General features: G+C 44.0%; 3 protein-coding genes across 4 annotated transcripts; 2 read left to right on the top strand and 1 right to left on the bottom strand.

The window, feature by feature from the left end:
- Nucleotides 1–12,589: 12,589 nt before the first annotated feature.
- On the top strand, nt 12,590–13,774 carry LOC310871334 (enoyl-CoA delta isomerase 2-like; the record flags this gene model as incomplete). Its single annotated transcript, XM_083782820.1, has 1 exon — nt 12,590–13,774. The coding sequence occupies one exon, from the start codon at nt 12,590–12,592 to the stop codon at nt 13,772–13,774; it is 1,185 nt and encodes a 394-aa protein (XP_083638946.1).
- Nucleotides 13,775–15,843: 2,069 nt separating this feature from the next.
- On the top strand, nt 15,844–61,550 carry yeats2 (YEATS domain containing 2). 2 transcript variants are annotated; one of them, XM_083782093.1, is made up of 30 exons: nt 15,844–15,952; nt 16,481–16,586; nt 16,719–16,816; nt 17,331–17,423; nt 17,531–17,758; nt 17,836–17,945; nt 20,080–20,241; nt 23,722–23,833; nt 25,789–25,833; nt 25,913–26,084; nt 29,004–29,231; nt 31,472–31,639; nt 33,759–33,850; nt 36,909–37,097; nt 38,919–39,150; nt 39,486–39,647; nt 40,881–40,987; nt 43,764–43,913; nt 48,003–48,185; nt 49,399–49,801; nt 51,011–51,148; nt 52,508–52,639; nt 53,003–53,189; nt 55,369–55,445; nt 55,533–55,612; nt 56,571–56,775; nt 57,229–57,464; nt 57,777–57,851; nt 58,044–58,117; nt 60,157–61,550. In XM_083782093.1, the coding sequence occupies exons 2-30, from the start codon at nt 16,487–16,489 to the stop codon at nt 60,263–60,265; spliced, it is 4,347 nt and encodes a 1,448-aa protein (XP_083638219.1). In that variant the 5' UTR covers nt 15,844–15,952; nt 16,481–16,486; the 3' UTR covers nt 60,266–61,550. The 2 variants fall into 2 exon arrangements, with proteins under 2 accessions (XP_083638219.1, XP_083638220.1); XM_083782094.1 differs by lacking the exon at nt 15,844–15,952 and adding an exon at nt 16,065–16,086.
- A 1,873-nt stretch (nt 61,551–63,423) lies between these two features.
- map6d1 (MAP6 domain containing 1) lies at nt 63,424–70,903 on the bottom strand (the record flags this gene model as incomplete). The annotated part of the gene is made up of 3 exons (XM_083781251.1): nt 63,424–64,171; nt 68,637–68,937; nt 70,380–70,903. 3 exons carry the CDS (start codon nt 70,901–70,903, stop codon nt 64,094–64,096), a joined length of 903 nt encoding a protein of 300 aa, XP_083637377.1. The 3' UTR covers nt 63,424–64,093.
- Nucleotides 70,904–72,089: the final 1,186 nt, after the last annotated feature.

Raw genomic sequence — 72,089 nt, 5'->3', positions numbered from 1 at the left:
TGCCAAGACGGTGGATTGTGGCCCATGCCTTCCTGCTGTTATTTATCATGTTGGTGTTCTCTATATCTTTTCGTCCTGGGCATGACGTTAAACTGTTCCGTTCGAGAGGACCGGCGACCCTCGAATGTAAACAGCCACGAAAGGAAACTATGTGTGTGTGAGGTGTTCTATCATTTCATTCCAGTACTACTACTTTGGGTAGTGGCTGGACGTTTGTGTAGATATGTGGGTCGGTGGCGGTGTTGGTCACAACTGGTGGCCAACAGTCGTAACCAACACCGCCACCAACCCACATAGAATACCATCGCACAGTGGTATCAGACCAACCACAATCAGCCAGTCCTCAAACCAAACCCTTCGACCTAGAAGAACTTGAAACTGCAATGGGAAAGTTGAAACCCGGAAAAGCAGCAGGGATTGATGACATGCTGGAAGAAATGATACAGCACCTGGGACCTAGCGCAAAGACCTGGCTTGTGGGGATGCTGAACACGTGCATGGCACAGAAAACCATCCCTTCTGTCTGGAGAAAGGCCAAAGTGGTTGCAATCCCTAAACCTGGCAAAGACCCATTATCCCCGAAGAGCTACCGACCCATTTCCTTCCTCTGCATCACCTACAAGCTCTATGAGAGGCACTAACATTTCTGAACAGACTATATTTACATCAATATGTCTGGGTCCCCACATACTCACTCAGGGTTGACGTGTCACACCTGCAGTGATGGGAGGGGCACCAAAATGTGGTGTTTTGATTGGTTGATGGGGGCACTCCCTTAGTATAAAAGTGTATGTTTTGTGTACACATGACCTGATGAAGATCAAATAGATCGAAGCGTTGTCAGTATTTCAATACAGAACGTTTTTTTTACACCTGTGATGTGCGGGCTCCATCCAATACCTACACCAGTTGTGATGCAACAGAGTTTGCTGTGACCGTTGTGAATTATGGGTGGTGTGGTCTTTGCCAAGACGGTGGATTGTGGCTCATGCCTTCCTGCTGTTATTTGTCATGTTGGTGTTCTCTATATCTTTTCGTCCTGGGCATGACGTTAAACTGTTCCGTTCGAGAGGACCGGCAACCCTCGAATGTAAACAGGAGTAGCAGCCTCTCTTGTAGGTGATGCAGAGGAGGGAAATGGGTCGGTAGCTCTTTGGGGATGATGGGTCTTTGCCAGGTTTGGGGATTGCAACCACTTTGGCCTTTCTCCAGACAGAAGGGATGGTTTTCTGTGCCATGCATGTATTCAGTATCCCCACGAGCCAGGTCTTTGCGTTAGGTCCCAGGTGCTGTATCATTTCTGCCAGTATGTCATCAATCCCTGCTGCTTTTCCGGGTTTCAACTTTCCCATTGCAGTTTCGAGTTCTTCTAGGTCGAAGGGTTTGGTTTGAGGGCTGGCTGATTGAGGTTGGTCTGATACCACTGTGCGATGGTATTCTCCTGTGGGTCGGTGGCGGTTTTTCGCGTCTCGGTTCCTCAGGTGCAAGCTGCATAGTTGGGTTTGTGTGTGTCTTTCTTTTTCTGTCTTTCTTTCTTAGGACGGAGATCAAGGTAGACGCCGTTGGAAGGCTCAACACAAGCCGATGCCCCTAGAGATCCATCCCAAAGCTTCCCTCAGGGAGTTCAGCAAGCCAGCTAGCCAGCAAGCCTGCCCAGTCAGCGAACGCAGCCAGTCGGCTCCGCCAGTCAGCCAGTGTAGAAAGTCAGGCTGCCAAGCCAGAGCATATCAGCCGTTGCAGTCAGCCACTGCAGCCATACCAGCCTTGCTCAGTCAGCTCAGCCAGGCCTCTCTCGAGGCCTGGCTCTCTGTCTGCCTGGCCCGGTCTGCCCTGCCCTGCCTTGCAGCAACAGAACCAGCCTTTCTGGCAAGCCAGCCAGCTCAGAATGCGAGCTGAGCAAGCCAGTGCAGCAGCAAGCCCAGACTAGGTTACCGCAGCCTTACTGTGCAGCCACAGCCACTCAGCCAAGACCAGCAGGAGCTGGCCAGGCTCCAACCCTTGCAGCGCAGCCTTAGGCCGGATAGTCCCCCTGCCTGCACTTTGTTGCCTTCCTGGCCTGTCTGCCTGCCTAGGCGCCTCGGTCTTCCTGTCTGTCTGCCTTGGCCTGCCTGTCTGAAACTGGTTTAGACTAACTGCGTGCTTGCCAGCTGCGTTGGCTTGCTGAGCTCGTATTCTGAGCTGGCTGGCTTGCTAGCAAGGCTGGTTCTGTTGCTGCAAGGCAGGGCAGGGCAGACCGGGCCAGGCAGACAGAGAGCCAGGCCTCGAGAGAGGCCTGGCTGAGCTGACTGAGCAAGGCTGGTATGGCTGCAATGGCGGACTGCAAGGGCTGATATGCTCTGGCTTGTCAGCCTGACTTTCTACACTGGCTGACTGGCGGAGCTGGCTGGCTGCGTTGGCTGACTGGGCGGGCTTGCTGGCTAGCTGGCTTGCTGGGCTCCCTGAGGGAAGCTTTGGGATGGATCGCTAGGGGCATCGGCTTGTGTTGAGCCTTCCAACGGCGTCTACCTTGATCTTCATCCTAAGAAAGACAGACAGAAAAAGAAAGACACACACAAAGTCAACTATGCAGTTTCCACATGAGGAAGGCAGGCAGGAAGGCAGGCAGGCACGCAGGCAGGCACAAGCTGCCTGCGTGCTTGCTTCGCCCTCCAGTTGCTGCTCCAGTTATTTGTTTTCCCTCAAACCCATCCTCAATGTGTTGGGTGAGGTTGAGCTCTGTCCAGCACAGGACGGGACGGAAACCAGCTTGGTCTTTAGTCAGCTTGGTGTCTATGAGTGATATGAGGCGTTGGAGTAGCAGCCTCTCTTGTAGGTGATGCAGAGGAGGGAAATGGGTCGGTAGCTCTTTGAGGATGATGGGTCTTTGCCAGGTTTGGGGATTGCAACCACTTTTTTCTTTTTTTTTTTTTTTTTAAGATATTTTTTTGCGGCTTACGCCTTTTATTGATTTTTGAAGGGACAGACAGTAGGCTGACAGGAAACGGGAGAGAGATGGGGGGATGACATGCAGTAAAGGCCGTGTCGGGTCCGGGAGTCGAACCCGCGGCACACTGCGACTGGATTACCAGTCCGGTGCCCAGACCGTTACGCTACGGCCTGGGCCGATTGCAACCACTTTGACCTTTCTCCAGACAGAAGGGATGGTTTTCTGTGCCATGCATGTGTTCAGCATCCCCACGAGCCAGGTCTTTGCGTTAGGTTCCAGGTGCTGTATAATTTCTGCCAGTATGTCATCAATCCCTGCTGCTTTTCCGGGTTTCGAGTTCTTCTAGGTCGAATGGTTTGGTTTGAGGGCTGGCTGATTGTGGTTGGTCTGATACCACTGTGCGATGGTATTCTCCTGTGGGTCGGCGGCGGTGTTGGTTACGACTGTTGGCCACCAGTTGTGATGCAACAGAGTTTGCTGTGACCGTTGTGAATTATGGGTGGCTCCCTGAGGTCCTTGATCGCCATTGGGTCCAACAGTGGTCATTGAAGCGTGCACACACACATGCACACATGCACCTACACACGCACAGGCGCACATGCGTATGCACACCTGGACCTTTAAATGAACAACAACACAAAAACTAAGGCACTGGTGTCGGACTTCTGGTTTACCGGAACGGGGTTCAACTCCCTGCAGTGCCCTGCTCAATGTGTTGTATTTCATTCATTGGTCCATGGTCTCAGGTCATTGAGCGGCGCGCTATAGTGCGCGATTCTTCATCATTGTTGAGGATTTTTTAAAGGTGAAAATCAAGGAAAAGCAAAAGGCTATAGTCCATGGTCACGGACCGCATACTGGTCAAGGTCATTTATACTGGTGAAGATCATTTACTAGTCTTATAAAGGTCATTTATACTGGTCAAGGTCATTTACTAGTCTCATGAAGGTCATGTATACTGGTCACAGTCATATACTGGTCACGGTCATTTCTACTGGTGAAGGTCATTTATACTGGTCAAGGTCATTTGTACTTGTCAAGGTCATTTATACTGGTCAAGGTCATTTACTAGTCTTATTGAAGGTAATTTATACTGCTCAAGGTCATTGATATTGGTCAAGGTCATTAAGTGGCACGCTATAGTGCACGATTCTTCATCATTGTTGAGGATTTGAAAAAAGGTTAAATCGCAGAAAAGCGAAAGGCTAAAGTCCATGGTCACGGAGGGCATACTATAGTATGTTGTTTTTCTTTTTTTGGTGGTGTGCGGGCTCCATCCAATAACTACACCAGTTGTGATGCAATAGAGTTTGCTGTGACCGTTGTGAATTATGGGTGGTGTGGTCTTTGCCAAGACGGTGGATTGTGGCCCATGCCTTCCTGCTGTTATTTGTCATGTTGGTGTTCTCTATATCTTTTCGTCCTGGGCATGACGTTAAACTGTTCCGTTCGAGAGGACCGGCAACCCTCGAATGTAAACAGCCACGAAAGGAAACTATGTGTGTGTGAGGTGTTCTCTATTATTTAATTCCAGACTTTCCTTCGTTCATTCCCAACTTCACTGTCTATCTCCTGTGTTCTCCATTCATCTTGAGCGATACACAGTTGTCTGATGTGCGGGGGGAGGTGCCGGCTAGTGCATAAAGGCACGGGACAGGTGTTGTCTTGACGCATCCCGTGTTGATGCGACAGGTGTCATTTAGGGCTGTGTCGACCAATTTGGTGTGACGTGATCGGCTCCAGCTTGAGCAGGCATACTCTGCTGTAGAGAAAGACAGGGCCATGGCAGTTGCACGGATTGTTTGTGGGTCTGCGCCCCTCTTGGAGTTCACTAGTTTTCACAGGATGTTATTGTGGGTGTTGACCGTGGCTTTTGTGTTCTCCAGGTGTTTTTTGAAGAAGAGGGTCCTGTCCAGTGTAACTCCAAGATACATGGGGTGGGTATGGTTGGAGAGTTTGTGACCATCCCAAGTGACGCTCAGTTCTTTTTTCGCGTCTCGGTTCCTCAGGTGGAAGCTGCATAGTTGGGTTTGTGCGTGTCTTTCTTTTTCTGTCTTTCTTTCTTAGGACGGAGATCAAGGTAGACGCCGTTGGAAGGCTCAACACAAGCCGATGCCCCTAGAGATCCATCCCAAAGCTTCCCTCAGGGAGCTCAGCAAGCCAGCTAGCCAGCAAGCCTGCCCAGTCAGCTCCGCCAGTCAGCCAGTGTAGAAAGTCAGGCTGCCAAGCCAGAGCATATCAGCCCTTGCAGTCAGCCACTGCAGCCATACTAGCCTTGCTCAGTCAGCTCAGCCAGGCCTCTCTCGAGGCCTGGCTCTCTGTCTGCCTGGCCCAGTCTGCTCCGCCCTGCCTTGCAGCAACAGAACCAGCCTTTCTGGCAAGCCAGCCAGCTCAGAATGCGAGCTGAGCAAGCCAGAGGTTGGGTGAGGTTGAGCTCTGTCCAGCACAGGAGCGGCCGGGACGGAAACCAGCTTGGTCTTTAGTCAGCTTGGTGTCTATGAGTGGCATGAGGCGTTGGAGTAGCAGCCTCTCTTGTACGTGATGCAGAGGAGGGAAATGGGTCGGTAGCTCTTTGGGGATGATGGGTCTTTGCCAGGTTTGGGGATTGCAACCACTTTGGCCTTTCTCCAGACAGAAGGGATGGTTTTCTGTGCCATGCATTTATTCAGTATCCCCACGAGCCAGGTCTTTGCGTTAGGTCCCAGGTGCTCAACTTTCCCATTGCAGTTTCGAGTTCTTCTAGGTCGAAGGGTTTGGTTTGAGGGCTGGCTGATTGTGGTTGGTCTGATACCACTGTGCGATGGTATTCTCCTGTGGGTCGGCGGCGGTGTTGGTTATGACTGTTGGCCACCAGTTGTGACGCAACAGAGTTCGCTGTGATCGTTGTGAATTATGGGTGGCTCCCTGAGGTCCTTGATCCCCATGGGGTCCAACAGTGGTTATTGAAGCGTGCACACACGCACGCACACACACATGCACCTACACACGCACGGGCGCACATGTGCATGCACACGCTAACCAAATGTAACTCTGAGAGTGTAACACATGTAACCAAATGGACCCTTACAGCTCTAACTCTGAGAGTATATATGGTGGCCGACGGGCACGTACAGGTCTAGTGTAACCAAATGGACCATTTGGTCCATGTCTGTAAGTCTGAGAGTGTAACACATGTAACCAAATGGACCCTTACAGGTCTGTCATTCTGAGAGTGTAACACATGTAACCAAATAGACCCTTACAGGTCTTTAACTTTGAGAGTGTAACACATGTAACCAAATTGACCCTTACAGGTCCAACACTGGTTATCGAAGCATGTACACACGCACGCACGTGTAACCAAATGGATCCTTACAGATCCAACACTGTTTTTTGTTAATCATCGAATGAAATGTGGGAGGTCGGCAAAAGAGAAAGTTTAAAAAATCAAAGCAAAGGTAATTCGAAAATGTTATTTTTGTGCTTTTGTGTTTCTCTTCTTTATACATTACTTTACTGTTTGAAATGTAAAATTTACATTTCAACGAAAGGACCTGTAAAGGACAACACAAAACCTAAGGCACTGGTGTCGTACTTCTGGTTTACCGGAACGGGGTTCAACTCCCTGCAGTGCCCTGCTCAATGTGTTGTATTTACATGGTTCATTGAATGGGGTTCAACTCCCTGCAGTGCCCTGCTCAATGTGTTGTATTTACATGGTTCATTGAACGGGGTTCAACTCCCTGCAGTGCCCTGCTCAATGTGTTGTATTTACATGGTTCATTGAACGGGGTTCAACTCCCTGCAGTGCCCTGCTCAATGTGTTGTATTTACATGGTTCATTGGTCCATGGTCTCAGAGGTCATTGAGCGGCGCACTATAGTGCGCGATTCTTCATCATTGTTGAGGATTTTTAAAAAGGTGAAAATCGCGGAAAAGTGAAGGGATATAGTCTATGGTGTCGGACTGCATACTGGTCAAGGTAATTTATACTGGTCACGGTAATTTACACTGATCAAGGTCATTTATACTGGTCAAGGTCATTTATACTGATCAAGGTCATTTATACTGGTGAAGGTCATTTATACTGATCAAGGTCATTTATACTGGTGAAGGTCATTTATACATGTCAAGGTCATTAATCCATGGTCTCGGAGGTCATACAATAGTATGTCGTTTTTTTTCGATTTCGGAGGATTTGAAAAAAAAAAGGTGAAAATCGCGGAAAAGAGAAAGGCTATAGTCCATGGTCACGGACCGCATACTGGTCAAGGTCATTTATACTGGTCAAGGTCATTTATACTGGTCAAGGTCATATATACTGGTGAAGGTCATTTACTAATCTTATGAAGGTCATTTATACTGCTCAAGGTCAGTGATTGATTGATTGATTGTCGAATTACAGTACATTTCAAGCACAAACTCAATACTAAAAAGTTCCAGCATGTGTCTCCACAGTAAGCTGAATAACAAAGTGTGAATGTAGTTTCTAGGTGAAAGTGATTTTTAAATTTCCCCATTGACATGAATGGGAAAAGGCAAAAATTCACATTCAAGTATTTGTTCCTCGGAGACTGTAATCACTATAGTTACAAAACCTTTAGGGATAATTCAACATTATCCCTAAAATTATTTAACCCTAAAATTTTATCGGTCGGCCTCATGGTGGCGCTATAACAGCCCACTTTAGCTTTTGGCTTATAACTCTTGAACCGTAGGTCGTAAAATAAAAAATATTTTTTCCCTGGATTCCTTGGGTCATGACGCATCTCCCCATATAGGCCACGCCCATTTCCGCCATGATAGATTTTCCGCCATTTTGAATTTTGTCCAAAACACACTTTTTGCTTTTCCTCCTACAGATTTTGTCCAAATCTCACAGAAATCGGCACACGTGATCTCTGGACCCATCCAATTAAAACTGAACTGCAGAATTTTGAAAGTGCGTATCGTTCGGCCGTAATCGTCTTCCGAAGTTAGTAGGAGGGACCTATATCACAAAAAATGCCATAAATCACGAACGGAATGTCCAATCCATCCCAAATTTGAATCACATGTCCGGGGTGGTTCAATCAACCAAGTTCTAAAAGCAATTCCATTTTCATCCATAGGGGGCGCCGCAAATGCGAGAAATGTAACCGTTTGTCGCAAAAACATGAATTTCGGGGGTTAAATCCCCTCCGAATTACTTACGCATGATCTAAGGCGTGACTTGAAATTGTAATTGGCTGGCAATACTAGTGGGAGGGGCATATGTAAGCCACTGCGGCAACCACACTCTGCAATTTTTTTAAATTGCGAATTTTTTTGTTTTTATTTAGTTTTCGTACTTTGGTTAGGTAATTTGTTAGGTATAGGATTAAAAAAGTATTGTCTAATTAAACCTAAAGAATATACCATTTAAAAAAAATATAAACTCTAAAGGTTCAGAAACTTAACTTTGGTCCTTTATTTCTCCACTTTGATGATACCATTTGGTATTATGTTTTAAATCATTTTAATCGTTGATCGTTGTCACCTGTACAACGAGGTATAGTCTGTATAGATTGTAAGAATCGGGCATTCGTGGAATGAGCAACACAGCTAAACGTGTGGGTAGCGCCCCCAAAAAATGTGCCAAAATTGCAAATGGTTGGTATACCAACCCTTGCTTTGAGTTGCTTAGTGGATTGGATGATTGCACTCTCCCGGCCACAGCAGGGGTTTTCAACTGAGTATGAACCAGGGACCACAACCCTGACTGAGAATCAACCTGGGGACCACCACCCTGACTGAGAATCAACCTGGGGACCACCACCCTGACTGAGAATCAACCTGGGGACCACCACCCTGACTGAGAATTAACCTGGGGACCATTGTTGTGTTGGGAGGGGGGATATGGTCATGGTGTGGGGGAAATAAATTAACCTTCCATATTAAACTCATGTTGCTGTTCATTGTAACTTATTCTATGAGTAAGCAGACACTTGCGATTGATTATGGGCACAGTTCCTTGTAATGGTGACTCAACCAAGCAATCCGGTATGGTTTCCCTTGAGATACTAACTCACTTTTCTGTGGAAGTTCTTGACATCCGACTTCCCAGTAACTGACAACATCGATGCGTCATAATTTGTCACCAGATCATTTACTGCATTGTTTCTCAACTTTCTCTAACCCTACATTACTAAATGCATGGTCAGGGACCACATGCAACACCAGTGGTCCACGGACCACCTGTTGAAAACCCATGTCCCACAGTAATAAGGAAAAAACAACACGTACAGCACATACACTCGTACAGCACGCCCAAGCTGATCCCACAAGTGTTCAATTGGGTTGAGGTCTGGACTCACAGCATTTCCATCCTCTCCACTCCTACATTTTGGAGGTACTCTGTGATCCTGGCTCTACGGGGCGAGCGATGTCATCCTGGAGGATGGCGTTAGGTCCCATATTCTGAAGATATGGGATCACCACTGGCTCCAGAATCTCACTGCATTTAGATTGCCTTTAATGATGACAAGTTCTGTCTTGCCCGTGAGAGAGATACTGTTCCATACCAAACCAAGCTGTTGTGGCAAGGGTGAATACCAACCACTTGCCATTTTGGCAAATGTTTTGCCAAATGTTTGCTACCCACACATTTAGCTGTGTTGCTCATTCCACAAATGCCTGATGCCTGGCTGAAAACAGCCGTAAAACTTCTTGGAGAAATTAGGAAATTAATCGAATTAATTTAAAAGGTTTATATTATAAATTTCCGAAATGCATATAAATATTGATAAAAACTATAACTAAGGGTATTTTTTCTATAATTTCAGTTAGTTTTAGTTAGTTTTGTGAACACACAATACAGTTTCAGTTTAGTTATCGTTTTTAATTTATTTTTATTTTTTGTTAACTAAAATGGTTTTTTAATTCTAGTTTTCGTTTATTAGTTAGTTTTAGTTAACTATTATAACCTTGGTGTTAACATCATGCTTGTACAGTGAAATTATTTGATTGCAGGAACTGTGACTTTTATGACATTTGCAATAAACAACATCTACATTGATGTGATCATTTTGCGATTAAATGAAACTTACATGGATGATATGCAATGTATAAAACTAGAAAGGCCTACTACATTTTTGGTCAAAGTCACAATGTGACTTTCATTGACTACCAGTATAACATTAAACTATTCATCTCTTTTATTTCCTTTCAGCTTTATGTAGCAGCATCCTTTGTGGTGACGGAGTGTATTTCATCTTTCAGCACAACCTGCTTTATCAAAGTTCTGTGGAAAGTGGTAAATGTCAACAGTAAACATCTTACCTCTGTGCTCACATTACTGTTTCATATGAAGTCAACGTATTTCATGCTTGAGCAGAACCTTTTCCATCAAAGTTCTGTGGAAAGTGGTTATGTTATGTCAACAGTAATCATTAATGTTTACTGTTGACCACTTTCCACAGAACTTTGCTCACATTACTGTTTCATATGATGTCACAGTATTTCATGTTTGAGCAGAAAGAAGAGATGCCAATGGAATTCCCAAGATGTCAGAGCTACACACTGTTATTATTGGTGTTGATTATTAAGAGGCAGGTTGTTTGGTAACTTTAGAAGCAGGAAATGCAAACCTGATGTGCAATGAAACACAATTCTGTGGAAGAGGCCTATAGTTACTATTCAGCTTACCTATCAGCTTTGTGCATAGCAGCATTCTTTGTGGTGGTGGTGTGTTAATCTGTTCTGTGGAAGTTCTGTGGAAAGTGGTCAACAGTAAACATCTTATCTCTGTGCTCACATTACTGTTTCATATGAAGTCAACCTAAGATCTAGATCTTTGACAAGTTTAAATTGGCACGCATCTTTATCATGCACTAATGGGGTCAGGGAAAGAAAGTTTTATCTGTTGCCATCTGTACCCCCTGCACTCCACCTGTCATGTACATTAAAGCTCCATTATGCTACTTCAACAAAATTGGTACTGTAGGAAATAATCAGGATTTTGAAACATCCTCTATAGACTGAGACCTATTTAAGGGGTGATGGAATCTTAAGAATTCTTCACCTTAAACTAGATGCCAATAATGAAGAAATGAATTCCAACCAACTCTTTCGATCACAATCTCTGTAGGTCTATGCGCAAAGCGTGAAAGCAATCTGTTCTGTGGAAGTTCTGTGGGAGCTGAAAGTAAACCGGAGGGAAAAAAAAATAATAATAATAATACACAGAGACATGATAAGGTGGCAGAGAGGCAACATAGCTGTTATGCGATGACAAGATAATAATTAGAACATGGATCCAAAAAAAGTACAATATCCCCACTATATGGAGCAGTCAGAAGGGCATGGGTCTGTCTATGTTACACCCACACTGAGCCGAATCAATGGCAATGACAACAACAGATATCGACTCATTAAAATGGTTGCAAACTGTTCCAAATGATTGTTGAATCTGACTGTTTCTTAAGTGGTGGGTTTTCATTAGAATCTTATTGGAAAAACTTCTATAATTAAGATGTATTGTGTTCACCAATAACAAACAACAATATGTCAAATTCTAAATTGGCATCTTCATTACTTAGCTCATGCAGTGGCCTTTTTGTGGTTTGAGTGTCTGCCCTGAGATTGGGCGGTCGGGGTTCGATCCCTGCGACATACTGTACTAGCGTCATGTCCAGGGCGGGGGGTGTACTTGTACATCAAACTGCCTCACACTACAGAAACAGGTGATGGGCCTATGTGGCTCGGCAACGCTTACTTATCTTCATAACTCAAGCATATTATTCATTCTCAAAGCTGCAATTACGTGTTCTACCACTGCTATTCTTCTAAGTGGGTTATAATGTGGAGTATATGTGCAGTAGTGCAGATTTCACAATAAACAATAGAAACTGTCACTGAGACAAGATATGATTAGACAAGTAAAATATATGATGACATGTACTGTATATCATCATACATCTAAAAACAACTCAATAGCCTGCCAAGTGTTCATATTCATTTGAAATCAGTGAGGAGCGAAGTGATAAATTAAAAAGACACTTGGCTCCATGTCCTTCTCTTCACACACATAGGCCTCAGAACAGCACATGTAATTAAATGCATGTGGTTATTCGAGACTGAGACCTATTTAAGGGGTGATGGAATCTTAAGAGTTCTTCACCTTAAACTAGATGCCAATAATGAAGAAATGAATTCCAACCAAGTCTTTCGATCACAATCTCTGTAGATCTATGCACAAAGTGTGAAAGCACAAACAGTTGGACATAAAGGTTCCACACTAGAATTCCACATTATCAGTCGGTTGCTAGGCACGCATCGGCGTTGTTAGGCACATAAGTCGCAACAATACCCATTGTCAGAGTACACGTTGTACCAGTCTACTATATCTGTTCTCCTAAATATTTATACCCATATATAGATCAAGTATGACGCCATAGTCCTGACGTCAGTTGGAAGGGACACACTAGTCCCCTAGCCCATTGGGGACTGGGGAGTGATGGCGAGGGTGACGTATGAAGATTGATGACACATCAATGTCATCAGTTACTGGGAAGCCAGACAGACAGAACTTCCACATAAAGTATTGGAATACAGTGGCTCTGTGTTGATTGGTGTGTATTTGTAGTAACATTCATCGTGGAGTAGCAATGACCTGTGGTCTGGTCAGACTAGTTAACTCTTCATCAACTTGATGTTCATGTTTAAATGGCTTCCGTTGTTTCCAATTGGTTTGCGGTGTGGAGGACTGTCAGGTTAGCAAGGTCAGTCCATCCATCATCAGTCATTCCCTATCTAACGTTCCACACTAGTGCCTCTCCTATGATGGCTACGGTGGAGGAGTTTAGCCATGCTAAGAGCCAAATGGGTTCCCTGAAGAAAGACCCTGGAAATGAGGCTAAACTTCAGATCTACGGCCTCTTCAAGCAGGCTACAGTAGGACCCTGTAACACTCCTAAACCAGGCATGTTGAACTTCATCAACAAGGCTAAATGGGACGCATGGAAGTCCCTGGGCTCCATGTCACAGGAAGATTCCAGGCAGAAGTACTGTGACCTGATTGGCTCCCTGGTGATGGCAGAAGGAGGCGCTGCCAAAGTGGACCCACAGCCTGCTGGGAGCGCAGCTGAGTACGAGACGCTATTGGTCACCACCGAGGATGACATCACCACCATCAAACTCAACCGTCCGGTCAAGAAAAATGCCATCACCACAGAGATGTACCATGAGATCATCAGAGCTCTGGAGCAGGCAGCGAAAGATGAATCCGTTATCACAGTCTTCACTGGTGCCGGAGACTTCTACTGCAGTGGAAATGACTTGACCAACTTCACCAAGATCCCTGAAGGAGGAATCCAACAGATGGCTAAAGACGGAGGAGAACTGCTCAGGGAGTATGTGAAGGCATACATAGACTTTCCTAAGCCATTGATAGCTGTGGTGAATGGACCTGCTGTAGGAGTGTCTGTCACTATACTGGGTCTGTTTGATATCGTCTACGCCAATGAGAGGGCTACATTTCATACTCCATTCAGTCAGTTGGGTCAGAGTCCTGAAGGTTGTTCTACCTACACCTTCCCTAAGATGATGGGCACCGCTAAGGCCAGTGAGATGTTATTGTTTAATAAGAAGTTAACAGCCTGTGAACAAGGTCTGGTCACTGAGGTGTTTCCAGAGCATTCCTTCCAAACAGAGGTGTGGACCAGACTGCAGGCCTATGCCAAACTACCACGCAATTCTCTGGCTCTGTCTAAACAATTGATTCGTGGAGTGGAGAAGGATCGTCTCCATGCTGTGAACGATGCAGAGGTGGAGCGTCTGGTGGAGAGGTGGTTGTCAGATGAGTGCATGGAAGCTGTCATGAGATTCTTCCAGATCAAGGCCAAACTCTGAAATCTGGTTCTTGAATGAATTTATTGAACTGAACACTTGTACTGTAAATTCACAATGAACTACTAGATTGTTTTATGAAAAGTGTCTAATGTATTTATTTATCTTTGGTACTGATGGAATTTGATGTTGTGTTCTGTCCCATACTCAGAACCTGAGTCAGTGGTGTGTAAAAGAGTTTGTTTGGGTGCCTTCATGACACCTGTTACTGCTGGTTTCTAAGACTAACCAAGCACTAGTTGGATCGTGAATGGAAACATCTGGTAGTACAGAAAACCAGCAGTGCAGTGGTCCCTGTGTACCAGGGCTTAAGAGTAAACAACCCTGGTCCAGATTCTAATAAACTGTGGCTGTCAGTATCTATGGTACTTATAGGGTTATTTAGAAACAGACATGGAGCGGGAATAAATAATGATTTGGTACAGAAAATTGTCTTTGTGCTTGTCTGTATTAAAATTTAAAACACTTGAAAAAAGTGTTGATTAATTATACAATCACAATTATACAATTTGACTTTTTTGCACGCCTATAGAAATTAGAAGTCACTTGATTTCGGAAGCAGACTGGCTTCCGAAATCGGAGGAGGCCCTCACATCTATAGCAACGTAGGCCCGCACATCCACGTTATGCGGTCCTCATGTCTCTCACGAGTCACCCCTCTTCTTTCTCTCCCCCTATCTCTCGCTCCCCTCCCTCCTTCTCTACCCTTCTCTCTATCTTATCTCTCCTTCCTCACATATAGCACATCCACGCTACGTGACTACGTCTCTCTCCCCCTGTCTCCCCTCTCTCTACCTCTCTAGGTCAGGAGACCTATAGGCCAGCCTCCCTCTCCCCCTTCTCGCCCCCCCTCCCCCACTCTCTCTGTCTCTTTCTCTCTCTCTCTACCTCTAAATTGTACATATAAATAATATAGAAATAGAAATATATAGAATATAGATAGATAGACAAGTAAGGTTTACAGTATAATACATGGGTACTACTAAGCAGTAATAAATAGGCTAGTAAAGTGTAGTGTGTCAAGTGTGCCATTCCATTTAGAATGGATTGGCATCTTTCCTGGAATACTGAGGCAGGATATAATTATGCTCCGGTGTGTACACCAAAGTCTGCATGTGTATGATGCTGTTTATTCTTTTTTTTTCACACCTAGAGATTATTTGCTTACATATAACACACTTTAGTACTTATTACTGCGTAGTACCCTTGTATTATAGACTTATTACCTATGTATTTATTATACATTGTTAATACAATAAAACAATTCAGGATACACCTGCACTGCAGTTAACACATATAAACAGGCATATAGAATATCATTCAGTCCAGCTATAAATTTAGAGCAACACATTGGAATAGAATACTATGACTGCTGACTTGTACCTTAAAATGTTTTCCTGGTCTGTAGGATATTTATGATTGTTGATAAAGGTGATTCTATATTATTGTTGTTGTTTTTCTTCACAGCATAGGTCCACGGTTGTACCCAGGGTCACCAAGATGTCCGTACACAGACAAAATGTGTCCGTGGCAAAGACTAGCTTGGTCAAATTTTAGATTTTCTCTTTTACACACCATTATAATGTTCTAATTTTGATCATAACATCCACTTACTGAATGTCAAGTCTCCAGGTTTTTGTCAGAATAAGTACGACAATTATTTATTATGACACTATGGCGCATTAGGAGCCCATGTAGTGGTTATCTATTTGTGTTTCTGGTAATATTATTGTCCACAAATTTTGTTTGTCTGTGGCAAAAATGCAATGATGACAAAAATGTCCACCACAAGCCAACATGGCATGACCCCTGCTGTACCCTGTAACCAAAATAACACATCTCAGGGGACATTCAAGTTTTATTAGTCAAGTCTACTACAAGAAGATGTATTTGGAATAGCTTTTAAGCACTCCAATTGGCAGATAAAAGCTAAATAAAAAATACAAATACAGGCCATTGCATAGTAGCATGTTTGGTATCATCTGGTACAATAGTGGGCCCTAGTGGCAATGTTTCTTCATTGCATGGCCAATGTCCACGATTTAGCTTCATGCTCTCTTCGATGTTTAGCTAATTTATGGAAACACCAGTCTCCGAGATTAATACAGCAAACTGCAATGCTGTTAGTGAACTAAAGTCCACACCTCATACAAATACGGTCGCTCACAGGAATTTGCACCAGTAAGTTAACATTTCAAAACACGTTCTCCCTCTGTATGTGTGCATGTATGTGTGCTAAAGGGCTAGCCAGCCATTTGTTGTGCCCTATGAGTTTCTGCCTGGCAGTCTCCTGGTGGTGAGAGCAGTACTCTGAGGTATGAACGAGTTATTTCGAGAATATTAGAATTATGCAGCATTGTACTGTACTTCTAGTGCTACTGGCCAGTTAAGATAACTAACGTTGCTTTTTCGATACAAATACTTTGCGTTGATACATTGTCCAGCAAGCAGTGCGCTGTGAAATATTGTTAGCTTACAGGCCTCGCTGACGCCGGGCTCGCGTAGTGCACTTGCTGCCCGTCTGCTAATGTTTATTATGGTAGCATTGCTACCTAATACAGTGCTATCTGCAGGCATTACCTGCCCCCCACTGGCTGCTGCTGGCTAACTCAATGCTAGCTTTCCTTACTATGTATTGACTGTGCCAGCATAGATAGACTATGTCCCTGTTCTGTTGTTTGTTTATTTGTTTATTCATTCCCCTCTCAGGCTGTCATGTCAGGAATTAAGAGGAAGATAGAAGATAATGATCCAGACTATGAGGACATCTCACTGGTCCAGGAGAGCAAGAGAAACAAAGTGGTGGAACATAATGGTAGGACCAATGCTCCTAAATCACATCCAGTTTGTGTCAATGAATGCACCTGCTCCATAGCAAAGTGTTCTGAGGACACCACCCTCCAATTAATGTCACACATGGTTTGTCTTTTTTTCTCCACTCTGTCAGCCCGGGAAGCAACTGTGCAGAAGATTGAAGCTATCATCAGGGAGCAGTTCTCATTGGAAATGAAGAACAAAGAGCATGAGATTGAAGTGATAGGCCAGGTAACTTGAAACATGCAGTTCTATTAGGGTGACCGTATTTTCAACCCCCTTCGTGCATGCCAATTCATGCACGTTCACGTACGTGCAAATGTATACGCACCATAGCTGTTGCATACAGTACAGGCAACGGCTGATTGACACACATCGGCTTTGAATTCAGACACAATGCATGCATTGTTCATGTTTTCAGATTGGTCGTGAGAATGAACAGAACATAATTATTTTAATTGTAGCGAATAGCCGAATACCGGGACAATTTACTAAATGTTATAATATAAATCAAGCCTTTTTAATTTTGTACAATTCTGGCCAAACCGGGATGTATGGTCATCCTAAACAATATACTACATTGCAATATAAAGTACACATGTAACTCTGTGTTTGTTTGTGCATTTGTTATTGTTCATATTTTGATGCGGGTATGAATTGGTTTATATAGACTGAAACTACTACTTTGGTGCATTCTTTATGTGGAAAAACAAATTGTGGTTCCCTATCTCCATTATTCCTGCAGCGACTCAATGAAGCCAGGAGGATGATGGATAAGCTAAGAGCCTGCATGGTGGCCAATTATTATGCCAACGCTGGTGTGACAAAGCTCCCAGAGGTAAGGCTTCCTCAGCAAAATCATGTTGGCTGTGGGAGGGTGAGTGATACACATGACATAGGGCTGCACGATTATGGCCAAATGATTATTGTATTTGTATTTCCCAGCAGGTCTCTAAGAGTGACCCTGCAGTCCTAAACCATCCAGCAGTCAGGCGGTTCCTGGAGTCTCCATCACGTTCCTCCTCTCCCCTGAACCAGGGCTCTGAGACCCCCTCCCTCGCCCCATCAGAATCGGAATCCCTCTCACAGCAAGGAGAAGGAGCTGAGAGAGATGGCGAGGGAGCGTGGAGAGACGATGGTGGCAGGCAGGAACGCAGGCGCAACACAGTACGGGTGAGTTGGAGAAAGTCAAGGAACGTTGAAGCTTGAGAATCAAACAGTTCGTCACGGTTATCACCTCTGTGTTGCAGGACACATTTGGCGTTCCGTCAGTCGAACCGAGGCTGACATACCACACGACTGGGGACGAGGCCTCCAGACTATACGCAAAGAAGACCATTGTAGTGGGCAACGTATCAAAGTATGTTATATACATAAAGGTTTAAAAAACCCTACGATCACATTCTTAACTGATAATTATTTCCAAATGTTATTATTCCAAATGAGTATTTCAAAAGATCTTCAAATTTAGCATAAGAACATTTACTCTTTTACTTGACCATCTTCTTTCTTCTATGCAATTTGATTTATCGGTGGTAATTAAGTGGTTATAGCTTGCAGCAAGTTAAAATGCATGCAAGGTTTGGTGTGGTAAAATTAATAAATTTCTTTTAGTTCAGTTTAGGCATTGTTTATGTGGTTAAGTTTAAACACAGGGTTGGTGTGATTAAAATAATACATTTTAGTTAACGTTAGGCATTGTTATGTGGGCATGGGGTTGGCTCCGCTGGTGTGGTTAAGTGTTTAGCGGGAAGGATCATTTCCTTCCAAGAGATTGCACAACAATGAGCATGTTATGAAATAAATTGCTTCCGTTAAGGGGTAGTCTTATGTGTTAAGTCAGCCGTGGGACGGTTTTATAGACCACCTCTACTTCTCGATAAATACATCCTCCAATATGGAGAACCTTCCACTTTACAGACAACCAGAGCAGAGTAAATAGAGGGACAGTGTAGTCGTTATTGGAATGAGATTGAGTTAGGGTTTTAAAAGAGTACCTGTTGGCTTAATACTAGTGTTAACTCCAACAGCAAAGTATAAACTGCACTGACTGCAGTAACCTTAAAATAATCCATTTTACTTGGGTAGCTCAACTCTTTGTTCGAAAACAGATTTATTACAAATCCATGTCTTGTTTTAACTGATTTGGCAGAATGTTTTTGGAAGAATCATATGCCTTGCAGACTATACAGGGAAAAAAAGTCTTTGTGGAACTGGAAACTAAACATTTTCAAAAGCAGATCTATAAGATCACAACGTGTCACATCTTGTGAGCTATTTTTGCTTACTACTGCTCATGTCATGGAGGCATAAATGATGGAGGAACAAACGATACAGAAAGTGTGTGTGTGCTACTGCGCTTGCATGTGTGCCTGGTCTGCGGTTGCAGACTGGTGGTTGAGAACGGTGGTTGTTGTTTGACCCTGTGGAAGATCAACAATATATCACATTTCGCAAAACTCCAAATATTGTCAAACATCTGGTCATAGAAAAAGCATGTACCTATTGTTTTGCAACTTGTGTGTGGTGGAACAACGTCAGCAAAGCAAGGAATAGAGAAGTGTAAGATGTAAACACCAGAGGTTTTAAATAAAATCAATGCTGATTTCATCTTATCCCCCCCTTTTTTACATTGGCTGTTCTTAGATTGTTTTTGTTCTATTGCTCTTTGGAGAAGTTGAGTAAGAGTGTGTTTCCTACAAGCCTTGACCTGCAAAATGCCACTTTTCTGTACATATTACTTTTTCTGTTTCCCCATCCCCATATTCATTAGGGGGTTGATTCAGATTGCTTAACTATTTCACAAGAACACCTAGTTCAATAAATCATTTTATTTGGGGCAAAAATATTAGATAAACACAATCTTAAGAAGCTTGTCCGTGGGGCCCCCTGGTGTCTGCAAAGAACACGGATCTAATGCTCGCAGGACAGGATTTGAAGACAACAAAGAATTCAAGTTATTTGATTGGTGTTGTTTGGTGTGACATATTTGTCTCCTGATACATGGTGCCAAATTATTTAGGTAGGTAATCATAGCTGGCTGTGTGTCGTTCCATGTACTTTTTCATCATCGCCTTCAAGCTGTCATCACTCTTTCCTCCCCCCTCTCTCTCTCAGTGGAAAACAATTCTCAGAAGCAGCCTCCTCTCAGCCAATCTCTATCTCACCCACCCACACTTCTTTGCCCTTTCTCCATCCATCTTAGTTGTCACCCTTTTACATCTATCCCCATGTCGTTTTCGTCCTAATTGCACCCATGTCCCTGTTAATGCCAAACCCTACTGTTGGTCTGAATCCTGACAGTGAGGACTTCAGGCGTAAATGCATGCATAAGAACATGTTATCCCTCCCAGTTCCATTCCCTAATGAACCAGATCCCCGACCAATTGTGTTTCGTTGGGAGTGCATGGCCAAGCCGGAGACACTGCAGATGAATCGACATTCCCCATACACATCTAAACTCCTGTTTGTGTTTGTCTCTCTGTCTCCCTCAGATACATCCCTCCAGATAAGCGGGAGGAGAACGACCAGTCGACCCACAAATGGATGGTGTACGTCAGAGGCTCCAGAAGGGAGCCAAGCATCGACCACTTTGTCAAGAAAGTCTGGTTCTTCCTGCACCCCAGTTATAAACCCAATGACCTGGTAGAAGTCAGGTGCGTGTGTGTGTGTGTGTTACCGTTTACATGATGTCCATGTGTATTTTGGATAAAGAACCAGTCTATGTGTTTGTAAATCATTCACATACATGTAAAACAGGCAGGGCTTCTCTTGTTATTGAACTGTGCAGTTGGGTGGTGTTTATTTTTCTTTGCCTTGCCTTGCCTTGCCTTAGGCAAGAAATAAAGGTAGAGAGACAGGGTGAAACATGTTCTGATCACATAATATGTTGTAACTGTGTTGTGTTGTCATAGACACTGCTTATTTATATACATTATTGTTATTCATTTTGCAACGTCAAAAGTTATTGTCCCTTTCCATGCACCACTAGACTGAAATGGAGAACTGGTTTGGAAAGAATCGAGCCATTAGGTCAGGAAGAGAACCTGTTCTTGTCACAGACTTGACTGTTGCCAAGTCGACCTGTGCCTCAACATAGCATTTAGCCCGCAGAAACGACTATATGGCAACACCACATCTCATCAGTAAACACACACCCGCGAAAGCTTATGTGATGAACACTGCCCCACTGAGGACACTTTAGCTTATAGCCAATTGTAGCTTCCCTTCTCTATCTACTGTTGTACCAAAGCCATTAATTAGCCCATCCTACTGACGCTGTACTGTTCCACCTCCTCCTTTAACCACTTACAACCTGGCGTCCCTATATTGGAGTCCAATAATGGACATGCAAATCTTTACCAAAATTTTCAAAATGATCTACAACTGTTATTAACTGGGCCAAACACGCACCCAGGGCCATAACCAACAGTGCTGTCAGGATAATTGGTCTCCCCACACTCAACCTTGAAGAACAGTATCACATATTGCACACATTGCAACATCTGTACAGCCAGGACATCATAGACTCACTCAATCACCACCTCTAATATAAGCCTCCTGTGCATTATAGGCTACACAACACTGAGTTGCAGATGGGCTTGGCAAAAGCCTGATACCTGCAGCCAAAACCATATGCCTCGCTGCACAGGCTTGAGTACTGTGTAGAGCTGTCTATCATTGTATGTTGTTAACTTGTTATGTGCTGTTCTGGGTGCTGTTGTCCAATATTTATAGTGCTTTTGGAAAGGAATTTCCCCTTGGGGACGATGAAGTCTAAGCTCCCTGAAAGGGCATGCATAACGTAGAATTGGCTCCTGTTGCCCATAGATAGTGCCTGCCAAGTCATAAGAGAGAGTCATAAGGAGACTCATCAAGATTTAATTGATCATCATGCAGGCCATAAACATGCACGCTGTAGCATGCATGTACGTTCCCTGGCATTATTATTGAGCCCAGCATGAGTCTGAGCACAACAACATCAACGCATGTGACATGACGCTCTATAATAGGACACACCCAGGCCATAGAGAAGGATGGCGTAAACACTTGAGAAAACGGAATACTTGACACCTCAGAGAGCTTGTGTCTGGCCTGGAGCACTCACTCAGGTGTGGACACATACAGTAGGCGTGGCACGCAGGTTCATATGCGCACGCAGGTTGACACTCTAGTTTCTCACACCCCTGGAGATTCAATCTATACAATGGTCTCGAGGTCAAATTAAAGGGGCATGCAGATTTTGTAGTTTGTTTTCTGTACAGGTTAAAAGCTACAGAAGAGTCAAATTATTATGGCAAGTTGACCTTACAGTACACCTAGGAACGCAGCTGCAGTTAATACAATTAATTAACGGATGTCTTACATTTAGGTGTGCCATGTGCAAACATTGACGGTAGTCAACAATGTTGTCAACGCACATTGATACGCCTAAATCTATCACACCCATTATCATTGTATTTGCTGTGTTGCTTACTGTAGGTCATGGTGTGTAAAGTCAGCCTGCAATGTTTTTAACCGTACATAGTTTTTAACCTTTACAGGAAATAAAAAAAAACTAATATTGGTCCAGGGTTTCATGCCCCTGTAAGTAATTACTTGTTCAGCATCCTATGAACTGCAGAGAGCTACAGTGCGCTCCTTTTATGTGCAAATTGACTGGCATATTATTAGGAATTAAGCCAATATCTCAACGTGTCTCAATGTGTTTTGAATTTCAGACATGATCAGATATTATGCTATAAACCTTCTGGCAAACATCTACTCAGCCAGAAAAGAACAGAATGAGTTTTCCAAGAAACGTTTTCCAAGAAACGTTTTGTTAGATTTGTGCTGATTTGGCCCCAGTATTGGAGGGGGGGGACAGGTACTTGATGTGTGCATTAAGTCTCCTTGTGATTGTAGGTGCATTTTACTTTATTTAGTTTTCCACGGTTCAACCTGAATAACTTGTAATTGGTCCTTTTCCAGAGGCAAAGGGGATTGATTGTTTACCACGTTCATTTTTGCACAAATTTAAGATTGCTTGAGATTCGTAAACCAATGGGCAATAGAACATTATGTATGCAACCACCCATTCTTTATGTGTTGGTATTTGACTCAGGAAGACCATGAATGGAGCATTATTGTTCAGAGTTCATCACGACAGTGTTGTAGCATCATTAGACAAGTGTTTTTGTTATTGAGGACATAAGAAACTCTAAATTTAGATTAAGGTTTACCAGTGGATTTTCAGCAAATTATGTCCTGTATTTGTAATCAGTCAAAACACGCCTGATAGTGAGACATAGTCACCCGTGCTGCTTTTGTTGACAAGGCACACAAGTTGCCTACTAACACCACCTATAGTAAGCTTCCACTGATTGACTGACATAGAGTATTTTCACCCACCCACTGAATTCCATTTGGACCCAAAGCTGAGTATAGTTGGATGGCAGAAACATGACACGAAAACTGGCACTCCGCTTTGCAGATTTCATCAATTAATGTGCATAAATGCATGCACGAGAAGTCGTGGAACACCCACAGGAATGCATGTACGCGCAGCACGCACGCACGCACTTGCGTGCGCACACACACACACACACACACACACACACACACACACACACACACACACACACACACACACAGCGCAATTCTGCTCAGTCTCTGGTGCTATGGGGATGAAAACACCAGGCTTCAAAGAGCAAGAGGAGATGAAAGACCAACTTTTAAAGTAATAGATTTGAGGGGATTATTAACTTCAGCTTAGGCCAGAAAGGATGAGAGGAGAGTAATATATATATTTATCTCTCGTCTCAGAATCGACTTATTTCCTTTTTTGCCCATTCATATTTCAGTGATGAGTGACGTAGTCCTTTCTCACACACACACACACACAGCGCAATTCTGCTCAGTCTCTGGTGCTATGGGGATGAAAACACCAGGCTTCAAAGAGCAAGAGGAGATGAAAGACCAACTTTTAAAGTAATAGATTTGAGGGGATTATTAACTTCAGCTTAGGCCAGAAAGGATGAGAGGAGAGTAATATATATATTTATCTCTCGTCTCAGAATCGACTTATTTCCTTTTTTGCCCATTCATATTTCAGTGATGAGTGACGTAGTCCTTTCTGATGTGTTTCCTCTTCTCAGTGAGCCTCCTTTCCACCTGACGCGGCGTGGCTGGGGAGAGTTCCCAGTGAGGATCCAGATTCACTTCAATGACCATCGCAACAAACGCATCGACATCATTCACCAGTTAAAGGTCAGTCAGTCAATCACAGCATCACTGCCACTCCTCAGCTCGAGAAGACCTTGAGTAGGTTTAGTAGGTTACGGTGGTCATACGAGATCTGATGGATAAAGCAGCATACTGCACACTTTTCTTTCAAAGTGTCAGGTCAGAGAACAATTAACATATTAATATGCGATACGTCTATACTGTACGTCTGTAGGTCTAAGACTCTAAGTTCATATTAAGGTAGGTAAAATGTGAACGTCTCAGACTATGGCTGTGGCAAAATAGTGTTAACAGACTGTGAAATTAAAACTTTAAGTTTGAGGGGATCGCAAACTATAAACGATATATATACTAGTGTAGTAGTAGCATATCAAGCATACATAAAATAACTGAGTGGAAGAAGAAAACTGGTGGAACTTCAAAAGGGAGTCATATCGGTGCAATTTTCACAGCCACTGTAAGAGGAGAGGGCACTGTAGCACTCTCCACTGGACCAGGCAGCACATGACTCACCAATCTACTCATGGACACCGGTGCCCCGACATCTGGAGAAATGTATTGGTGCATTCATTCAAAATGAAATGCATCAGCATGGAAATTAATTAAAATTAATTGACCAAAGAGAAATGTCTATTTCACAGAAATATATACAGTATATAATGGGCTATAAAGTCATGAATTTGTATCTGACACACATACACAGTTTAAAATACAATTAATGTTGATAATATGACATTTTATTATATTTTTTCCTGCATAATCTTTCCTCACAAGTTTGATCACTTCAAACACTTAAAAAATCACTCACTGAAAATCTGCATACACCACCTGCAAAGTATGAGATAACACACATTTTTGCTTACCATAAATCGTATGCGTACACAGTACAGTGTACACTGTACACCCCTTAATTATAGCCCCTGGGTGAAGACTTGGCGAAGCCACGTCAGAGAACAGGAGACAGTAACATGACTTCATGTGCCCACTGCCTAGTAATGCTTTTCTTATTACTCTTCACAATTTTATTGTACCATTTTCTTTTCCCCCCAACACTGAGGATTTTAAACTGTTTCAATGGTGGAGCGTAACGCATGCTGAAGAACACGCTATATTTCCTAGCTGAACAGCCACCCTATAGCCAACCAGTATTCGCCGTTTAGAATGTATTGTACAAGGACAAAATCCCCTGCTGCCATTCATGAACACAGCCAGTTGTGTTTGTGGAAGCGCCCGGTCAGGCTGGAGTTGCAGTGGAGGCATTGACACCAATCTCCACAGTGGTGGGCAAGTACTTGGTTCATTGCTATCTCCCTCAGTTTACTTACATGCCGAATGGTCGCCACAACCAACCAGCAGGGGTCACTAGTGCGGCAACAAGCAGATAATCCTTAGCCAATTTCTCAATTGCGAACACTCGGAAATCAAACCCAGGCCTCTGTGGTGGTGGTGGTGGTTGCCCCCTCTGAGTCTCTGACTGGTTGTTTTGAACCCATTTAGACCTTTGTCCATTCTACAAATGTCTTCTAAATCAGTTTACTGAAAAACCTATGTTTCTATATCAGTGGTTCTCAAACTATTTCATGTCAAGGAGCCTACAGAATTACCGTATATGTATTTCTCTGCCGATACCCATCTGAAAATATGTTGTTCCAGGGACCTCCCAGAAGCAAATATTTTAGTTAAAAATGTTCTCTGTGAAAGAATATATATTCAAAGATTTGCAACACATTTTCATGATTTTTCAAAAATAGCAGATCACAAGCTCGCTACGCGCTTATAGATCTGCTATTTTTCAATAGCTAAAGTAGAACATACTGTAATGCTTAAAACACCAAAAGGGGTTCCTGCCCTGAATGGTTTAAATGGAATCATTAATGTTTTTCAGGGAATTTTGACACATTAGCCTGATCCTACATCCTACAAGTATTTGTTATAAAAACATCTGTATGTAAAGCTCCTTCTGTTTTCTGTCTCCACAGTTGGACAGAACCTATACGGGTCTACAGACACTGGGGGCAGAAACTGTAAGTTGATCACACACATTTGCTTTCAGTTTCTTCTCTCTTTCCGTCTTCCTCTGTTGATGGCCTCTGTGTGTTGCAGGTGGTTGATGTGGAGCTCCACAGGAGCTCTCTAGGGGAAGATTATGTCCCTCTCCCCTCGTCCTCCAGGTTGTACCACAGAGCAGCCAGCCCCTTGCCATCTTCTGTGACGCAGGCTTGTGGACGCGCCATCTCTCCCAGCACACACTTACAGGAGTCCAGCGTTGACAGAGGTGAGACCAGGGGGGCAGTCAGCCAGATATTTCGTGAAGCCTCATTTGAAATCGGTAGTTCATATAATGGCCTGTTGTGGCGCTGGACTGGACCCAAAAAGCCCCATAGCTCCATAGAGGCCCATGTATTTTGGCCCAACTTCACCTAGACTGTATTACCTTATTAAACATGGTCATGAATACTTTCTTCTTCCAGTCACTAGTTTAAAGTCTCATTTCTTTTTTTTTTTTTTTTTTTTTTTTTTTTTTAAGATATTTTTTTTGCGGCTTACGCCTTTTTATTGATTTTTTAAGGGACAGATAGTAGGCTGACAGGAAACAGGAGAGAGATGGGGGGATGACATGCGGTAAAGGCCGTGTCGGGTCCGGGAGTCGAACCCGCGGCACACCGCGACTGGATCACCAGTCCGGTGCCCAGACCGTTACGCTACGGCCTGGGCCTAAAGTCTCATTTCTAATGTCATAATATTCTTTTTGGAAAATTATGGTCCCATTAATTAAAAAAATGACCATAAAGAAAAAAAAACATCGCGTATGTTCTGAGGGGCGTGGCTACCGTTACAGTCTATGATCGGGATTCCCCTCCCACTCGAGTCAAAATACAAACCAACGGAGAAGAAGGGGGGAAGTCCCGCCTCGTTGTCTGGGCAGCCAATGGCCAGCTGGTCCAAAACGGAGCCAGCCAATGGCCAGCTGGTACCAAACGGATCTAGAAAGATGGCGATTTACAGTGCAGGAATAACAGGCTTCATTTTACGTCCATGTTAGACCCGGCGAACGCTTTGTCCATATTTTTTACAGTCTATGGGTGAGACACAGAGATGAGATGCAGGGTCTGCATTAAAAATATACTTTTGAATAAAACATTCTCTAATCTTGTGAGCTTAACTAAAGTTCTTACACTGTCCATCTCAGATTGCATTTAGTCGTTCTACTCCAATGTAAGGGGTGTGTGTAAAAGAGAGATGAGAGCAGGAGATGAGAGATGGACGTACATGTACACAGGGCTGCACCTGGAGATGTAGCTTGATACCATAGACTGTAAAAAAAATATGGACAAAGCGTTCTCCAGGTCTGATATGGACGTAAGATGAAGCCTGTCAGTCCTTGAATTGTAAATCGCCATCTTTCTAGATCCGTTTGGGCCCAGCTGGGCCATTGGCTGGCCCAGACAACGAGGCGGGACTTCCCCCCTTCTTCTTCGTTGGTTTTTATTTTGACTCGAGCGGGGGGTGGAACCCGATCATAGACTGTAAAGGTAGCCACACCCCTCAGAACATACTCTGACTACTTATGGTCATTTTTTTAATGAATGGGACTATAATTTTCCAAAAAGAATATTATGACATTAGAAATGAGACTTTAAACTAGTGACTGGAAGCAGAAAGTATTCATGACCATGTTTATTAAGGTAATACAGTCTAGGTGAAGTTGGGCCCAAATACATGGACCTCTATGGGTTTTTTTGGGCCCAATGACAGCGCCACAACAGGCCATTATATGAACTTTCAGGAAGTCAGGATTTCCTACTGGCTTCAGACACTATTGGCTTCACTGACCCCCTGCTTGATATGCATGACGGGGGCCGGGGGGACATGTCTCTACTCTACTCTACCACAAGTCAACACCGTTACTTCTTGGAAGTTCATAATAATGAGAATATGAGAAAGATAACTAAAGTTAGAGGAAAGCTAAAGGTCAAAATGTACTGTTGAGGACTACTTAGAGGCAACTGGTGGATAATGGCAGGTATGGGAGAAGTGATAGAAAAAGGGGACTCACTAAAAAGCATCTGTTACACGTGCTGGACAGTTGGCAGGACATCGCAGTGCACCTTTCTAAACGAGGCAGGCTGGTTTGGCCCAAGCGAGCTGCCAGGCCCACCAAACAGCCCATGGTCTCGAGAGACGACATCTGTGGCGTCCACGTTTTTGAAGTCTCATATGGTCCTTGTATATTGTTATGTTAAATATGTTTTGTTCAGAAATGTCGACATGTAGCTAGATTAGCCTAGCTTGACAAGATGATCCAATACACCACTGTGTGGTGCAGGATGTAAGGGGTGGTGGTCCTCATTTGACAAAGAGTGATAGGGAGTACCATTGGAAAAAGGGAGACATGTGTGACTGCCACTGACTGGAGAGGAGAGACAGAGAAAGTCGAGGTGACTACATAGTGGTTTAGGATAGGTAATAAGCACTGATGTCTGTACGAAATCCTTGCATCTACTTTCTTTTCCACCAAATAGCTGTTTCAGCTCTTTCAATATGACCTAGATTTTCATGCCAAGTGTAATTGGCATCTGAAATTCACTCTCTTTTATAGGCTTTTCCGAGGGTAAAACTTTCAACTCAATACTCATGTGAACCAAGTTTCTCTCGTTTCTTTTTTTTTCTTTTTTTCTGTGGGCATTTTTCTCCAAAAATCTTAAGGAGACATTTCTTCTCCTGAGAGAAGTTAATGTAAACTTTGGCAGAGGACTTTAGCGAGTGAGTTTTGTGTGTGCGTTGCAGAAAATGAAGGCCATGTATAAAGTGCCAGTGCGCTATTGAATGATGTCACTTTCATCACACGCTGGTCCTGCACCCCACACCATTACTCATTACCGTCCTCCTTCCCCTGCTCTCTCAAGTGAGCCAATTCTCTGTTTCCCCCCCAGTTCTTTCATCCTTTTCCTCCACGGGCCAGTGAATTATTGATGAAGTGGGTAATCTCTCTCTCTCTCACTCCCACTCTGCCATCTGATATATACCTGACTCTACCATGCTCCTCTCCCCTTTCCCTTTGTGTCTGCCACCACATTACATTACACATTACTCTGTGCTCTGTGCTGTGTGTGGCAGGATGAGTCTCTCTAATTACTCTGAGATGAGGTTCAGTGAGTTTTAATGATCCATGCTCCATACCGCCCCCTTCCAGGTCTCATCAAGTCAGAGACTGGGAGGTCTGCGGTGGCGCACCACGGTGAACGCACCCCGACCAGACCCAAACCGGGCGACAAAATCACGCTGGGCTCCCACGGCAACTCCGCCTTCCAGCCAATCACGGCGAGCTGTAAGATCGTCCCTCAGGGACAGGCACCCAGCCCCATCGAGTCCCCAGGGAAGTCGTTCCAACCAATCACCATGAGCTGTAAGATTGTGTCGGGTAAGTTTCCCAAACAGTGGGTTGGGACCCATTTGTGGGTTGCAGACACGCTTTTATCGGTCCCTTTGTTTCCTACATTTCTTTTAAATAATTATTTTAAACAATTAAAAAGAAAACATTCCCTAAAAAAGAAAAAGAAATTCATTGTTTCTTTCGTTTTTTTTTCAGTAGTTTCATGAATATATTTTGTCTTCCCTAAATAACAACGAAAAATGCATGTTTTCTTATAGTCCCTCCAATTGTAGCTTTGGAGAATTAAATAAAAGCAAAGGAATGCATCAGCATACAGCATAAATACAACCAAGAGAGTTGGTTAATTCTAGTACAGTAGTTAATTCTGATTGCTGCTGGGTGTTTTGGAGTCTGACCTTTCTGTTTTTTTAAATATATTTTTTATCCCACGATTTTGTAACCCATTTTTCACCCCTGTGTCAATCATCTAATGTGATCCTGGGCTCTACACACCCTCCACCAACCTAGTCTCCATATATGGGGGACAAGGGGAGAGCAACGGACTTGAACTCATGCTTCCTTCATGCCCATTCGTGTCCAAGTTGCTCCTTTACACCTGACATGGGGGAGTTTCCCTGGTTGGACGTAGCACGTGGAAGGAACACGTTATTCCAACCAGTTCCTTTCCCCTCCATCAGGCGCCCCGGCTGGCCAGGGGGAGGCAGTTTAGTGACCAGGATTACTGCATGTTTTTTGTGAGGGTACCTAACCTAGGGGACACGGGGAGAACATGCAAACTCCACACAGAAAGGCCCTTTCGCCAACCCCGCCTTCGGGTATGGGCACTGATGACGCGGAGGAGGAAACACGCCGCCAGCACCCAACGCGTCCCGAGCAGGAATCGAACCCAGGACCTTATAGCTGTGAGGCGACAGCACTACCAACTGTGCCACCGTGCCCCCAGTCTGACCTTTCTGATAGCGAGTATTGTGCAATTTCGGCCACTCAAAAAATACATAAACACTCCAGTAGACAAACTTTTGTAACTTTACCTAAAGTACTTCTGTTCACTTAAGTAAACTATAAAACCCACTAAAACAATTTCTCTCAGAATAGCATACCCCTTAGCAAGGGGATCAGCACTGGTACTTGTCATGGTCGTGTGGGATGCGAGAGGAGTTTCCCCTGTGGACTCAACCCAGACTCGATGACCAACTTTCTGTGGTTTCTGTCTGCAATTTCTCTGCAATTTGAACACACTGATGTTCACCTACTGTGAATCTGTGGGCATCTGGGCCAACAGGACTCAGACATAACCATAACCCTAACCCTGCCATATATAGGCATGTCACTATGGTTCGGGCAATGCCATATACAAATCAGATTTACTCCGGTGAAACCCCTACACTTTCACTTCCCAAAAGAAATCAGGAAGCCGAAATCGCCATTACTAAATCAGTCTAACAAACTTTCTTTCTCTTCAGAAGCGTTAATTAATTTCATTGGTTCAATGTTTTTTTAACCAACACACAGATGTGAAGGGTGTTCAATATCCCTGATTCATGAAAAGAAAAAAGATGGCTAAACAGGTGGAGTTGGCTGCTTTTGCAGATACAGTAGTTTGAGGATCCAATGGAGTTAGGAGGTTTTTGCTGAAGCACTTTTTAATACTTTCCATTGGTTCAATATTTTCTTTAACCCACACTGACGTAAAGGGTTTTCTATAGAGCACCGAAGTCCTGACGTAACTCGCTCATCCCTTCGATTCCCCTGGTTCACGGAAGTAATTTCTCTATGGAGAATAACATGGGGTGATCTTAATATCGTCTACTATAAGCGTTGTGGTCCAAAAATAAACAAGCTGTCTCGGCGTTATTGTCAGGGAGGTGTCTCTGTATCGTTTGCAACAGTCAGTCACTCATATATGATACAGTCTGCTTCTAGCGAAAATGTAACTAATTCAGTAGCAGTAACATTAGCGTTTTCTCTCAGTCAGTTGATTCTTCATATCCATATGAGTGAAGCGGCCGGGATGACATGTTCATTTTTCAAACACAGTTCTTATATGAAGCAATCTAAAAATCCTCCTATGGTGATTTCAATGCAACTAAAAAAATACATGAACCTGGGGACTGACGCCCTCTACTGAAAGTGACGTCAGACTTCGGTGCTCTATAGCATTTATTTTAAATCCAAACGTCAAAAATGGAGTTAATTCGTTCCTTCCGGACAGCAATGAAAGTGTGCGTGCGTGCGTTATATAACCTAATATAATGTCCTCCTCCCAGGTTCTCCCATTTCCACACCCAGCCACTCCCCACTGCCCCGTACTCCCTCCAACTCGGCCCATGGAAAGCAGGGCTCCGGCTGCTCCTCTTCCTCTGTGCTCAACAACCCTTACATCATCGTGGACAAGCCGGGCCAGGTCATCGGCATGGCTGGTCCATCCTCCGCAGGTACTCCACTCCGCCCTCAATGTGCCAACAGGTTCCCAGTGTAGACGGGTAGAGCCAAGCGGAGAAGGTCTTAAAGCCGCCGCCCACACACAGAATATGAAAGCGGCTCGATTGAGTGCAACGGCGCTGATGAAATTCAAAGCTGCCGCTGGGCTACTTTTCTTGCCTCCTACACACACTCGCACGCACACACACACACACACACACACACACACACACACACACACACACACACACACACACACACACACACACACACGTGCATGCACACACACACACACACACACACACACACACACACACACACACACTCACACACACAATATGTGTACGTGGCCTTCTCATCACTCTGTCTTGCATCTTTCTTCCTGCTGTCTTTCTCTATTATTTTTAACCACCTATTTCCCCCTTATTCAGCAATATTCTCTTTTCTTCCTCCTTGTGGTGTGAGTGTTGTACAGGAATGTATGTGTGTTTGAGTGAGAGCGAGCGTGTGCGTCCTCCGTCTCCCTTTCCTAAACGGTGACGAGGGGTGATTCAGCAACATCTTTGGCCGCATGAGAGGTTTCCATGGTGACCGGGCCGCTGCTTTCCCATGGTTAGGGTTATCATAGATAAGATGAATAGGTGCTGGATGGCATTGTGTATGCAGGCAGGGATTAGGGTTATTATCATAGATAAGAAGATGAATAGGAGTTGGATAACATTGTGTATGCAGGGACTATAGTTATCTGTTGCTATGACGGATTGCCATCAGTTGGATTCTTGGGGTGATGGCTGATTTGTATAGGCATACAATCAAGTTTGACGTTGGTAATTGTATATTAATGATCTCTGAACTTGGCTTCCCGATAACAAACTGTCATTACGCCTGGGAAAAGCACAATCCATACTTTTTTGGGTACAATTTCAACCTCAGTAAGTCCTGGGGCTTCACGGTCAGAGATGGTAATCACAAGCAAAGATGAAGACACCTATTTAGGATAGTATTTTGCATAACAAACTTTCCGGTGTGAAAAGAAGTCCTCAAAAGTGATCAATGAAAGTCAACCAGATAACACGATTCTTGCACCGAGGACTCGTATTGACTATGCTTCCACCTCATGGTCACCAAAAACAAAACGGACCTCTCAAAACAAACTGAAGACTGCTAAACGTTCACACCAGGACTCGGGTATCAAGTATCCAAGTCCAGTTCGTCTAGGACAGGTGAGGGGGTTCTGGGGGGTTATATTTGCACATATGTTCTGTCCGAGGGCAGGATATTAAAGCTGGTGCTTAGGGTATGAGTTGAGTGATCTGGTCATTTAGCTGCTGTTGGATGGAGCACTGCTCCCCGCAGAGCTTGGACCCCAAGGTTAAACTTATCACCCTCGACAGCTTAGCTTTCCTTGCAGCAGCAATTCACATTCCACTCAGGAAGGCCTCCGCCTCTCACCCACTCGGCCACATTCAAACTCCGTCCACAAATGCACGCCCCCCAGCTTTGATATTCTGTCAGGCAGAATCATGTCCATGTGGGCGTTGGCACTGATTCAACACTTGCAAACCACTTTTTGTGCAGCAAGTAAAGGGATAAAGTTTAACATAGTTTGGGTCCACTCTTGGATCACATCATGGCCAGACTAATATCACTATGTAGAAATTAGTCTGGAACCTGCATTTCCAAGGTACAGATAAAAGAAATGCCTCTGGTGATGAACCTGTTTCGTATTTGCATGCTGGTTCCTGATTGGTGCCCCACAACTTTGCCGTCAGCGAAATCCAATCACAACCGTGCGGGCCAGACTGATCTGCTGAGGGATATTATTTTTGTTGCCCTGGCAGATTGGTCTGGTTTCCAGGCTAAGCATCACTGAGACTAGCAAGTTGAGCTCCTTCTATCCATCTGCTAGAACAGCCAAAGATTATCTATGGCACTGGTTCTCAACATGGGGTCCTTGAGGGGGTTACACCTTCCATGGAGTCTGTCACAGACATAAGTACAAACATTTGATCGTATAAATCATATACGATCAAAATTGTAAGTACATTTATGACCATATCTAGCTGGTATTTGGCAATCTCTTTGGGAAGGACTTTAACCTAATTAAAATGTGGTTGTAATTGTCCCCCACAGGAAGCCCTTCAGCCAAACAGTCTTCTGCCCAGGGCACTCGCTCTCCGGCCCCCAAAGTTCACACAGGCAGTTTCCTCTCCTCTGGAGTGAAGGTGAGTTCGTACAGTCTTGTCGTCGTATCATAATTATCGAACAGTTAAAAAATAATAATAATAAAGAAGAAAAACCATCCATCTGCTGTTCATTTCCAGCGCCTCTCGTGTGAAAATCGTTCCTGCAGGAACTGTCCTGCTAACGAGGTTGTGCGATATTAATAGAGCACCACGGTGCTATCTTCAGCAGATGTGAGCGCCTTGGCAAGCCACTTAAATGGGACATAACTCTGAAGTGGGGTGGGGGTGGGGTGGGGGGGGTTCATTGCACAGAGAAATGCATAGTTGTGCATCACCTTCCAACAGACAAATCCCTGCAGGATATGAAATCCACCCACTTCCCACCAGATAATAACGTAATAATAATGCATAATCTGAGATAGATTTTTCAGCAGTTATTGCTGAGATGTAGGGATGTCACAGTTAAACTTATCAAGGTCTGAGGATTGCGTCTGCTGCACACTTTACTGGTGGTAAAAATCCCTGATATTATTGAGCAACATATTATGTACCTCCTCATAGAAAAGCCTTTTAAAGAAATATAGATCTTACTCTGCAGTATTTTTTTTAAATCACTATTCAGTTTAGTGTTTGTTTGTTGTTTGTTTCGTGTTCTCCACTTTGTTCTATATAGATGTGTACATTTTCTATACCTGCACACCTCCTGAGCACCTGATTGCTTCCTTGCCTCTTAACTATTCATTATTATAAAAAAATATATAGTCCATAGACTTGGCTGGCAAACGATTTAAGTGCTCTAAACAAACTTAAAAAATTACACTCGTGTGAACTTGTGAAGTGAGGGGCACTCTTCTTATGATCGCACATCATCATGACGTAAAATAGACACTGCCTATTTGCTCAGACACTATGACGTAAAATTCTCCATTCATTGTCAGTGGGAATTCAATGTTTGTGTGGACAAAAATAGACACTAATAGCTGAATATCACACCCATGTGAAGTAAGTGGTGCCTTTAACATGATAATGAATTATATATCTACATGATCTAACATGACGGTAACCACAGTGACCGTCTGCTACCGAATAATAGACACCCAAACACACACAGTCACATGTTGGAGCGGTTAACACCGCTCAAAAAGTAAAATAAAAAGTTGTGTAATACGTCGAACCAGTAGTTTTGATGTCGTTGCAGCCTGCATGTCATTATGAAGCAGGAGCCAGTAGTTTTGGTGTCGTTGCAGGTCATTATTATTATTTTTTTTTTTTTGTGGCTTAAGCCTTTATTTTATATTTTTTTTATAGAGGGACAGACAGTAGGCTGACAGGAAAATGATCAAGCAGGAACCAGTAGTTTTGGTGTGGTTGCAGGTCATTATCAAGCAGGAACCAGTAGTTTTGGTGTCGTTGCAGGTCATTATCAAGCAGGAACCAGTAGTTTTGGTGTGGTTGCACAGGTCATTATCAAGCAGGAACCAGTAGTTTTGGTGTGGTTGCAGGTCATTATCAAGCAGGAACCAGTAGTTTTGGTGTGGTTGTAGGTCATTATCAAGCAGGAACCAGTAGTTTTGGTGTGGTTGCACAGGTCATTATCAAGCAGGAACCAGTAGTTTTGGTGTGGTTGTAGGTCATTATCAAGCAGGAACCAGTAGTTTTGGTGTGGTTGCACAGGTCATTATCAAGCAGGAACCAGTAGTTTTGGTGTGGTTGCAGGTCATTATCAAGCAGGAACCAGTAGTTTTGGTGTGGTTGCAGGTCATTATCAAGCAGGAACCAGTAGTTTTGGTGTGGTTGTAGGTCATTATCAAGCAGGAACCAGTAGTTTTGGTGTGGTTGTAGGTCATTATCAAGCAGGAACCAGTAGTTTTGGTGTGGTTGCAGGTCATGCAACTTGTTCCTGTTCGCAGACGACTCAGCACTGCTGGTCTCGGACAGGAACAAACTGCACCTCAGCTCTGAACTCGGTAGAATCTGCACCTGGCTGGCTCGCTGATAACAAACTATCCTTACACCTGGTAAAAACGGAATCCATTCTCTTCGGATCAAATAGTAATCTCAGCAAGGCAGATGGCTTCTTGGTTAGAGTGGGTGACAACATTATCACACGAAAAGATGAAATTACCTACCTAGGTTCCATCCTGGAGGCCAATCTTTCCGGTGATAAAATGGCCACCAACGTAATAAAAAAAGTCAATCAAAGAACAAGATTCCTTTACAGGATCTCCTCACTGGTCAACAAAAACACCTTGAAGACCTTAACAGGAGCCCTCGTACAAGGTTTCTTTGACTATGCATCCACCTCTTGGTACCACAGCACCTCAAAGGCCCTTAAAACAAGGCTCCAGACCTCCCAAAACAAACTGGTCAGGCTCCTACTTGGCCTCACCCCCCGAACCCACCTCACCCCTGCCCACTTTGACAGTCTGGGATGACTTAGGGTCGACGACAGAGTACAGCATCTTGCAATGGGTCTGGTCCACAAGATTCGATACACCACCAAGATACCCATGTACCTGTCTAAATACTTCCTTAATGTAAACGAAGTCCACACCCACAACACCAGAGGGAGTGCAACAAACCATGTACAACCCAGATTCGACACAAACAAGGGACTAAATTATTTTCGCTCCTATGCCACCAAAATGTGGAACGCCCTACCAACAGTCATTAAGACATGTGAATCCCTTGACTCCTTCAAAACCGCTCTCAAAGGGCACCTACGGATGGCTGCAATTCGAAACTGGCCACTGTAAAATCTGAATCCCCCCCACCGCCCCCCCCCCCCCCCCCCTTTCCCCTCACTGTATATGTATCTTTTCCCTTTTTGCTTCCTATATGATGAATTCCTGTTCTGTTCTTTAACTACATAGAAGTGTCTATTTGTATGTCTCTAAATGTTTTGATGAATTGAACAATGTGGACCCTGTTGTAAACAAGTGTAATGCTTAATTGGGTCGTCCACTCACAGTTAACTCAGTCTTTGTATTGAGTTTGTGCTTGAAATGTACTGTAATTCTACAAACTGTTAATAAATATTTCAATCAATCAATCAAAAAGTATCAAGCAGGAACCAGTAGTTTTGGTGTGGTTGCAGGTCATTATCAAGCAGGAACCAGGGGAAGTACCTACTCAGCAGCAGCAGATGGTTTCCACGGTAACCGCCCAGCAGCAACCTGTCGCCACGGCAACGCAGCAGTTTGTCGCAGTGAAGGGGGGTCACGTGATCTCCATGTCGCCCCAGAAACAGACAGGAGGAGGGGCCACCGGGGCCACATCCAGCAAGGTTACACACACCACACAGACACACACACACACACACACACACACACACACACACACACCACACAGTCACACACACACACACCACACAGACACACACACACCACACAGTCACACACACACACACACACACACACACACACACTACACAGTCACACACACACACACACCACACAGACACACACACACACACACACACACACACACACACACACCACACAGTCACACACACACACCACACAGACACACACACACACACACACACACACCACACAGTCACACACACACACACACCACACAGTCACACACACACACCCACAGAGTTTCACGTTTGTATACTGTACTTATGAAGACTTTTAGGAAGCAGATTTTAATAATAGCATTTCAAAACTAAGTTTTGTCATTTTTAACCTTGACCGTGAAGCCAAAAATGTATTGATTTGAATACTTTATTAGTCGGAAGTTAAAACAGTGCAGAGGTACAATAAGACATTTAGGCTAAAATGATCGCATAAAAGTCCTGGTTCTCATGATCTCATCTGCTATTTTCAGTGAGCGACAACAGTGCGCAACTACATTTAAATCAGGCATAACTTCGACCCCAAACCCTAAACCCAGGGCTTGACATTAAGGCTTGTCCGGTTGTCCGGGAGAAGTAATAAATCTTTCCGGACAAGCGCATTAAAATTTTACTCTGGCATTATTGTCTGGCTTTCCTAATAATCACCTTTCAAATATTGTTCGTATCCCTAGAATGTCTGTGATCTTACATAGATTTCATGTATTCCAAATACACAGCCAGATCGGTGCGCACGGTTAGCAGACTGACCACGTCGGCATTTAAACTTGTAGCACTGTGTGTTCTCACCTTAGAGTATATATGCTCAAAAGCGCATGAGGCGATTTCACTCCTAGGAACAAGTGCATTCTGGGATGGATTGCCCCAATAACATGAACGCGCTGGTCGTTGAATATCATTGTGCCGTTTGTGCGCGTTCACGTATGAAACATTCGTTCACGTGTCATGGCCCCAATAACATGAACGTGCGCAATGATAGTCAACGGACCAGCGCTGGCTCGAGCTGCAATACCAAATTCGGCCACAAGTCAATTTCTCCTCAGGGTTTTCCTCCGGTTGCCGTCTCTATTCATATATACTCTAAGGTTCTCACCCAGTAATTAATTCCTAAAAGTCAGATATTGTCCTCTATAGTTTCATATCCATTTGAATGTTCTGGAAGAAAATGTGTGTTAAGTAAAATATTGCCACTTTTCCACGAGGAAAAGCTGGACTGAAATGTATTTTGGGAACAGTAGATATTTGGGAAGCACAAACGTATGGGGCACACAATTGACAGGTGTGTTGCGATAAGTGTGGGGTAATTGATCACACCACCTATTTTGTGTGCCCCATACATTTGTGCTTCCTAAAGTAAGTTTTGATATGTTCAGTCCTGCACTCATTCCGGGTCCCTTGCCGGAGATAATGCCGACTGTGTGCAGCTCATGGAAAAGTGGAGATATTTGATAAATACACGTTTTCTGCCAGAACTTTCAAATGAATATGAAACGGGTCCCCAAAACGACTCCAAGTCTTAAGAATTAATTATTGGGTGAGTGAGCCTAACCTCTAAATGTATAACCAAAACTTAATTGTAAACTCCCCAAATCTGTTTTAACTATAAAACAACCACTTCTCTTGTGAGGACGCTGTGTATTTATCAAATTCTACTATACTTGTGGGGACATATAGCCTTCACAAGCACAGTAATACAAGTACACTATTTTCTGAACAGTATGTTGTTTTTGTGGTCCATGCTTGCAGATGTTGGGCATCCCTGTTGGTTCGACGCTCCAGTCAGCAGTCAAGCAAGTGGCGATCAGCAGTGGTCAGATTCTAGTGGCCAAGAGTGGCCCCTCTGGCTCCAAGGTGATGGGTGGCAAGCAGGTCGTGGCCCAGGGCGTCGCTAAGGCCATCGTCAGCGGAGCGAGTGGCATAGTAGGTCCGCAGGTGGTCACCAAGGCATCTGGCGGTTCGGGAAGCGGGAAGAGTGGAGGTGAGAATGCATATCTTATCTAAACTCGCCACAAAATGTTTGGAAATTTTGGTCCATTATTTCTCCACTTTACCAAATACCATTTGGTATTGTATTTGATATCATTTTTTTAGATAACTTTATATAAAATAATATTATAATAATAATATTTCCTGCCTTTATTGTATTGGATAGTATTGTATTTTTAACATATTTTAAGCTCTTTAACAGTTTATTTGAGAATCGTGTGCATCTAAATATACTGTATTATTCCTAGCCCTCCTGTCATACACTCGATTGAGGAAAAGGATGAAACATTAATGTCTCTATTTCTGATTGTTCACGTCTGAACTCAGTGATGGCAACTCTCCAACTACCTGCCAACAACCTGGCCAACTTGGCCAACCTGCCTCCAGGCACCAAGCTATATCTAACCACCAATAGCAAGAATCCCTCAGGCAAGGGCAAGCTACTGCTGATCCCACAGGGAGCTATCCTCCGAGCTTCCAACTCCGCAGGTGCTTCATCTTGTCTTTACTCTCTTGCTGTTTGAACACATTCCATGGCAGTAGAACAAGAATTAAAATTGGCTCCCTACTGTATGTTTGAATGATAGTAGTTACAGCTAAAAGTTGATAAAGCAAAAAGTGGTATGCCATGTTTTGTACGTCATCCTTTTGGGATCGGTATTTTTACTCTTTGCAAACAATATATTACTGAACGGTTCTGACAAAGTGACTCTTATTTATTGAACCTCTGTGGTGGGTCCGGACCATAGACTGTAAAAAATATGGACAAAGCGTTCCCCGGGTCTAACATGGACGTAAAATGAAGCCTGTTATTCCTGCACTGTAAGTCGCCATCTTTCTAGATCCGTTTGGGCCCAGCTGGCCATTGGCTGGCTCCGTTTGGGCCCAGCTGGCCATTAGCTGCCCAGACAACGAGGCGGGACTTCCCCCCTTCTTCTCCGTTGGTTTTTATTTTGACTCGAGTGGGTGGCGACTCCCGATCATAGACTGTAACGGTAGCCACGCCCCTCAGAACATACGCGACTTTATGGTCATTTATTTTATAAATGGGACCATCATTTTCCAAAAAGAATATTATGACATTAGAAATGAGACTTTAAACTAGTGACTGGAAGCAGAAAGTATTCATGACCATGTTTATTAAGGTAATACAGTCTAGGTGAAGTTGGGCCCAAATACATGGACTTCTATGGGGCTATGGGTTTTTTTGGGTCCAGGGACAGCGCCACAACAGGCCATTATATGAACTTTCAGGAGTTTCAGGCTTCACAAAATATCTGTCTGACTGCCCCCCTGGTCCGTACACTGCCCCATGGATGGTGAGTCAGCCGAACTGTCATCTGTTGGACAACATAACTGAAGTACTGCAGGGCTTAAATCTTTCATACTGCTGGTGACGCCATATAGAGTTGCACTGGGTTTTCAGAGGCTGTTTTGTAAGGCTGGAAAGACCCAGACGTTGAGGGAGATAACAGAAGACTGTTAATACCTTCAAACAGTTATGCAAATATATACGTATCTGTGGGATGTTTGGTAAAACGTGATCTTCTGCAGCTTCAATATAAAACTATTCAAATCAGATTTGTTAACATCTCGAGATCACAAACCCCCATATTGACAACACTTTACAACCATAGTACACAAGACGTTAAGCCAGAAGTGTCACCGGTGTCTTTATGAGGTTGAAGGCTGATGATGTGTGATGTGTGCATCTGATTTTAGGTCAGCAATCCCAGAACAACAGCTCGTCACACACCACCTCCACCTCCTCCAGCAGTTTACCTTCCAATCTCTCCTACACATCGTATATACTCAAACAAACCCCACAGGTTGGTACAACAAACACACACACACACACAGCATTTTCTATTCCTACTCTTCTTCCTCTCCCTGTCGCTTTTATTTTCCCTCCCTAGCTTTGATGTCATTCTTGAAAGTCACAGCATCATGTGCAGAGTGGCATAAACCCACTATCTGCATGCCCAAAGAAGGCTTAGGCACTCAAGTTTGCACGTTATCCTGCTAATGCCTATCGCAACACTTTATATAACACCTCCAAAGCCTTGTTTTTAAACTATATCCCCTCGTAGGGTGTGAAAGGGTACACGCATTAAATCTGTGGCTGTCTATGGATCTGGTTGTTTTTCATTTCGTAAAGTTAGGTTCTATTCTGGTGCAGTCGTGGAGCCTGGTGAAACTTTAATTAGGTACATTCATTACTGTCGCATTGATCTCCTAGTCGGCTGCGTTGTGGAACAATGCTGTCTGTGCATTTCAAGCCAATGGATCGTAATGAAGTCTCTGATCCAGAGAGGTTGAGCTGCATTCACGCCATATTAAATCACACCGTGATAAAAAAATAATAATCATGATGTATGAATCCCTCTCTTCAGTTATATTCTGTGAATTTGATAGCGCATGATGTCTATGGCCAGTTTATTTGTTGAGCGTGGTAAAACAAGCGAGCACAATGAGTGAGACAGACAATTCTCTCTCTTTCACTAGTACATTTACATAGCAGTCAGAATACTGCAATAACAAACTACTTCTCCAACTGCAACTGGGTCATGTTACTGTATTGGATGTCACTATGTTTGCTTTGGCCAAAATCGCTTGAGTTAAACTTTTTTTCAACTTGCCCGGGTCACACTTAACGTGAGGCGTAGACATGAAATATCGGTCAATGTTGTTTCGTTACGTTGACTAATATATATTTAGGACTGCAACTAACGATTATTAATATTTTCTTTGCGATTGTTCTATCGATTTGAATTATTTGATCAATAAAATAATCAAAGTTTATTTATTTTGAGGAGGTGTGTGTGTGTGTGTGTGTGTGTGTGTGTGTGTTTATTGTTTATAAGGATCCCCATTAGCTTTTGCCTTGACAAAATCTAGTCTTCCTGGGGTCCGACACAGACAAACATTTAACATAGGCAATACTTACAAACACTAACTCAAAATAAAACATAGTAAAATAAAATATAAAATAAGAAAATAAAAACATAGGAGAAATAAAAAACAAAGAAACATAGCAAAAAATCACTTTCAACACATTATACATTTGAATTGTTCTTTTCCCAGGGTTACTGCAGTATGATTTACATAAGGTGTTCTTTTAACTTGATTTTAAAGATGAATTTTGTATTTGTATTGGTTATACACTTTGGTAGTGCATTCCAACCTATTACTGCTCAATATTTGTTCTTGGTTTAGGTGCCACCAAAACACCCGAACTGGCTTGTCTAGTCATATGGTTATGTTCATCTCTTACATGTGCTACCTGTTCAAAGAAATACTGTGGTTTTTTGTCCATTAATACATTTCTGAAAAACGTAAGAATACGTGAATGTAATCTATTCTCAACAGTAAGCCATGATAGATTTCTGTGCATTTCTGCAATGTGTGTCCTGTTGGAACACTGGAGAGCTAATCTGGCAGCTTTGTTTTGAGCTATTTGTAATTTATGTATGTCTGTTTTTGTAGCCGATGACCAGATGACTGGGCAATACTCAAGATGTGATAACACTAGAGCTTGAATTACTGCTTTCCTAGTGTTTAGTGTTATGTAGCTAGAACATTTCCTGGTTACGGCAATACTTCTTCCCATTTTAGTTACTATATTGTCAATTTGTTTAGTCCAATTAAGTTTAGGATCTAGTACCACTCCAAGTAATTTAGCCTCTGTTACCTGTTCTACTGGCTTCCCGGCAAGTGACAGGCTCAGTTGAGGATCACCCTCTAGCTTATGTCTAGATCCAAACACCATGCACTTGGTTTTAGCAATGTTCAATACTAATTTATTCTCATCAACCCAATCCGCTACTGCTTTTATTTCATACTTTAGTATATCATTTAATTCACCTACTGTAGATGCTGTACTGTACATTGTCGAGTCATCCGCGTACATTACTACATTAGATTTATTCAATACCAAAGGTAAGTCATTAGTAAATATCTAAAATAGGAGAGGCCCTAATGAGCTTCCCTGAGGAACCCCGCACTGCAGCTCCTTACTGTCAGAAAAGCTTCCGTTGAAAAATACCCTCTGCTTTCTCTTTGACAGGTAGCTCCCCATCCAAGACAAAGCAACAGGGCCAAAACCATAGCATTGTGTGTGTGTGTGTGTGTGTGTGTGTGTGTGTGTGTGTGTGTGTGTGTGTGTGTGTGTGTGTGTGTGTGTGTGTGTGTGTGTGTGTGTGTGTGTGTGTGTGTGTGTGTGTGTGTGTGTGTGTGTGTGTGTGTGTGTGTGTGTGTGTGTGTGTGTGTCACACTGAGCCGCTAATCTCATGCACAGCTGGACCAATCGGCGTGTAACCTTGCACGTATACCCTAGTAGGCCAAGAAATTACCTCCACCCCAAATCTTTCAAATCGGCCTATTACTGTGCGAAACATTTCTAATTGATTTTTGAATTTATAATCGACTACATTAATTAGTCTGATTAACCACTCATTTTGAACTTCAAATAGAGAAAATTGCAGACAAACAAGCTGACAAAGTGTCACAATGGAACCGTAGCTCGATTGGTTCTATATGGTAGCATTGGTGTGCTGATGCGGTTTATCGTATAGAGCCCCACAGCTGTCTTCTATGTTCCACCAGGGCACATTTTTGGTGGGCCAGCCAGCGCAGGGCTCTGGGAAACATGGGAGTTCCAGCTCAGCAGGTGGTCTCGCAGCCTCGTCTCCTGCCAACGTCTCACAGCAGGCCATCCGTGTGACGGCTGGGCAGAAGGCTGCCATCTTGGCTCAGGTCAGTATGAGGGTATATGGCTCTTTGACCATATACGCTTGCCTTATTCTCGTAGATGCCACTGTAATTGCCATGTGTAAAGAACAAATATTCACATTAACATGTGGTACTACATACTTCACGGCACATACATTCGTTTTCTTTAGCGGTACCTAACCGCTCTAATGAACAGCTATGTGTGTCCGTATGTCTCTAATGAACAGCTATGTGTGTCCATATGTCTATTTGAGTATGGATGTGCGTCTGTCCGTATGTCATTCTCAGCTGCAATACCGCTTGGTGACACTGTTGCACTGCTCAGTTCACACGTCGATGTGATTTATTATCCCCCACATTCTGTGAGTCTGTGAGTTGGCCATGAAGAAGCTTTGTGTTGGTAATGAGGGGGGCAATTGATTGTGCTTTGATCAACAGATTAGAGCTAATGATTACACCTTTGGCAAAGTTCTGGGCAAGAATCTGATACCTCTCATTGCCAAGAGAACGCCCTCATTTCACTTCACTTTACTGCCAGTATATTTTAATATTCTAGCACGTGACAAGATTACACCTTTAAAATATTCAGCTGGAAAGAACAGTACGGACAGAATTGGCATCAACGATACCCTGGTTCTACTGATGCCAGCTTAGATTCAGACAGATGTTGACAGATGTTGCTGTTGTATTGTAAGCGATGAAAATCGGAATGTTGGTAAGAATGGATCTGGAAGACTATGTCTAATGTTTTCTTCCATCTATAGCTCAAGTATGGTATGAAGATTACTCTAGTAAAGCCGTGAGGGAATTGTAAGCGGAACCCCAAATAATTGGCAAAACACTAACATTTGAATTATATTACATTAATATAATTTAAACAACAAATAAATAAATAAAGTTTTTGTCCTGATGCCGATAACTAGGAACTTACCATCTGTTACTTTCCATTGATCAAACCCGGAACACAATTGGTTGATTGATCATTAAAATAATCGGAATCTGAAAATGCACAGGGCCCACCCATCTGACCACTTAATGTCTGCCTCTGCCGTGTTAAATGGGTGTGCCACGAACACTTTCAAGAGTTTCAAGTGGGCCCATCTTAAGTGGGTCTAATGTTTCCATCTATTGCACAGGCACAGTATTAAGACTATTCCAGGGGACAGCCAGTGTCTGCCTCAATACCCCTGTGTGTTGCTGGGCTGGGAGGCTGATGCTTCTTCTCATGCTGTGCAGTCTAACTCTTAACTTATGTAACACCACAATAGCCATTTTCATGTCTCGCCACACTCCACCCCTGGGACATGGGGTGCTTGTAAAGTGGATGAAAGCACATCCATATATATAGCTTCGGTTCGCAATGAAAGTGCATGTGATATCCCATTGGTTGTAGACGGACCCTTTTCACAGTCGTGTTTATAGCAGGGCAGTGACAGCTGCAGCTAAGTAAATTAATAATGTGTGTTTGATTTAGCTGTGCCAAAGACTCAAGCATTGACATTAGCTAATCGCATGCTTGCTAAATGAGTCACTTTAATCGGACGTGGCCACTATTAATTTAATTGGCGGCAGATGTGTTTGACCCGTCTGGGAAGTGGACATCAATCTGTATGAATAAGGCATCAGCTAAATGACTGAGAGTGCAGTTGAAAATGGCGAGGGGCACACGTCATATATATTAACAAGTGAGAACTTGTACCCAACACATGGCAAGAAACCCAAAGCCACAACAGCTACGTCACTATTGCAACACCCACAACACCATCTTACACACTACACCCACACACTCACACGGCAGTGACGTCACACACTTACCTTCGCAGTGTTCGGGACCTATCTCCTCCTATCGCGCCGAACGCCAAAACTCAACACCACCCGCCAAACACTGGCACTGGCACTGCCACCAAAAATGCCTCCCTTCCACACTCACGTCGCCAATGCATTTGTTTACTACAAACATTATCGCCCGAAGCACCCACACCCCCGGAACACTGTTGCCCTTTCACCACGCTAAATTCGCCAGGTCTATGCAAGTGAGCACAAATTACATGTGAGAAAAATCATTCACAAGCCCACAAATGCCATTCAAATGCCATTCGAACACACACTACGACTCGCTTACAATTCGCAAACCTGGCAACACTGCCCTGTCTTCTAATAGGCCCACACTAGCTCTCAGAATCTGATTCTGTTCTCCCGCAGGAGAAGAGAAACGAGGAAGGAGAGGAATTTTCGCCTCACGATTTTGCTTATTACTTCTAAATCTCTGTATATAAAATATCGCTCTCTCAGCTAATCTCTTAGTTACATCAACATTGTACTTTGTCAGTTTTTGGTTTGTGCCAAACTATTACAATTACACCGTTCGAATTCGCCATTTCGCCTGCCAGCCATACTGCCGAGTACATTTGATTGCGCACACACACACGCACACGCACGCCTGGAAGCCACGATCTCTCTCTCTCTCGCCATGCCACGCACGCACACACACACACACAGGAATAGCCGTGCAGCCTATACACGGCGGCAGCGAGACAGGACGTTATAATCTTGAGTTTCATTAAATAACTGTCTTTCTCCACACGCACACGTGCGCACACAACATTATTCAAGTGAAATGCGTAACGCCAATATTGGGCTAATATAGGCTACCAATACAGGACGTTATAATCTTCACTTTCATTAAATAACTCTGTCTTTCTCCGCACGCGCACACACAACATTATTCAAGTGAAATGCATAACGCCAATATTGGGCTAATATAGGCTACCAATATGTGGGTAGCCCACAGGGATTTACCCACGGATTGAATATATATATATATTCATCTATACCAGGGCTGCCCACACTTTTTTACTTCAGAGATACTTTCAAAACGACCAGTCATATACCCACCAAATAAAACTATCATCCCATTGCAGAAAATAGTTACAGGTGTCCCCTTCGTCTGTACCAGGCTGACTTCTATAGGTTTTGAAAGGTACCTTTCTTTTTTTCTTTATTTACCCAGGGAAGTAGCTGAGGTGCTCATTTTCAGCAACGCCCTGCACATCCACACACACACACACACACACACACACACACACACACACACACACACAAAATGTCATGTCAAAGGTACCTCTGGAAGCCACACCTCTGATGGGTAGGGTTTAGTCTTAAGGGGTGTGTTTTTTTCACCCACTGTGTAAGACAAACGCACATGGAATGGGAAATAGAGGGGGGGAAATGGAAATGGTAGGGTTTTTATTTTTGGTATTTGACTTTGCTACTGATGATTGTACGCAACAACAACTATTGCATTGTGTGTTTGAACTGACAGGCCCTTTTTTATGTCAATCAATCAAGTCAACTCAGGTCATCTCAAGCGGCAGATGCAAAAATAGTTTTTTATATTAAAATTATATATATTTTTAGGGCCATGTCATGTGCTCTACCTGCAAAGCCTTTGTGATCTATAACTTTTGGGCACCGCTTAACGTCAGATCAGGGGTTTTGTCGGCCAGCGCCAAAAATGCTCCCCGACAGCATAATCGGAGCAAATAACGGGCAGTGTGTATGAGCCATAACGTGTTGACTACACTACACTAATAAGGACACATAATAATAACTAATAACCCATCTGTTACTACATGTGGAGTCAACTCCCGCAATTTCCTTCTTCCCATAGTGCGCGGCAACGTAACTCTGGGATAAGCGGCCGCGAAATTCTAGTTTTTATATATATTAAAAGTTAACAAAAATGTAAACTGAGGGTGCACAATTTGTAACTGAGGGTTAATCGCGCTTCTCGATTATTCAAATAATTGATAAAAGTAATGGATAGAATAATGGCTAAGATACTCAAATACTATAGTCACCTTATTATTTATCTCTGTACCTATTACATGCAAACAAAATAACTCAGATCTTATGTTGTACTTACTTTAAATCAGTCATATTACCCAAGGAATATGACCTGTGATCATGACTATTACTATTGTCTACCTGATCCTGGGATATCTTTCAGTGAAAATCTCAATAAAATGATTTAAGAAAAAAAAGATACTGTAATACTCTAGTTGTTGCACTCTTTTAGACCGGGAATTGAAGTAGGTTTTGTGTGATTGCCAGGTGGTGGGAGGGTCCCAGGGCTCTCAGGTGAAGCTGTCCGACGGCTCTGTGAAGACGGTCGGGGCGGCGGGTCATCTGTCCAAACCGGGGACGACCACGCTGAGGATGATGGGCGGAGTCATTACAGCCGCAAGCTCCACCCCCAGCTCTGTAGGCGCTGCCACGGCAAACAATGCCCAACAGGTCAGTGTTATAGTGTACCCCTCTCTCTCTCTCATTATTGGACCTTATACCATGCTGCCATTTCAAAACCTCTTAACACTTGTATTGTGCTGAATTTACCTGTAATTATGACCTATAATCTTGAGGTGAGAATAATTCTAGCAGGTGATGTATTTCCATTGCCGTTTTTGAAGTAGGTGCAGTTTCTTTTGTAATAATGGGAGCAGGCACGCTGCTGGATGTGTAATTATTATAGGTAAAATGCAGGGAAGATGAAGTGGGAATATGGTAATTAGGCTATTGGGTGTGTGTGTGTGTGTGTGTGTGTGTGTGTGTGTGTGTGTGTGTGTGTGTGTGTGTGTGCGTGCGCGTGTGTGTGTGTGCGCTTGTGTGCTTGCGTGCGCGGCGCGCATGCGAGAGCCATATAGTCTATCACCAGTGGTGGCCTGCGCTGTACAGATTAAAGCCTTACTGCCATTGGCAAGGCCTCATTAAGTGGAGAAATGAAGGAGAAGAACACAATGGCCATTACACTGGAGTGTCTAACACACAGATGCTCTCTAGATACGTTGATAAAAGAGTGTATAGCGCTTTGGAATGTAACACTACGGCTTTTCCAGTTCACCATTTTGAGTACTGTTAATTGGATTGTCAGGGCCCCACCAGAGGGAAATTGACTCCTTTTGTGTCAGCGAGAATTCCATCAACCCAGTGACCTGATGGGGACAGGTCTCCATGGGAACCGAGAACGAAATGTGAACCGCTCCAAGGGAACAGGGCAGTTTAAGGCCAATACTTTACCCGTGATGTGACATTATTGCTGAGAATACTTTTGTGTGTTCGTAGGCTCGCTCAGGTGGATTTGCAGGTTAGGCATACACATTCTGTCTGTTTTTCGTCTACATGGCTGTGTGTGGTGTTGTTTTTATTTCTATGTAATGATTTTTCATTATACAGCAACTTTTTAACTCTTCAAATTAACCCATTTTAGGCGGGAACCCCTTTTGGTGTTAGCATAATGCTATGCTTTAGCTATTGAAAAATAGCAGATCTACAAGCTCTACGAGCTTGTAGGTCTGCTATTTTTTTTAAATCGAAGAACGACTGACACATAGAAACATAGCTTTTTCAGAAAACTGTCAGGATGTAGAAGACATGTTTAGAATCTGATCTCAGGTCTCAGGTTACGACGCTTTCTGAAGAAAATGTACCGTGCCACATTTATCTCCTTCAGGTGTGTGATGGAGCCAAGCCGGCGTCCCAGCAGCACCACCCTGTCCTGGTAGCGGCCAACCAGGCCGCGGTCATCAACGCTGCCAAGAACGCCAGCGCTGCCGCAGCGGCCGCCGCCGCCGCTGCCGCCGGCAGCGGCCTATCAAAGAGCGGCCTGGTCAAGGCCAGCGGCAGCCCCGGCGTCACGACCAAGAGTGGGGGCGCTGCGGGGGCAACCGGCGCCGTGGTGACTGTGGCCAAGAACATTAGCAACTTGCCGGTCATCAGCATGTCCAAAGGCGGCGGGGCGGGGACTGTGGTGGGGGGGGTGCACAAAAGTGCCAGCAGCACGTCACTGGTCACGGCATCCTCGCTGGTCAGTGGGATGGTGGCGGGAGGAGGAGGCAAGAGCGCTATGCTGTCAGGTAGGTGGAAGTGAACTGTAGACGGGAACCGAGTGCGGGACGGGTGCAGGTTGTGCGTAAGCTCCACGTGAATGTTTTTTTACGCGAGTGCTCTATTTTTCTGCATGTCCGTAGGGGTTACGCAGCCCTTCGCCTCACCTTCAGAGGAAAATAACAGTAAATACGGAACTCTCCGCGGCAGGACAGAGGAATTGTCGGTGCAGCCACCTAGCTGCTGCTTCTGTTTCGTTCCAGTGTAGCCCCCCTATAAGGTCCATTGCACTGATGTGATGGTGCTGGCCTTGTCCACTGAAAGTATGTTTTGAGGGACAGAGTGCTTTGGACATGATGTCCTCAATGATTTTGGTCTCTCCAACACTTTGCATAGGAAAGCGACTTTCTCTAAATTTGAGCTACTTTCTCTATATTTGAGCTATTTTCTGCTTGAGGTGCACAGAGTGCTCCGCCAAAACACACTGAACGGCAAGAACGCTGAATCTACTGATTTTGTTGAATCCATGGCCTTTCATCTACAGTAGCTCCACCCTCAGAATGTCAATGATGCAAACATATCTAAATTATGGTAAAACGTGTAACTTCCCAATCAAGATATCTGGCATAACTGGCATGGTAGAAGCTGTGCAACCTTCTAGGGTTCACTTGCTGAGAGTTTAAACTCTTAAGGCCCTTGCAGACAGAGTTCTTTTTCTTAGCACATGTGTGCAAGAGGTCTTAAAAAAGTTTGTGTTGACCTTGCCATCAGTTATTTCTGTGACTGTGTGCAAGAGGCTTTAGGCTATGTTCACACAATCCGCCTTATATCAAGAAAAAACTCTGATCAGAGAGCTTGTTCTGCAGAAAAAGAAAACAAAAAAAATAAAAGAGGGGGGGGGGGGGGGGGGGGGGGAGTTGTTCGAGTTAGTGTGACTGAAACAGACTCCAATATACATTTACCGGTAACTGAAATTTACAGAATATAGAAAACACCAAGTTTTAAACTAGTATGTGCATGTAATGAGCATTCCCACAATACAACTCCACAATGCATATTTATATTGGGTAAAAATATGTTTAATATAGTGTTTTTGTTAGGCAGAAGAGGAGGAGGAATGGACAGTGCGGTGTTGTGCCTCCATGGTTGAGGCTGACAGCAGGGCATATAGAGAGACTGTACATCAGCTCCAATCCCACATTGTTTTCAAGGTGTTATGTGTTTTTTTGTTTGTTCAGGCATGCTAAAGCTTCAATCCGGAGGCTCTTCCAGCTCCCAGCAGACAGTCCTGACCATTCCTGCCAACCAGCTCAAACAGCTGGGTGTTGGCACAGCTGCTGGGGCCATGCAGACCATACTCATGCCTGTTGGTAAAGGTAAGGGCAAAGCAATTCATTGGGCTGATCATTTCATTTCATTTGGTTATTGTTTTCGATGTGCGACAAAATTGCATGATGGAACTTAAAGCAGGCATTAGGAAATGTGCATACATCTGTCTTTACTCTTGTCTCAGACCCAAGGTCTTATTATTATAGTAAGGTATAATAATATTATATTCTGAATTTAAAAAAAGCCTTCTGTTGTAATACATATTAAGGCTGTCCCCAAACATTCAAGGTTTGAATGTTCACTCGTTAGGGTTGGCACTCGAATCTTAATTAATGGGTTTGAACCATTAGTTTTTTTTATTTTAATCTTTTTATAAAAATAAATATTATTATTATTTTTCCTTTTTTATTAACTCGAAAATATATCTTGGCGAGAATGTGATATGAGCATGTAAAAAAAAAAGTAAGTTTCTAGTGCATTCCTGTCAGAAGTTATGTCTATCTCCTTGTGCTGTATGTGTCACACACACACGCACACAGAAAATAATTCGTCCCTGTGTGTGTGTGTGTGTGTGTGTGTGTGTGTGTGTGTGTGTGTGTGTGTTGGGAGAGACGAGAGCGATTGATAAAGAGCGGGGGAGAGGCGCTGTGCGCTCTGATCGAGACGTTTAAAAATAATAATAATCAGAAACAAATGGTCCGAATGTTCACTCGAAAATTCCTGCCGAAGTTCGAGTCCTAAAATAAGGGCTAGGGTACAGCCTCAATACATATATATTTGTATTTTACTTAATACTTACATTTGTAAATAATTTGCAAATGGAATTATTTGGTCATGAGCTTGATTAGGATTTTGGAGTCGCCTCGTTCTAGCTCAGCCTTTGATCTTGACTTTGTCTCGCCCCTCCTTTGGTCTCGGTCTTGACTCTGAGTCTGAATGGGTTTAACACCCTCTTTGTTGAGGAATTGAAAATGGCTGATCCCAAAAATCTGGTTAAATCAACTAAAAATTAATTCACTGAGTAAATGTCAAGTATTCAAGGACATAGCCTTTTGGTTGGACAATACGACAACAGAGGGGAGAATAAGTTTGTTACAGTGCTGGTAGGATAATACAATTTGGAAGGACAACTGCACTGTTAGGGCAAGGAACCTTATTTGCATGCATGCCTTCACTACACTCTACTCTCTGTACACTCTTGAGAATAAGTGGTTAAAATTCTTAGACGTGTAGTCAAGTCATATTTATATTATACCCCACACATATTCTCAAGAGTCAAGTCACACATCAGCTTTTGTCTCGGTTTCTCCGTTAAACACTGCCCTCCCACATTACAGAGTAACCGCCTATCTTCCATTATAATCTATTGATCCATCATCCTGTGTTTTTATTCTGTGTGTGTATAGTGATGTCTAAAGGCCCAGGCTCCAGTACTCACTTCACCCCCCTCACCACCACCACCACCATCATCCCTTCAGGAGCCTCCCCCAGTCCTGCTGCCCAGGTCTCCCCCTCCCTTGCCCTGCCTCTGGCACAAGGTGAGAGGAGACAACCCCCCCACCCCTTCCATGACTCTCCTCTCATCCTCATCTTGCTCTTCCTCTGCTGTGATTTCGCTCACATCTGGTTTCATCATGTTGTGTCTCGTGTCTCTCGTAGAGCCTGAACATTGTCACATTGGGACTCGTGAGCTTGTAAATCTTTTATTTTTATAAAATCTTTGAAAACTTTTGAAAAACGTCTTATACAATGACATGCCCAAAATTGTGCACACATCGGCTGCATAAGTGCCGTTTCAAATGTTGTCAAAAACTATAAATAACAGCCGAAATGTGTGTATCAGTCTGGCGTATATCATTCTGTCTCAGTCCGTGATCTGTGTCTATTCATTGTGCCAACAGTGAAGACAGAGCCAGGTGCCAGCACACCTGTGTCCTCCGTCCCTGTGATAGCTCCTGCCTCCTCCACCACTTCGTCTTTGTCGTCGTCCTGCTTACCTTCTGGCCATGCCCCACATGTTGTTTCCGTGGCAACCGCCACCATCAAACTGGAGCAGGGGGCCGATAACTCCACGCATGACCTCATCAAGTAAGAGTTCATTATGATTAAACCTTTGTTTCAGCATTCACACATAAATTACTATGGCTGGTAACCAGAGGCCCTGTTCGATTTTAGAACTGGCTTTTGAAATGCGTGCGTGTCTGAAAAAGGTGTTTCGTTGCCCTTTAAGTATTCTTTTCTGGGCATAGAGGGGCGGAACAAACTAGCACTTGAAACCGACGCAGACTTCCTATTGGTTCACCCAACCTTTACTATGACGTATTGTGCGTGCTCCCCCAAAGGCACCCCTCACTTCACACAAGTGTGATTTCATACAGCTTTTTTCCCCAACACAAACATTAACACAATCAGTGCCGGGATTCCTTCAAAATAGAAGCTCTGGGGTGCCAGAAAGACACTCTCAAATATGACGTAAACAGGCATTCTGATTGGCCAGTATGGGATGATGCATGATGAGGTACGATGATAACAGCGCCCCTCACTTCACACGGGTGTGATTTTTTTTCCCCCCTAGCATTATGTTATGCTTTAGCTATTGAAAAATAGCAGATCTACAAGCTCATAGCGCGCCACAGAGTGGCGTCCTACGAGCTTGTAGGTCTGCTATTTAAAGAAAATCGAAGAACCACTGACATAGAAACATAGCTTTTTCAGAAAACTGTCAGGATGTAGAAGTCATTTTTAGAATCTGATCTCAGGTCAAAATGGGCTAGTACCGGGCTCCCTGGTACACTGGTTCCTTTCTGGTTTACTATAAGCAGGGCTGCACATAAGCGGTGCGCCAGCGCACATGCGTCGTCAAAATTCAAAATGCGCTGTCAATCAAGCACCGGGAAGCGCTTCTGCGTACCAACAGCCGGGGCCGCCTAGAATGATTATTAATTATGGCCAGAATACTAGTCAATTCTGTGGCGAGAGCATTTTCCACCGACTGCCACTCAAAGTGGCTATTGGCCAATCACAGCACGTCTTGCACAAGTGCACTGGCCATTGTGGCCAATCACAGCGCGTCCTTACTCAAAAGGGGGAGGATTCCATGCTGCTTTCTGCTGGTAGGAGGGCGGTTGACAGAAGGACACAAATAGTTTCGTCTTCTCCGTTTCAGATAGCAAACTACCGTAGTCCCCGGTGTAAAAGGGCATGCTTTGGATGCTTTGCACTCTTCCCATTTGCCGCTGTGCTTGTGTTTGTTTTCCGGGTGCTGGAGCAGCATGGTTGCTCGTGTGCGATGCAGTCTCTCACAGCCTAGGCACCGGCCACCGACTTTTTACGGGTACTAAGGTTTTAGTTCCGACATAGTGGAGTGGGAAGAGTTTAAAGCATTGCGGACTGGCACTGCTGCTGCCCAACATGAACACTGTGTCTCGACATACTGTCCCTTATTATCGTAAAGTCGGGTAGTGTACACTGTTTATTTTTGCACAGAGGAGCCATGTGTGTCTGACTGTCTGACTACGTCGCCTCAGCTAAAAACAAAAGGGAACCCTGATGTATGCTTCGCCGTACGATGTGTCGCATGTTAAAAAAATAGCTGATCTGATCGGTTATTTAAATACAAAATAATAAGAAATCTAAATATTGCTTTGATGCTCATATTATCCTTAGGAAGTATTAAAGGTATATTCAGTGATTTCACTCAAAAAACCTTAGGTTTCGTTTTTGGCTGTGGGACCCAGCCTTTCGTCCAATCAGGATAGAGAGTCAAAAACGAAACCTAAGGTTTTTTGACCCCCAGGGGTTAACTGGGGACAGGGATGAACTCCTTATATGGTCAGCACACTCTATAGTAGAGAGGATTATCACAACAAAACAAAAAAATAAGTGATATTTGAATTAAGTGAAATCACTGAAAATCACCTTTAAGTTGTTTTTATTAGAATATGCATTCCATAGGGCTGGACCACACATGGACCTAGATTTTAGCAAATTTAGATTTTTTTAATAACTGGATGAATCTACAACAAGAGCCATTCTAGGGCTAAATCTAGAGTTGCAATACCCTCCATTGACTCCCCACTCATCCAATAAATATCGTTTTGCTATAAGTTATTCATCCCTCTTTTATCCATCCGGCGAGACGGGTCGCCGCATTTTAGGAGCACCAAGAAACTCCTCCGAAGCTCCTCTGAGTACTAGACCAAAAAAGTTGTGTGCAGCCCTGACTATAAGTGATGTTAATATGGTGTTTTGTTTGTCTTGTCTACAGCACAGAGTACATAGAGACCATGATGCAGCTGCTGACTGCCGTAGTGAAGAAGTTCCCCCTGATCGTGCCAGAGAAGAGTGAGTGAACCTTTGTCCCACGTTGCTATGAACCCAGTTTAACCTGCGTCAGGACAAGGTGATCTAACATGTCCATTGTTTGCTCAGCCGAAGACTCCCACCCGTTCTGTGCCTCCTCTGCGGAGCAGTATTTTTCCTGGAACATCGGCAAGCGAAGAGCATCAGAGGTGACCGTTTGTTATTGTTTGTCTTGTGTGCATGTGTGTGGATATTAATGCTTTCTCCACGGGGATCAGCCCCAGACCCACTTGGACAATCGGATAATCAATCCACCCACCCACCCTTATGTTCTTCAGGCAGGACTACTCTGATACAGAGGCTTGTTAAATTGAGCACAAGTCCGTTGCTTCTCATGGTGTTTTCCGAATCTATACAGCTTGTTAATTGTTGTTTGAAGGGCAGGCACGTTTTTTGTTGCAAAGAAAGAAAGAGCAGACCTGAGTGCAGTGAGCGGAGCCAAACCGCATCTCAAAGTGACACCACTGTTGTCTGCTGTTATTGTGCCGTAATGTATTTAGCCAATGCTGCCTTGTTTTGTCCGTGATAATTTACTTCCTCAGAGTTGCGTTGTCTGTGTAATGCCCCTGTGTGCAAAACACAAGGCCTTCTGACTCAGCAGGCTTTCTGCTTGCCTTGTAGCTTCCTCTGTGTCTGGTCAGATGAGTATCTCTGGCTGCCTTGCTGTCCTCTCCCATATTCTCATAATGGGATCAACAACGGGTCCCCGTTAGACCAAGCTGTGTGTCTCTCTCTCTCTCTCTCTCTCTCTCTCTCTCTTGCTCTCTCTCTATCTCTGACTGTGTCTGTTTTTCTTCCTGATATGCCCACAAAGGATTTCAGACTGGCATAGTCTTAGAAATGTGTAGCCACTAGCCATAGTTGCTAATTCACCCATGGAACAGGGACTGATAAGAAATGCGACAGAGAGATTGAAACGAGGAAGGTTTTATTACGGGGTTAGTTTTATAATGGTATGTAGTGTTTCTGTAAAGAGGCAGGCGGTGGCAAACCGCCTGCGTTCATGTTGAGTTCATGTTGCTCCGAAGACAAAATAATATTGTTTTCTGAATTCCTTTAGCCCTGATGTATATTGTTTTAAACAATAACATAATACATTGTGCGCAGCTCCAGCGAGCTGTGGCGGTGAAGCGGGTTGTCCAGGATGTGTTGGACCACTGCCCCCGCCTGCAGGCACTCACCCCTCCCAAGACCAGGGAGGTGGTCCAGTGGTGCCGGCAGAGGGGCTACACACCGCCCGACCCCGAGCCCCAGCGCAGGAATGATGAGGAATCCATCGAGGACATCCTCACTCAAATAGACAATGAGCCTGGTGGGTGTGTGTTTAGCTACGCTTTTCCTGAGGGATCGGCTAGGCTAGCACTTCTCATATCACAGTTTACATAGCCTTGTCTGTTTTCTGTAGTTCAGTGCACTTCAATATCTTCTGCTCCATGTATAGTTGTGGTGTTTTTTCTTCATCAAACGTGATACTGTTTCCTGCTGCTCCAAGCATTATTTTGAGACTGTGGTGCCAGTTCGGTGAATGTCACTCCTCCCTGATCTCAACCAACACATTACTTTGTGGTGTTATCTGTTATTACTAAATTGGACCTGTCGGAATCGGTTGGACATGAATTGGTCTGATTGTAGAGACGCTAAAATCCTTCAGTAAAGATAAAACTAAAAACATATCAACCAGCTGCCATCAGTGCCAGTGATAAAAAAAGAGGGTTGTTATGCTCCTCTTTTGGGTGTGAGTGCATCTTGACCGCTGTGCCTGCAGAGTGCCCGTCAACGCTGGGGAGCTGCGAGGACATGGTGCTGCGGCTGGAGCAGATGCAGACCCTGCTGAAGACGGAGCCTGAAGAAACCTACGACGAGGTTGTGGATGTCATCAGCGTCACCGCGCCCTGCCAGAAGTTAAAGGTCAAAGAGGAAGAGCAGGAAGCCGACCCTGAGCCCAAGTTCTACCTGGGTCCCTGCCCGTCTTCCCAGTTTGTCGGCGAGACGGCCCAGCAGGTCAGCATCCACTCTTACTGTTTATTTCTTTATGTGTGGGGTGGGTGGAGGCGGGCACATTGTGGCTCACACTGTCAGCCGCTTAAACTTTACTTCCCAATCTAAATGCTTGCTCTGAGATTCTAGCCTTCTATGGGAATCTTTACATTACCTTACATGCGTGAAGAGATAGTCCATAGTTGCGCTTTGGATAATGTTAATTGACATTTTCTTTCAGATAATTTTACTGAGAGTGGGAGAGGTGATGCCACTGTCAGAAAGAATCCTTTCTTGTACCTAAATATGACCCTCTTGCTCACCCACTTCTCTCAGATTGGAGTAGCCTTCCAGCCAGTGGAGGTGGAGAAGAATGTGTTTGCTCCAGTGATCGAAGCCATGATTCTCAAGGTCAGCCAACTATGCAAACTAGGCAATAAAAGTTGGCCTTCTCCACTTAAAAGGCCCGCCGTTCCCTCAGCATGCCCTTGAATATAGCGATGAATATATGCATGAGGCGTATGCAATCTGCCATTATTGCATGTTTCCTCTCGTACTGTACCAGAGACCCTTTGTGAATAATGATGTTTGTGTGTGCTTCAGGCGACAGAGCAGTTTTCCAGTGACATCCTGCGAGAGGCTCTGGCTGGTGCCCACGCCAAATCCCCTCAGAACAGGTCAGAAATGCAATTTATTTTCTCTATCGTATAACCTGCTCAGGGCAGCATGCCATAACCGGAAGTCCTTTTCACTATTGTTAGTGTCAGATCTAATACCTCACTTTGGAGTTTAGAGTTTAGCTATGTTAATACATTAATACATTCCACTTTGTATATTGCTTCCCGAGCTCTTTAACCCATTCTGACTGGGAACCCATTTTGGTGTTAGCATCATGTCGTGCTTTAGCTATTGAAAAATAGCAGATCTACAAGCTCATAGCGCGCCACCGAGTGGCGCGCTACGAGCTTGTAGGTCTGCTATTTTTTGAAAAATCGAAGAACGACTGACATTTTTAGAATCTGATCTCAGGTCAGAATGGGTCAATCAGACCAGTGTGTGTCCAGTGGAAACCTCGTATGAATCTGATCTCAAGTCAGAATGGGTTAAGAAATCTTCAACAGCTTGAAATGATCTATTATTACAAACGAAAACATTTTTTAGAAAAATAAATAAAAGAAATGTATAGAAACTGGCGAGTGCCAAAAATGCTCCCCGACAGCATAATCGGAGCAAATACCGGGCAGTGTGTACGAGCCATAACGTGTTGACTACACTACACTAATAAGGACACATAATAATAACCAATAACCCATCCGTTACTACATGTGGAGTCAACTCCCGCAATTTCCTTCTTCCCATAGTGCTCTGCAACGTAACTCTGGGATGAGCGGCCCGTCAGGGCCGCGAAACTCTAGTTATTCATACTAGGGGAAAAAAGCACACAGTTCAGGCGTTCCTTCCTACCTGAAAGCCCCCCCCCCCCCCATACCCACCACATCTTACAAGCAGTTTCTCTGTGAAAGTCCTGCATACTCCTATACACATACCTGACCCCCTTACCCGCTATATTCCACGCTGTTCTTATGTGAAGCCCCCCCCCCCCATACCCGCTATCTTATGTTAACCCATTTAGACCTGAGGCCAATTCTAAAAATGCCTTCTAAAACCTAACCTAAGTATTCTGAAAACCTTAAAATTATTTTTCAAACATTTAATAAAATCACATCCGTGTGACATTTGCGTCCTCACTTTTCCGTCTTCACTTTTCTGTCCTCACTTTTTTATCCTCAATGCGTACTTTGCTCAGCCAATCAAGTCATCGCTATGGGGTGGTCAGCCAATCAAATCATCGCTAATATTCACACAAACTGTGTCCAAGCTGGACATAGGAGGGGCTAGCATATATTATATATATATATATATACATATATTGTGTTGCTACATGTATAGCAACAATTAACAAGACGCAGACGTAGCTCCTGGATTGGGTCCAGGCAAACAGTCGAGTCAAGTGGCGTCAAGTTCAATCCACTCCTGACTGAAAGAAGGTCCCCAGTACGCTACAAGTTGAAGCAGCTCACTTGCGTAGAACGACATGTCGGGTTCAGCATTGGTGAACTATCACCTGGCAGTGATGGGTACTACTAACCAATGGGACGGAAATCTCTTTGAAGAGACACTTTGATGGCACTGCTTGCCAGCTGCTCAAAGCCGCAGAAGATATAAAAAGGAACTTTGATATCTGAAGTGCACCCTGGGCTCGCATTTTGCTCGCTCAAAAATAATACGTCTGCTTGCACCCATTGAAAGGTATAACAACGTATAGGTTACAACAGGTCTAAATGGGTTACAACCGTCCCATACCCCTGTACACCCTCAGTCTCCCACCTCCAATACCCCCCCATCTTCCGAGCAGTTCCTACTTGTAAGTGATGTGAATGGGGTGGGCATGCGCACAGTAGTGCTGCCCCATTAGTGACCATAATCTAGGTCAAAAATGTGAAATGAAAACTTCTACAGATTGTATGCAAATTAAAAGGGGAAAAAGTTGCCTACCCAGCTGGACTACCGTGGGTGTGCTGTGGGACCCTAGTACACACACACACACACACACACATGCGTGCGTGCACGCACACACACACACACACACACACACTCACTGTCATGTTGCATACGGTGCTCAAAACATCCTAACACTGTCATGCGGTGTTTCCAGGGCTCCGAAAGAGATAACAGCCATGAATGTCCATCAGGCGGTTGGCAGCATCCCTACATGTGACTTCCTCACCAACACACACATGGGTTTCCTGTCCACGGACACCTGACCCACAGCGACACTGACTTTGACTAGAAACTGACACACTAAGGCGTGTTTTATGCTTCACCCTAATGGCGTTTAACGCCACTTGCCACATGCCGAAAATGGCTAATCTACAAGCATTGTGAGCTTGTACATTGTCTATTTTTGTCACGTAACACTGTCGTAGTATATATAAAAGTGTATGTATACAAGTATACCTTAAGCATAACTCTGAACCAAATGTTTGAATATCAAATGTGCTATCTGACGACAGGGGTGGAACAAACATTGGAACGGACTAAAACTATATCTTAACGCCTAAGAATGATCCTAGCTGCTTTAGTTGCTATGTCTGACAAATATTGACGTACTGTATTTTCTTGATCCTAGAAGGGCTCTGCTTGCTGTTTTTTAGCAACCACACTTAACATAGTTTCAGATGTTTGTGAGAACAATGTCTCGACTCTCGACTTGGAAAATTAATTGAGTGGTGGTCTCAAATCTATTTCAAAATGATTTTTTATAGTATGTCCTGTGTAACAGTGATTCAGTGGGGAGGTGGAGGTTAAGTGACTTGCTTTTGTGAAACAATATGGACGCGCAGGGCCGTCCTCTCTGCTGGTCCTAATCCTATTGCCTCCTCCTCTGTACTGGGCAGTGGGCACAATATTGCTTTCGCTCGCACGCTTGCTCTCTCAGTTCCAGAGGAACTGAATTAGAGAGATTTATGAGTTGACAAAATGGAAGCAGCCCATATGTCTCCAATATTAAAATCCCATATTAATTGAGTCAGCTCATCCTGACCGGGGAGCTGCTCCATGAGTCATAAGACCCTGTTAGCCATGTACTGTAACTGTAAACTAAAGGGATGCATGTCATTCTTAACGTTGGGAATACAGTTTTTTTGTCAGATCAGGCTCGTTTGCTGTCGAGGGCAACCCGTTGCCATGCCAACCAGCGATGTTTCATTATTAAACAACACTTTAACGATGCTTCTTTTTTTTTAACTTTCTGGCGGAGTTGGCCTATTTTGGCTGTTCAATGCAGTTAAATCTTTGAGGAATAAAACTGTATTAGCCTTTTCCAAATTACAAACCTGACTATTATGCTGTGTTGCATTATAACAATGTCAGCTGTCTGCACTTAATCAAAGCTGTTGAGAAGTTCTCAGCTACCTTAATAACAATCCAGGGAATAAGTCACTGGATGCATCTCATCATTGTTGTGAGTCCAAGAGTCTGTTATAATAGTCTATTCCCAATGGATCACTGTAGGTAAATGGTAAATGGTGCATTTATATAGCGCCTTTATCCAAGGCGCTTTACAGAGATTGTGCATTACATTCACCCATTCACACACACATTCATACACACCGATGGCAGCGGAAACCATGCAAGGCACCAACTAGCACATCGGGAGCAATTAGGGGTTCAGTGTCTTGCTCAAGGACACTTCGACAGTAACTCTGGGGGAGCCCGGGTTCGAACTGGCAACCTTACGGTTACCATCCAGGCACTCTACCCCTGAGCCACCGCCGCCCCGTAGGTCTACTAGTAATTGCCAGTTTCAAGTACTGTTTAAGCTTGATATACTTCACTGAGCGGCAGTGTCGTACACCGCAAGCTAGCCATGAACCCATTTAGACCTGAGGACGATTCTACAAATGCCTTCTAAATCCTGACAGTTTTCTGATGTCATGTTTCTATGTCAGTCGTTCTCAAACATTTTCATGTCAAGTACCCCCCAAAAATATATGTAATTGGCCGCCGACCCCCCCATCTGAAAATATATTGTTCCAGGGACCTCCCAGAAGCAAAGATTTGAGTTAAAAACGTTCACTCTGAAAGAATATATATTCAAAGATTTGCACCGCATTTGCATGATTTTTCAAAAAATAGCTAAAGTATAACCTAATGCTTAAAACACCAAAAGGGGTTCCCGTCTTGAAGGGGTTAATCAAGCTCAACGCTGCAGTGTGTTGGGAGCTTATGGATCGGCCATTTCCGGCTCACAAAACTGTGCCGTACAAAAGTATATCAAGCCCTTTAATCTTCCGTTGTCATTATCATGATGTATCAACAATTTATGACCAATGTGATTTATATGAAGGTGTGTGTTGCAATTTCAGTTTTATTTTTATATCGTATACAGTATCAATCACTGCAAACTGCAATGCCCCAACGTGTGCGTGTGTGTGTGTGCGTGCGTGCGAAAGTGAGTGTAAGCAAGCACACGTAACGATGTGCTCATTTGGGATTGGAGTGCATGTGGATGCTAGTGTGCATTTTCTGACTGTAATTTTTATATGTGACGACTGAGGTGGCTGTTGTGTTGGTGACTCATTGTAATATTAAGCGTTGTATAATGTTGTCCATGTTTGGATCGGCTGAGTGTAAAGTGTTTGGGCTAGGTGGTTGTGTTGTTTGACCAAATTTAACATAGCATAGGAAATATCTGAACATTGTATTTTCATTTCAGTGGAAGACCAAAAATGTATCAATATTCTTGTAATAAAAAAGAAAATGTGTTCAAATTATTGAGTGGTTCTATTTGTCCAATCCTAGGCTGCCACAGTCCACTGTGTTTATAGTCTCACATTGACAGACGATCACAGATGGAGACATTTTTATTCATTGAATAAGCCGATCTACAAGCTTGAGGTTGTAGATTTGTTATTTCTCTGAAATAGTTTTCAATTGTTTGGTTACCAACTACATCACTTACCTGGGGACCACCTGGAACCCCCTCAAGGCCACTGGTGGTCCCCGGACCATTGGTTGAAAACCATTTGGTTAATACCATGATTAGACTCCCTTGTAGTAGGTCGGTTGTGGCTTATTGTCGGTATCAGCCGGTAACACGCGGGAGTCTATCCCCGTTACAATGCGCTAGACCCCTAGCTGGGAGATGGATTGCTGAGGTGGAGCGCCACACCTACCATCAGCTCCCAGTACTCCCTTGTGGAGCTGTTCAATTTAACCCTTGAGAGATTTCATACACTCAATGTTAAAGTATTTTACCGTGCAACTCCTTTGCATTCAAAATGAGAACTCGAACTGATGGAGAAAAGTGAAATAGCAAACAAAAAGAAGAACCTAATATTCTTTTAATGTAAGGTCATTTACATTTCATATTTGCGCATATTACAACAGCTTTACAAAATAAATTAATAGACCCGAACAATACTTTCGCAAAATAGTAACCTAATTGAATAAATAAAGTATTTTCCTTTTTTATTACTGTAATAAAAGACTTGCAGAGTTCTGGGGAACATGAAAACGGCAAAATAGTGCTTTGAGTGTACACAACCACGACATTGTCATCGTGGGAATAGATCCAACAATATGTACTGTATAACAAAAGGACAAATCATTCCAAATCAACCAGTGTAGACGTACACACTGACATACACATACATACGTACAAGAGTACTGCATAGAGCAGCCATGTTCTCATCATTATGTCTATTAGTGCTGCAAGGGAAAAAAAGGTCAAACTATTTTTGTTACATGCATATTAATTTCCATAGCAGTAGGTGTAAGGGAAGCTTGTAAAAGGTGAGTGGCTTTTACGTGACATCTGATTTTCACTCACTCCTGGCTTATACCTAATTTATACTCCGTCTTATGATGGTGTCCCCAGACGAAAATAGCAGATTCACACGAGATGCCATCATATGACGCAGTATAAATCAGACATTAAAATACTGAGGCTCCATCTCCAGAGACTTTGCACACAGAATGTACATTCCCCTTGCATAGATTTCTTGTGGAATTAACGGAAAACCTCCCCTGGTTCGTTCCTTGTGTTGAGCTGGGCCAAGTGGAATGGTTTGGTTGTTTTCAACGCAGACTCAGATGTTGAAGACCCTCGATCTACTTTGAAAGACAGCAGATGGGTTTGGAGAGAGCTTGGTCTTCACTAGCTGCTCCTGTGGCTGACACAAGCAAGAGAAGGAAATAAACAGTCAGATGTGTTACCTGACAAAGGTTCATTTCAGTTGAGGTTTGCAGTGGTCTGAAAGCTTGAGGACGGAAAAGGGCAACATCTGTGCTGCTCACACCAGCCATGTGAAGAGGAGGAGACTGGTTGAGGTGTGCAGTCAAAGAGCATCAGGTTTGCTGTCAAAACAGATCACTGCTTGCTTCTGTTAGAGCACTCTGCTCTGCTGACGGTAGCGATTCTGAAAGCCATACTGCAATCCATCGGGTTCAGTTCAATTAAAGGGCTCTTTGCACTTAGATGGCACACAATATAGGCAATATTGTGTTCTCAGTTATTACTGGATCAGTCTACGTACCAAAATCCAGACTGCTACTCTTAGTAACACTTTGAGAGTTATTGTGAACACTTGACTTTTTCTCTGAAAATGGGCTGCTTGTTTGCCTAGCAGTGGAAGTCATGACAATGTTTAGCAGGTAATCCGAGCAGAAGTTGACAGAGATTGTAGGCTCGCTGCTGTCCTAGATAAAGGCATATCATCACTGAAGGAAAAGCAGACTACCCATTGTTAGTGCTGTCAACGTTGGCAGCTTCTGGTGTGTGTGCGGCTGTGCGCGTCACATGTGCAGTGCATATTCGTGCGTTTGTGTGGTGTTATCTTCCTCCCACACCTCCCTACACCTCCACACACATTTTGCTGCTGTATGCAGAAGCAAGGGATGCTTCTCTTAAATTAGATTCTCGCTGAAAAGGATTGCAGCAACATCACACTTTACCAGAATGGCAAATAACCCATTATCGCTCACTTCTGTCTTGCACGCTTGTCTCTCTCTCACACATACGCATGCACGCACGCACACCAGTGCCTCTCGTATTCTCATCCTTTTACCCATCTCCTTTGTTCTCTTCCTGTTTCACCCTCTCTTTCTCTCTCTCTCTCTCTCAATTGCAACTCTTCCACTGTGACCGTCTGTCTGAGCCCTGCCCACTTGGCACAGGACACTGCTGTATGCTAAGGAAAGGCAGCGTGGGAACGGGGAACAGGTCCAAGTGAAAAGAACAGCCAGAGAAAGAGAGGGAGCAATGGGCTGGAACAGTTAAGAGACTCAAAGAGAGCAAAACAAAATGCCTAAATCAGGCTTGCCACATTCAGGAAGGCTGAGAGGAGGGGCAACGTGTCGCTGAGCAACAAAGGGGATTTCAGAGTTGAATTTCAGGATGCAGTGTCCCTGTGGGCAGATTCACCCCGACAGTGAAGTACTATACTACTGTGAAGTAGTATAGTATAGTCACCTGTGTCAGCATCAGCGCCACACACACAATAACAGAACACTTTCATGCACAGTATTCAGAAGTTCAGGGAAAGTTCCCTCTGCCTTCTGGCAGCACAAATTCAAAATGAAAGCAAATAACCTGAAATCTGTCATGCGGCGGATCACTGCTTAAAGTTAAATGGCAAACGGTGTGGTCCCCGGTTCAGACATTTATCCTGCAGTCAACATCATTTCACCCGTTTTCTACCTGGCTCACACACAATTGAGTCAATTTGTTTGTCTGTGTCGCAGTTGCCTCGGGTCTTATTCCATGAACACCGGCACCGCTGCTCTTGTGTGCTGAATGCAGTGGCTTGGTGGCAGACAGCCTGGCCCCAGGTTAAGTAACGCTTTGTTCCCTCATTTCACAGTTTACGATCTCATTTAACACATCCCTGCCTTCAATTGGTTCAAGAGAACAATGCGGCTGTCGGAACTGCAGGTCGCCTTCGAATCATATTTAGTGTCCGCAATTTAACAAATTGATTTGAGTTAATCCCCATCCCGGGATATTTTGTGTGTGTGTGTGTGTGTGTGTGTGTGTGTGTGTGTGTGTGTGTGTGTGTGTGTGTGTGTGTGTGTGTGTGTGTGTGTGTGTGTGTGTGTGTGTGTGTGTGTGTGTGTGTGTGTGTGTGTGTGTGTGTGTGTGTGTGTGTGTGTGTGTGTGTGTGTGTGTGTGTGTGTGTGTGTGGCATAGACAATCCCCAGTGGATGCTTAGTGGGATGTGTGGTCAGACATCTGGGGGTGCGGTGAGTGAGTCAGTAATGAATTGGCAGTGGGTAGGGAATCATTGACTGAGGTGGATTATGTCAGATTGACCCGATCTTCTGCCATGCTGGTGTGTGTCCTGTTCTCAGTTGTACAGTAACTGATGAAAGTTGCCCCAACACTTCTCTCACTGCATAGTTAGTATGCATTTGTACTTGATACTGCATCATAATGTATGTGTGCCAAGAAGGAGCCCACAGGAAGCTCACCTTTACTGTGACCTGCCTGTGTGTGAGCGTGTGTGCGTGTATTCGCATGCGAGCGTGTGAGTGTGCGTGTGTGCGTGTTGAGAATGAACCCAAAGGACTCTTTCACTTCTCTGCTCAAACTTTAAATAATGAAGCTGACCTTTAATGTGACCTATGTGTGACTTATGTGCGTGCATGCACCCGCACTGCGCACGCACGCGTCTAAAGGTTCACGTGAGTGCATCTGTTCCCTTGAACACATGCAAGGATGTGTTTTACAGAGAAAGTTGAGGGTTGATAATGACACTGTAGATGTAGCATTATTATGTTTTACTGTACTCTCTAGGACAGTGGTTCCCAAACCTTTTAGCTCAAGGCACAAAAGAGAATCGACCGGGACACGATCTTGTAGATCTGCTATTTTCACCACTTCTTAAGCTTTTTTGGTATCTATTTTTTGGAAATTATTAGATTTTTCATTTTATTTATGAAATACTTTTGGGAAATGTTTTATTTTATTTATTTTTTTAAGATATTTTTTTGCGGCTTACGCCTTTTTATTGATTTTTGAAGGGACAGACAGTAGGCTGACAGGAAACGGGAGAGAGATGGGGGGATGACATGCAGTAAAGGCCGTGTCGGGTTCGGGAGTCGAACCCGCGGCACACTGCGACTGGATTACCAGTCCGGTGCCCAGACCGTTACGCCACGGCCTGGGCCGGGAAATGTTTTATTTGATGAAAAAACAATACCCACGTGTACGTCCTGATTAAGGTTTAACGTACATTTTGCTCTTTACATAATAAAGAGCAACATTTTTGAAGTTCCAGACAGTACGGGACCTTTTTCTTTGATTTTATTATCTGAGGTCCCAGGTGAGACCCATACAAATTGGTCCGTGACCCAACGATGGGTCCCTACCCAGTGTTCTAGGATATGAATAAACAGTCGCCTTGCACTGTAGTCTCCAACAGTCATGGTAACACTGTAAAGACTCATTACTGGGCACTGTGGGCAGGTGTTATTAATTGATAATGTGACGATTGTCACCACTTATATTGACCTCCACCAGCATCAAACAATACTGATAGATAGTTTGGGCCCCCAAAGAGATCAAACTGGCGCATTCATTTTTAGAATTATGCAAATGGCCAACAACCAGGTCATCCCGTTATCTACTCATGCATTAATTGTGTTTTCAAGAAACACTGGAAACACTCTGCTCTCTCCAGGAGCAATGGTGACAGGAGGGTCAGCCAGCCAATGTCTCCACTGAACTCTTCAAAGCACTTAAAGCCAGTCTAGCCCAGAGCACATTGACAATATTCTCCACTGGCAGATGGCCTTCCGCCTGCCCACAGTCGGAAGTTCCCCTCCCCCTGGAGATTCCCTAAAACCTTTTCCCTGTCATGTAACAGCTGCCCAGAGTAACATCCCCCATAGGATAGAGCAAATAGGAAAGGGGTCATGTCAATGACCCCTCTTCTGGTTGAGCTGACCATAAGCATACGATGCCCCAGACAGAGTTGTATTCATTCTCTGCTTATGTAAGTAAATCCAAAATACTTGTTTTTGAGAGGTTCAACTATTGGTACGACTGCCCATCTCTGTCCACCTGTATCTCAATCTCATTTTCCCTGAGAACACAAATCTGGGACGAAATGTCCACATATTTGAACATTTGCTTATGTCTCTGTATTCATCGGGCCAGTTCTATTCAGGCCAAGTCAGGAGCAGAGCTGGAGCACTTGCCTATGGCATTACCTACAGTAATGCAGTACGTGGCCTGTTTTAAACAGCTGGGTCACTTTGAGCTGCTCTGGGACAGAATCCTGTATCATTTCTCTGAGACACTCAGGCAGCACTAATAGCAGGACACCTGGGAGATGTATGAAGATGACATTGCATGATTGCATACATGCTTTTAAACCTACCGCTCCCACAAACCTGCACATTTTTGAGAATCTTTGACATGAAAATGAATGGATGGATAATTATGCAAAAATAATTGTAATTTTCTCAAATAATTGCGATTATGCATTGGATTGTTTCATAATTATGACAGGCCTGGGAGTGGAAAGCTATCCAGAGTAGCAGATTGTATAGAGATATGATATTTCACTTTCCACTCAATACATGTCTGTTACTTGCATTGTATGAACAAAATGGAGCTGAAAGTGCCACCTTGGTTGAGATGCTGAGGTCGGGCCTCTCAGGCCCGCTGCTCCGCTGGCGGTTTGAGGGGCTGGGGATCCCGCCGGCTTGGAGAGGCGCAGGGATGGGCTGAGTGGCGGCGGTGGCTGAGACATGGTCCGCTTGGTGGTGCAGAGCCGTGGACTTGTGGGCCTCCACACTGTAGGCAGCCTGGTAGCTGGTCTCAGGGGACGGCCGGGACGCTTCAGACACGGGGCTGGTGTATGGAGCAGAGGGGCTCCTCCTGGTGCTTTTGGCCGGTCTCACCCCCGTCCATGCACGGTACTCCTGGCTGGAGAATGAGACATGTCGCTCGGCTCAAAAGGGGCACCCGTAAGAGTCTTATTTGGTTGAGTTTGTATTCTACTCTAAAGTAAAACTTATAGTATACACTTTATGTACAAAACTATTCATATTCAATATTCAGACAATAAAAAAGATGTATTGTTTTTGAAGCGCGCCCTTTCGGGAGCTATTGAGACCATCACATATCCTGTAGGGAGAATATTAAAATGTGAAATATGGATGAGTGCTTTGTGTATATATATATTTTGTCTACCACACCATCAAAGAATGACTTCCATGACTTAGACAAGCAGCTAAGCACCATCACATGTGCATTGCAAAATCCTAAGGCTTAATTTAACTCCGGGAGTGTAAATATTGATCCTTATGGGTCAATTATTAACATTATACTCAGGATACTTAGTGCACTCTGTTATGTTCCATTTTAGGTCAACAGCTAACCTTTCGAGGATTATAAAAATGCAAGCTCAACTTTTCTGCTTCTCACTATTGATTAAGCACTCCAGTGCATGTGAGAATATGTAATGCGAGAGAGAATTATTGATGGGCCTCTATATTCCATATGGATCTATCTGGCCAGATGCTGGCAATCAATTAATTATTAATGGGTACATCTAATTTGCCATCAACCTACTTAACATCACATAACTTTCAGAGAGCCCTGAGATGCAGTGCACTGGTTCTCAATGTGGGCTCTGCATGGTGCGGGGGATAATTTGTTGATAGTGGGAACCAAATGGACCCTTACAGGTCTGTATAACTCTGAGAGTATACAAATGGAACCAAATGGACCCTTACAGGTCCGTATAACTCTAAGAGTATACACATGGAACCAAATGGACCCTTACAGGTCCGTATAACTCTGAGAGTATACAAATGGAACCAAATTGACCCTTACAGGTCTGTAACTCTGAGAGTATACACATGGAACCAAATGGACCCTTACAGGTCCGTATAACTGAGAGTATACACATGGAACCAAATGGACCCTTACAGGTCTGTAACTCTGAGAGTATACAAATGGAACCAAATGGACCCTTACAGGTCTGTAACTCTGAGAGTATACACATGGAACCAAATGGACCCTTACAGGTCTGTAACTCTGAGAGTATACAAATGGAACCAAATGGACCCTTACAGGTCCGTATAACTCTGAGAGTATACAAATGGAACCAAATGGACCCTTACAGGTCTGTAACTCTGAGTCCATTTGGTTCCATTTGTAGTATACACTCGGAGTTAAATTAACACGGTATAGGATTTTGCAATGGATTGGGTCAACGTTGTATCAAAATGGGGGTCCGTGCAGGCCTAATGCTACAGCAGAAAAGCGTTTAGAATCACTGTATTGTGGACGCGGACAGTGCCAGGTGCTGAAGTGCGTGCGTGGTGCTGAAGGGACAGCGCTCACTGAAGTGGAAGGTCTACCTGTAGCAGCTGGTGCCTGTGTGCTGCTGCTCTGCTCTGCTCCGCTCCCCCCTGTTCACCCTCTCCCCCTGTTGCTGCTGGCTGGCATTGTGGGAACCGTTTACCGGGCTGTCCGGAACACTACCACCAGCCCTGCCTCCGTTGCTAATCCAAGGGAAATTATCCCTTTTGGGAATTGGCCACGGTTTGAAATCCTGCTTGTACTGCGTAACACTTTGGAAAGGCTCGCCGGGCGGATGGTAGTCCTCCCGGGGCTTGTAGCTAGGCTCCTTCCGTCCCGGCCGGAATGATCCCCGTGATCCCGGGGCATCGCCGGGTGCCTGCGGGGACCCACGGTGGTGATCTGGGGTTGAGAAGTTCTTCGTGACACGGTCCGTGGGTACCCGTTTGGTGACGGATCGCACTTCTTGCTCCGCGATGTCAGAGTAGTTCTGGATGGTCAGCGGGACTGAAAGGTCCGATTTATCCAGTTGACTCCAAAAGCGAGCCAGGCAGCACACTCTGCTGATACACGGCCAAGCCATAATGACTCAAAGAAAAAAAACACGAAATCAAATGCAAGAAAATAAATGGAGAGGGGGGGGGGGGGAGCAATGAAAGTGGTAAAGAACAAGCGTTACATTCAGTTACAGTATATGTTGTCCATTCCCGGAGAATTGAGAGCGAGGATATGGGATGTCCAACTGTCCAGAAGCGGAATGCCAGCACGGATGAAACGGAGATCTCCGGGGATCGTCTTTGAACACGTGGTTCGCGATAGTGCCTCGACTATGCAGAGAAATGATTCAAGCATGATGCATCTCCATTGAGTTCCAGTGCGTGTCCTGCATCTGCCAGTCTGAGCCTCCAACATGGATAACAAAGAGGACTTTAATGCCACAAATATTTCGTGGAACAGAGCTCCACGCAATTCGAAAATCAGTGAAGTAAAAAAAAAAAAAAAAAGAAGAAGCCAAATGTCTTTCTTAGTAGTTCGAGGTTACATAATTTAACTGCAGCGCCACAGGTCTCAGCTAGGATGGGTTAATCTGCTGAATGCAAACACCTGCAGCTATAAAAGGAATCAAATTAAATTATTCAATAGCCTAACATTTCAACTTTCAAACGTCGGCAATTTTATAGGCTACTTCGTGTCACCTGCTATAAATTGCTTTATTCCATTGGATTGGTTTTCTTTCCTATACTCCATTGTGTGTTTGTGTGCGTGCTTGTCGTGTGACTCGTGTCTTAATTGAGGCTGAGCAATTGCTTATATATCCATATACGTGGAGGACTGGCAATGAGAAATATGCACCGTTAGCAGCGCAGGGGTTCTTACTGGCCAAATGTATGTGTGACAGGCAGCTATACATTACACTCCACTGAGTGTGAAATGAGTCATGAAGCACACTTCTGCTATAGGAGGAGAGAGCAGAGGAAAATAATACTTACATCTTTTTGTGTTATCCTTTTAGCACCATTGTCTAATGTACCACTTTACTAGTATATTTGCAAACTGTTAATCAAATATTCAATCAATCAAAGTGAGAAAGAGGGAGGTACCATAATGGGCATCCTGAATGGCCTATCTTATATGGTTAAGCCTGATTTATACTCAGTCCTACAATGGTGTCCAGAGCCAAAGGAAATCTCATCCGTACTGTACTGTACTGTACTGTACTGTACTGTACTGTACTGTACTGTACTGTACTGTACTGTACTGTACTGTAC

This window comes from Protomyctophum parallelum (genome assembly GCF_964188405.1).
Source record: "Protomyctophum parallelum genome assembly, chromosome: 14".
Taxonomy (NCBI): domain Eukaryota; kingdom Metazoa; phylum Chordata; class Actinopteri; order Myctophiformes; family Myctophidae; genus Protomyctophum; species Protomyctophum parallelum.
The sequence above is the reverse complement of the archived record's forward strand: the minus strand, read 5'-3'. Positions and strand labels throughout refer to the sequence as shown.

What these genes read in the sequence shown, in the direction of transcription:
- yeats2 (XM_083782093.1), top strand. Translation starts at nt 16,487, where the DNA reads ATGTCAGGAATTAAGAGGAAGATAGAAGATAATGATCCAGACTATGAG. An exon ending in TACTCAAACAAACCCCACAG is followed by an intron (nt 40,988 to 43,763) that starts GTTGGTACAACA and finishes ATGTTCCACCAG; the next exon opens with GGCACATTTTTGGTGGGCCA. An exon ending in TGCCCTGCCTCTGGCACAAG is followed by an intron (nt 52,640 to 53,002) that starts GTGAGAGGAGAC and finishes TTGTGCCAACAG; the next exon opens with TGAAGACAGAGCCAGGTGCC.